Source organism: Oncorhynchus nerka, linkage group LG19, assembly GCF_034236695.1.
Source record: "Oncorhynchus nerka isolate Pitt River linkage group LG19, Oner_Uvic_2.0, whole genome shotgun sequence".
Lineage (NCBI taxonomy): Eukaryota > Metazoa > Chordata > Actinopteri > Salmoniformes > Salmonidae > Oncorhynchus > Oncorhynchus nerka.
In genome coordinates, this window is record NC_088414.1 from 1,237,767 (window position 1) to 1,309,855 (window position 72,089).

The window sequence follows — 72,089 nt, forward strand, 5'->3', positions numbered from 1 at the left end:
AGAATTAGCCAACCCCAAGACAACCCAAAAAACTCCCTGTCCGTTGAAAATGGCTACAATTCTTCTCAGAAGAGAACGAGTGACATAGAGCAATAGAAGAGGACAGTCAGAGAAAGCGAAGAGGAGTAGGAGATGGAGGAGGAGGAGTAGAAAAGCCCCTGTGAATTAAACGCTTCTCGTCCTTTGTGTGATGCCTTGTTGGGCAGCAGACTGAAGAGATGTCCCTTAATAGAGATGAACATCCTTGTCTATTCATTCTCTGACTGCTAGGGGTCTTTCACATTATCACAGACAGACAGGGCCAAAGGAGGGAGGGCAGGAGGGGGTTGTTGGGGGGGACAATAAGTATATCTATTTGATCAACATGTGTCATTTTGGGCCTTGATTTGTGTGTAGTCTTGTACGTGTGTAGTTTGACACTGAAACATAAAGTCTGGAGTTTGACACAACTTCGATGGGATAAAAGACTTAGGGTACCTTTTTATTTCCATGTAGCCTGCTATGCTGTGCCAAGGACATGCAAATTAACACACACTCTGAAGGCACAGCAGCACAATGCATACGTGAGCTTTTTCACAAATGAGAAAGAGAGAGAGACTTTCTCATTTAATTTGAAAAAAACTCACCCCCCTTTAAAAATAAAACACAAATATATCCTGTACTGCATACATGTACCATACTCAACTTTCCATCTACCACATGATACAAACCAACATCACAATACCCACTTCTACAACCGTATATCCAAAACATCTTCCCCAGCTATACAGACAGCCCCCCCCAACACACCATATCTCTTGGAACATCTCCACACATTTTATCATTCTATAGTACTCAATCCTAAGGCGCGCAGAGACCATCCCATTAAATAATAGTAAAGGGTCTGTTATCCCCCGACCTTTGACCCTGTTCCTCCTTGTTAGCCAAATAGCCAACTTCGCCTGAGCAAACAGAATACCTGTATCCCATTATGAACATCCCAACAGTAAAAACCACCCCCAACCTCTCACACAGATATTCCAACAGAGACATTAATGGCATTAACCTGGGGCACACAGAAAACACATGAATCACAGTTTCTTTCATTACACAGAAAGGACACCGCTGCCCGATTCCCGGTTCAACCCGTGCCAACCAGCTGTTAGTGGCCAGGGCTCCATGGAGAACCCTCCACTGGAGGTCCCCTGACCTCTTTGGTACTGGGGGTTGTAGAGCCCCCTCAATCTAAAACCCACCATACTCTCTGCCCCACATACCCCCTGCCACTGATGTGCCTTCACTCCTGTTAGGCTCCTAATTTTCCTCACCTTAATGCAGAGGTTGTAGAGGGCTTTACCTCCCACCCCTTCAAACTCCCCCAGGCTCGGTGTGTTAAAATCTAACAAGTCCTCCAGACCCCCTTGCCAGTCTCCAGTCTCTGCCGTCACCTGAAGTGGCGGAAACATTGGTGGCCCCTCCCACTTTGGCCGCTCAAACACCCCACATACCAGCTCAGACAGTACCTCCTAGACCTCCTCCAGCAGCCTAAGAGACGTTATTCTTGTTTGTTGTGCCAAGACGTCCGGGGTTTTCCATCCCTCCTCTCCCAGCAGTCTCAGGTCACCCAGCCTTTGTAAACCCGCTGCCATCAGTTGCCTCTTCAGGGTGGCCGACTGAACCGATCTCAAAGGGATGGCTGAGTTGTTGAACATAGGCTCCTCCCACAGCCCAGGCTCCACACCCCCTTCTCGTGTGTGCCTTAGTAGCTGCCAGGCCATCAGCACTGCAGAGTAAACATCTGAGAGACCTGCTGTACTCAGCCTCTCCAGCTTCATGAGGAACAGCTGCCGGTCCAACCCTAATCGGCCAGCTCTCCTCAGCAGTGTGCATGCTGGTTCCCTCTAGCCAACATCAGAATGGTACAGCAGTCTCTGCACCGCCTTTAGCCGGAAAGCAGCCATACTGCTCTCCAGTTCCATCAGGCCCAGTCCTCCTTCGTGGACTGTCACGTACAACACTGCCGCCCTCAGCCAGTGATGGCCCGACCAGAAAAAGTCCACCAGCTTGCGTTGCAGGTCTGCGAGCAGACCTGCGGAGGGGGAGGGGGGGTTGAGGACATCCAGTTTATGCCACAGGGAAGATGCCACCAGGTTGTTGATTTTCAGCACCCTCCCTCTATATGACACTTGGGACAGGAGCCACCTCCACCTGGACAGTCTTGACACCATTGCCTGTGACAGACCCTCCCAGTTCTTCCAGACCCACTGCTCCGAGCCCAGGTACACCCCCAACACTTTAAGCCCTTCACAACCACACTGCAAACCCCCTGGAAGCAGAGGGGCCATATCCCCCCATGCCCCACATAACAGAGCTTTGTTCTTGCCCAGTTCACCTTAGCTGAAGAAGCTCCCTCGTACACCTTCAGACTAGTCTCTAGTGCCTGCATATCCTGACCATCACAGAAACATCATCTGCATATGCTGACTTTTTCTGGTCGGGCCGTCACTGGCTGAGGGCGGCAGTGTTGTACGTGACAGTCCACGAAGGAGGACAGGGCCTGATGGAACTGGAGAGCAGTATGGCTGCTTTCCGGCTAAAGGCGGTGCAGAGACTGCTGTACCATTGTTCCTGTTCCCAAGAAAGCTAAGGTAACTGAGCTAAACGACTACCGCCCCGTAGCACTCACTTCCGTCATCATGAAGTGCTTTGAGAGACTAGTCAAGGACCATATCACCTCCACCCTACCTGACACCCTAGACCCACTCCAATTTGCTTACCGCCCAAATAGGTCCACAGACGATGCAATCTCAACCACACTGCACACTGCCCTAACCCACCTGGACAAGAGGAATACCTATGTGAGAATGCTGTTCATCGACTACAGCTCGGCATTCAACACCATAGTACCCTCCAAGCTCGTCATCAAGCTCGAGACCCTGGGTCTCGCCCGCCCTGTGCAACTGGGTACTGGACTTCCTGACGGGCCGCCCCAGGTGGTGAGGGTAGGCAACAACATCTCCTCCCCGCTGATCCTCAACACGGGGCCCCACAAGGGTGCGTTCTGAGCCCTCTCCTGTACTCCCTGTTCACCCACGACTGCGTGGCCATGCACGCCTCCAACTCAATCATCAAGTTTGCGGACGACACAACAGTGGTAGGCTTGATTACCAACAACGACGAGACGGCCTACAGGGAGGAGGTGAGGGCCCTCGGAGTGTGGTGTCAGGAAAATAACCTCACACTCAACGTCAACAAAACTAAGGAGATGATTGTGGACTTCAGGAAACAGCAGAGGAACACCCCCTATCCACATCGATGGATCAGTAGTGGAGAGGGTAGCAAGTTTTAAGTTCCTCGGCATACACATCACAGACAAACTGAATTGGTCCACTCACACTGACAGCGTCGTGAAGAAGGCGCAGCAGCGCCTCTTCAACCTCAGGAGGCTGAAGAAATTCGGCTTGTCACCAAAAGCACTCACAAACTTCTACAGATGCACAATCGAGAGCATCCTGGCGGGCTGTATCACCGCCTGGTACGGCAACTGCTCCGCCCTCAACCGTAAGGCTCTCCAGAGGGTAGTGAGGTCTGCACAACGCATCACCGGGGAAAACTACCTGCCCTCCAGGACACCTACACCACCCGATGTTACAGGAAGGCCATAAAGATCATCAAGGACATCAACCACCCGAACCACTGCCTGTTCACCCCGCTATCATCCAGAAGGCGAGGTCAGTACAGGTGCATCAAAGCTGGGACCGAGAGACTGAAAAACAGCTTCTATCTCAAGGCCATCAGACTGTTAAACAGCCAACACTAACACTGAGTGGCTGCTGCCAACACACTGTCATTGACACTGACCCAACTCCAGCCACTTTAATAATGGGAATTGATGGGAAATGATGTAAATATATCACTAGCCACTTTAAACAATGCTACCTTATATAATGTTACTTACCCTACATTATTCATCTCATATGCATATGTATATACTGTACTCTAGATCATCGACTGCATTCTTATGTCACTAGCCACTTTAACTATGCCACTTTGTTTACTTTGTCTACATACTCATCTCATATGTATATACTGTACTCGATACCATCTACTGTATGCTGCTCTGTACCATCACTCATTCATATATCCTTATGTACATATTCCTTATCCCCTTACACTGTGTATAAGACAGTAGTTTTGGAATTGTTAGTTAGATTACTTGTTGGTTATCACTGCATTGTCGGAACTAGAAGCACAAGCATTTCGCTACACTCGCATTAACATCTGCTAACCATGTGTATGTGACAAATAAAATTTGATTTGATTTGACACTGCTATGCCTGTCACTACATCCCATGCCTGTCCAGCACACTGCCTGCAGTCTCCTGCGTAGCAGTCCCAAACAAGGCTCAATGGCTAGTGTGTATAACTGCCCAGATAGAGGGCATCCTTGTCTAATGCCCCGTCTCACCCAGACTGGCCTACTGAGCACCCCTCCCACCTTGACCATACATGACGCCTCAGCATACAACAGTTTCACACAAGTCAAAAACCTTTCCCCAAACCCAAACACAGACATCACATTAAACAGATACTCATGGTCCACTCTATCAAAAGCATTCTCTTGATCTAGAGACCAGTCCAAAGTTCACATTAGAACCTCTCGACAAGTCCAACATGTCCCTGATTAAGAACAAGTTGTCCGTGATTGAGCTTCCCGGTAGACAATATGTTTGGTCCTTATGTACTATCGAGTCCAAATGGGACTTCAGTCTGTTAGAGAGGACTTTGGCAAATATTTTGTAGTCCGCACAGAGTAATACCACAGGCCTCCAGTTCTTAAGTTCACTCAAGTCCCGTTTTTTGGGCAGGGGATCCAGAGCTGCCCGACGGCAGCTCATCGACAACTGTCCTACCCAGACGCATTCACACAACACGCAAAAGAAGTCCTGTCCAATTATTCCCCAGAATTTTTTATAAAACCACTGGAAGTCCAACAACCTCCAGTGCACGACCGGGGACATCTGGGTTATGGCCTCTGACAGTTCATGGGACAACAGGGGAATGTCCATTTTATGCCTCTGCGCCAGAGAGAGCTTAGGGAGTCCTGCGAACAAGACCTGAGCACACATTGGATCACACACTTCTGCCCTATACAACTCAGTATAAAACTCCACAGTCCGCTCCCGCATCTCCCCCACCCGCGTCACCCGCCCATCAGACAGCCGTAGACAGTGCATACCCTTGGCTTCAACGCTCAGTCTTTCCAAAGCAAAGAAGGAGCTGGGAGCATCCATCTCCTTGATCATGAAGAACCTCTCTTACAAGTGCTCCCTTTGCTTTAACCTGGAAAAAACTGCCCAGGTCCCTAAGTAATTCAGCTAAATTAGTCTGGAGGCCTATATTGCCTTGCCCCACCATCTCTACCTCCATCTCACAAATACAACGCTCTAGTTCCCCCAATACTCTCCTAGCCTCTGAGGATGAGAGAGCTGTGTACTGTTGACAGAAAAGCCGAATTTGGAATTTCCCCTACATCCCATCATTGACTCAGAGACTCATATTCCTCTCTACGCTGTCCCCACCTTTCCCAAAAGGTCTGGAAACCTGAGCAAAAAGTGGCATCTTGTAAGAGCTTTACATTGAACTCCAATAGGCTGCCTGGTGAAATAGACAGCCGAGCCATGGTTATGTGGTGATCCGAAAACTCCACCGGGAGAATGGTACGCCCAACAGCCTATTGCCCCGATTCCTAGACATGTAAAACCGATCAGGTCGGGCTGCACTCACCCTAGCCCCAAAAACCTTCACCCATGTATACTGTCTGGTGTTGGGCTGCACTCACCCTAGCCCCAAAGACCTTCACCCATGTATACTGTCTGGTGTTGGGCTGCACTCACCCTATCTCCAAAAACCTTCACCCATGTATACTGTCTGGTGTTGGGCTGCACTCACCCTAGCACCAAAGACCTTCACCCATGTATACTGTCTGGTGTTGGGCTGCACTCACCCAAGCCCCAAAAACCTTCACCCATGTATACTGTCTGGTGTTGGGCTGCACTCACCCTAGCCCCAAAAACCTTCACCCATGTCTACTGTCTGGTGTTGGGCTGCACTCACCCTAGCCCCAAAGACCTTCACCCATGTATACTGTCTGGTGTTGGGCTGCACTCACCCTAGCCCCAAAAACCTTCACCCATGTATACTGTCTGGTGTTGGGCTGCACTCACCCTAGCCCCAAAAACCTTCACCCATGTATACTGTCTGGTGTTGGGCTGCACTCACCCTAGCCCCAAAGACCTTCACCCATGTATACTGTCTGGTGTTGGGCTGCACTCACCCTAGCCCCAAAAACCTTCACCCATGTATACTGTCTGGTGTTGGGCTGCACTCACCCTAGCCCCAAAAACCTTCACCCATGTCTACTGTCTGGTGTTGGGCTGCACTCACCCTAGCCCCAAAAACCTTCACCCATGTATACTGTCTGGTGTTGGGCTGCACTCACCCTAGCCCCAAAAACCTTCACCCATGTATACTGTCTGGTGTTGGGATGTTTAGTTCTCCAAACACCCACTAGGTCAAAATGATTAATGATGTCCCTTAACACTCCCACTGACACTGAATAAGGCACTTCCCCATTTTTGTCTTTCGTAAAATCCATTGTACAGTTCCAGTCCCCTCCGACCACCAGCGTCTCCTCAGGCGCTACCTGTGAGAGTTCCTGTCTAAGACTCCCAAATAGAACCCCACTCTCTCTCCATGTATTAGGTGCATACACATTTATGAAGACAAAACCCATGTTGCTTATTTCTGCTTTTACAACAAGCAGCCTACACCTACACACCTCCTTTGAGGAGCACATTTTTACAGACAGACCCGGTGTAGACCCAGCCCCCAATCGACTTCATTCAACACATCACTATGCGTCTCCTGCAGAAACAACACCTGTACTTTTTTTTGTTTTACATATTCACCCAACACACTCCTCTTTCCCGCATCTCTGGCGCCATTTATATTGAGCGAGCCAACCCGAAGTGTCTCCATAAGAAGTAGGAGAAAAGCCAGCAAAGAAAGAGACCAAGAGCAAAGCTCAAAAAGCCCCAGTGTCAGAAAGACAATATACATCTAAACAGTGTCTGAACGTAAACCTTTACTCACTGTTGTGACCCACTTCCTCAACCTAAACCGTTTCCTGTTGTGACCCACTTCCTCAACCTAAACCGTTTCCTGTTGTGACCCACTTCCTCAACCTAAACCGTTTCCTGTTGTGACCCACTTCCTCAACCTAAACCGTTTCCTGTTGTGACCCACTTCCTCAACCTAAACCGTTTCCTGTTGTGACCCACTTCCTCAACCTAAACCGTTTCCTGTTGTGACCCACTTCCTCAACCTAAACCGTTTCCTGGGTGAGAGGACACCATGCCCCTCATTTTTCATAACATTTTGTACTGATCTTACAAACTTTCTCGGATCAGAACTTTTTTTTCTCAAGATTAACTTTATCCACCTTGCTCTCATTCAGGAACCTTGTCAGTTCTCTCAATGTGTACTTTGACCCCTCTGCTTGACTGGCAGTCAGCACTGGGCCCATTGAAGAGGAGTCTGACAAAAACAACTCCTCATACTCACTTTCTTCCTCGTCTCCATCTCCCATCCTGATCACCTGCCCTTCCTCTCTGGTCAGGGAACCCCCCCCCTACCAACCAAATTTGCTCTTTTTATGAACACAACCACAGCTTTGTTCATTCTAGAAGCAGAATGTATTAATTCAGCTCCTACCTGTTCACCGACCGTGAACAGAACCACCTCCACCTTAACTCCATTCTCAGGAACCCACCTGAATCCATGACGCATTGACAGCGTCTCCTACGCGCTAGGCTGAGAAGCCATTGCGCACACCACACCTTGCAAACCCCAGGAAACGTATTCTGTCCTCTTCCACCCTAACGTTGAAAAAACTGTGGATACCGCTAAAACAAATATTGCATTAACCCTCCACCATAGAAAATAAAATTGAAAGAAAAGACCAAGGACATAAATCAAGAAAGTTATTTAGGACAGAGCCCTCCACACCAGACACATACTCCAAAAAACTCCCGGCATGCACTGCGAGAGAGAGAGACCTTCAGACCACTTGACTTTTTCCACATTTTGTTAGGTTACAGCCTTGTTCTAAAATGTATTAAATCGTTTTTTTCTTCATCACTCTACACACAATTTCCCATAATGACGAAGCAAAAACATGTTTTTACAAATGTTTACTTATTTGTTTAAAAAAAATCAAATGAAAATATAACTTACATAATTATTCAGACCCTTTACTCAGTACTTTGTTGAAGCACCTTTGGCAGCGATTACAGCCTTGAGTCTTCTTGGATATGATGCTACAAGCTTGGCACACTTCTATTTGGGGAGTTTCTCCCATTCTTCTCTGCAGATCCTCTCAAGCTCTGTCAGGTTGGATGGGGAGCGTTACTGCACAGCTATTTTCAGTTCTCTCCAGAGATGTTCGATCGGGTTCAGGTCCGGGCTCTGGCTGGGCCACACAAGGACATTCAGAGACTTGTCCTGAAGCCACTCCTGTGTTGTCTTGGCTGTGTGATTTGGGTCGTTGTCCGGTTGGAAGGTGAACCTTTGTCCCAGTCTGTGATTCTGAGTGTTCTGGAGCAGGTTTTCATCAAGGATCTCTTTGTACTTTACGAAAATGAGAGTTATCCAATTGAACAAGTTCAGGTTGGTTCCTCCATGTTTCGCCCCGTTAGCTTCCGTTTGGTGACGAGAGAATTCATCCGAGCTTGGAACCCCTGACTCATTAGCATCTGAGCTTTGTGCCCGTATTCATAAAGTGTCTCAGACTAGGAGTGCTGATCTAGTATCAGGTCCAACCTGTCCAAATAATATAATTCATTATGATCTAAAGCGCAAACAGATCCTAGGTCAGCACTCCTAATCTGAAACACTGAGTTTGGGCCCAGGCCTTGGTGATGCCATTCACCCAGTAGACCAGTAGAGGTCATCTCAACATAACCCAAAGACAACACTACTGCCTGCAGCTACAGTGGATACACCACCATGCAAGAGGAGGCTTTCCACGGCAGTTTCTCTACAAAAAACATTCTCCAGCTCCGCACTAATACACTAGACGTCACTAATGACTGAAGGCAGGGAACAGTGGGAGAATAGAAGAGTATGGACAAGCATAACTCTGTGCATAACTGGATAGACACAAACACCACGTACAGTGACGACACACTTCTCAAACAAATGCCTATGGTATAAACTATAGTGTGTAGAAAGGATTCTAATCTGTTAGCCATACATGCAATGCCAATAATGATGTTATTGTTAGTGGACAAAAAAATCATAAGCAAGCAATGTCAAGATCGATGCATAGCAAGAAAAAACCTATAGCAGGCATTCTGATAGCATGCAGAGAAATGTGAAAGAATCCACTTCTTCTGTGAAAAGTGACCAGACCCACACCCTACTGGTTAGCAAGGTATCAGCATAGTCCAAAATAGGGTGCGTTCCCTTAGTCCCTTACAGGAATGGCCCACTCACCTAATTAGGCATAATTGCCATTAACGAAAACACTGCCTCCCCTCCTAGGGGCAGTCCCACTCGGAGGGCCTCCGCGATCACTTGTCCCGCCCAGAGATTGTCAGCGATGTGACAGGAGGGTGAATCGTAAAACTGCTTGGCTGTGTGCCAAAAACCAATTGATCATTGTAATTTTGTCTGTATGTATGCATCACATAACCCTATCGCACGTGTTGGTGTTTCTGGGTTGTAGGTTGGAACACGTCTGTGTGTGTGTGCCTATTACTCTAATTAACGAACCCAGGGGTCAGGGGAAACATTTGCGGCTTGGAGGATAAGAGTCCTAATCGCCCCTAAATGGTCAGTTAATGGCCTCGGCCCCCTGATCTGCATACACCCTCATTTTTTCATTACGCTCCAGGACATTACATTACATTACATTTAAGTCATTTAGCAGACGCTCTTATCCAGAGCGACTTCACCCCCTCTCTCCCCTCCTCTATGAGCACAGTCAATTGGGCGGACAGGGTTTTTAATTGCTGTGGCCATGCTCTCTTTCCCTCTCTCTTTTCCCCCATACTTCTATACACATGATTGGGGCCCAGTGGACAGTGAAGGGTTGAAGGGATGGGGGGAAAAGGGGAGGGGTAGACTCTTCAGCTACATCTGCGTGCTTGACTGACAATGCAGATTTACTCCAACCCCCCCCGTGTCCTGTAGTGTGTGTGTGGGTGCGTGGGTGCTTCTGTGTGTGTGTCTATACTATGCCATGGCCCCCATCCGCTACACAAAGCTACACAATGGTACACAATGGTAGTAGTGAGCTGAGACCTAAGGCTCAGTGCATTTCTAATGTCCAGTCTGTTCTCCTTTCTTTCTTTCTGAACTAGAGAGTTTAACATGATAATAGGCTTAAGGAGATTTGCATTGATTTCATTCTGTCATCTCTTTTACCCCTGCTGTGTATTGGTTTTGAGATAGAACATAGGGAGGAATGGAAAAGCTAAGGATACCAGAAACCATCAACAAAATGTGCTAGGCTAGTTAAAATGCCGTTGAAAATGTGGTTGAAATGTGCTTGATCATCTCATTATTGTATATAAAAAATGATTGCCATACCCCGACATTTGAATTTATGGTAATGTGCATGTAAGATAAACATATTGTATGTAGCTTAATCTTAGTTAATCTCGGTTACTAGCTAGGTATCAGCGTACTCCAAAATAGGTTGCGTATTGATGGTTTAACGTGCCATCAATTTTTGCAATAGGCCCCTTGTTATTTGATAATGTTCCAATACATTCTGTAGGCTACCGTTAGCCTACCCATTGTCACATAATTAATGGTGTGAAAACCGATAATATGCTACTGTTTGTGTTTCCCTGGCTGAGTGGATGAGCTGATTTGGGCCGTCAGTTGATTGACAGATGTAGGCCTACTGTAGAACGATACATTTTACTCCAGTGTGGATGCTCCTTCATGTTTTATAGTTAGGCTATGTATCATTTGTCAATATGGTTAAAGGATCTTTGGTGTGCATGGCCCTTACAGTAGGTGTTATTTCCATTGCTAAGCTGTTATGCACTGGCTACAGTAGCATGGGCCTACTGCACTTTCAGTTTGATGCCTGCATTTGAAGTCATCCTTGTTGTGGATTGAAAGCCTGTATTGTGTGTCTTTAATATGTCATTTCGTAAAGCTGGTCAGATGTTTATGCATTTGAGCAATTCCAAAGATGATTTTATTGAGCTGAGGCACTTGTCAATTATTAGACTATTGGTTTTACTTCTTGAAAACATTTTGATGAATGCAATCAACTTGTGGGCCTAACTTGGCTATAGTCTCTCTAAACTAATTTAAGTAATTATATTACTTTTTTTGAAGAGGAAAGACAAGGGGAGGTGAGTCAAAGGGCAGTGGGCCAGATTCGAACCAATGCCAACACTGGCATACAGTATGTGTAGTGGGGTCCAGCGGCTGTAACTGATGGACCCCACAGGCATTGAGGCCACCCATGGTTTGCCTTGAACATACTGTATATTAAAACAGTTGACAAAAAACAGATTTCCCCTAACGAGAGATACATCTACCCCCTACAAATATGTCAATTTATTATAATCCACATAAGAATTCATACGAGATGCACTGTAGCCTGCATGTAGCCTAAATATCATAGGAGACTGGTGGGAGGAGTTATAGGAGGATGGCCTTATTGTAATGGCTAGAATGGAATAAACGGAACGGAGTCAAACGTAATTTCCATATGTTTGATGCCGTCCTATTCATACCATTCCAGCCATTACAATGAGTCGGTCCTCCTATAGATCATCCTACCAGCCTCCTCAGTTACATACACTACTTGGCGCCCAGTGGACCTGCAGTCTAAGGTACAATGTAGGTATGGGACTGCAATGTATACAAACACCGCTTCCAGCTGCCCCCTGTCGGTGCTTCTAAATATTTCTTCAGATATTCAAATTCTCTGGCTGCAGGATTATTTTCCTCCTGCGACGAAACAGGTCAAATTAAGATCCGACATTTGTATATGATGATACTGAGCACAAGACCAATTCATTCCTAATGAGAGGTTATATAGCATTTTTTTCAATGTTGTTCTCTGTATGTTTCCTCAGAGTATGCTGATGGACCTATAGTCATATATTACAATAGGAGATGTCAGCCTGGTGTTGGTTTATATGCATCACATGTTGAAGCTTTTGAAAATGATATACACAGATGTAGGCCTACAACACCTGACAAATTGCAGGTGTCTGTCTTCGCCTTACAGCTCTCTACACCTTCAACAAAGAGTGATCCACAGGAAGCCGATAAAGAATGTTTTTCAGAATAGAATCCTAATTCTTCATAATCAGTTCACATTTCAGAGCTCACTAAATGGCATCGCTGCCCAAATCATTATCTCCCCCAGACTCCTACTCCAAAGTCCCCAAGCATTTTAAAACCCCATTTGTGACCAACCGGCTCAATTCGGTCATATGTAGTTGAAATTGTGTTTTTTACATTGGATAAAAGTAGAGGCTCAGAGCTAGAAAATGGTATATCATACACTACAGTTGAAAGACAATGGGAAAGTAATTCTGCTTTGATAGTTGATAAACTTGTAACCTAACTTTTCGCCCTTGAATCTTTTGGTACCTATTGGAGAGCTCTTCTTTGTCCACACCCATTCAGCATCATTCACACCCTCTTTAAGTTTTAGCCCCACCCATCTCCTTAAGGATTCACATGTGAGGCGATGCACTAAAAAAAACAAAGATTTCAAGACTAAAGGCTGGCTTATACTACGGGTGTGTGTAAATTTAATCTGGAATGCTGGAGTGTACTCAGAGCGTTGTCAGACTGGTCGTTCTTAAATTCAGAGTGTTTCGCTCTCGGGGTGTTCAGAGCACACATTGGCCGAAAAGTAGGGTTGATCCGAGCGTTCTGACCTGACAGCAGTCAGGCACCCAAGCTAACTGGCTAACATTGGCTAGCTTGCTAGGTACTTCCAGACACAAATGATAGAACAAATCAAATTCAAATCAAATGTATTTATAAAGCCCTTCTTACATCAGCTGATATCTCAAAATTCTGTACAGAAACCCAGCTTAAAACCCCAAACAGCAAGCAATGCAGGTGTAGAAGCACGGAACAGCCCACTATGACCATTTTACTTGCCTCAGCTGAGCTGGTTAGGCTGTTTTTATTGTCATGAATTGACTTTCATCAATCTGATGACTGTTACTTATCTAATCAACTAACTTTGTTTAATTGTCACCCAATTAAATGAATCATGTAACAATTAACTCATTAGGAATTTGGGGCACCATGAGAGCGGTTGATTAAAGAGTTACCATCTCCCGAATTAAACTCTAAAGGTCTATACCTATCACGTCCATTAAACAGTCAACGTATTAATCATAACCTTGTATCATATCATCATTCTGAACAATTGCAACCTCCTGCATCTGCAAAAAAACCCAGCCTTACTTATGATTCAAATCCAGTTTATTTGTCACGTGTGCCGAATACAACAGTGAAATGCTTACTTACAGGCTCTAAAAAAAAGGTATTAGGTGAATAATAGGTAAGTAAAGAAATAAAACAACAGTAAAAAGACAGGATATATACAGTAGCGAGGCTATAAAAGTAGCGAGGCTACACACAGACACCGATTAGTCAGGCTGATTGAGGTAGTATGTACATGTAGATATGGTTAAAGTGACTATGCATATATGATGAACAGAGAGTAGCAGCAGCGTGAAAAGAGGGGTTTGGGGGGGGGGGGGGGGCACTCAATGCAAATAGTCCGGGTAGTCATTTGATTACCTGTTCAGGAGTCTTATGGCTTGGGGGTAAAAACTGTTGAGAAGCCTTTTTGTCTTAGACTTGGCACTCGGGTACGGCTTGCCATGCGGTAATAGAGAGAGCAGTCTATGACTGGGGTGGCTGCGGTCTTTGACAATTTTTAGGGCCTTCATCTGACACCGCCTGGTGTAGAGGTCCTGGATGGCAGGCAGCTTAGCCCCAGTGATGTACTGGGCCGTACGCACTACCCTCTGTAGTGCCTTGTGGTCAGGGGCCGAGCAATTGCCGTACCAGGCAGTGATGCAACCATGCTCTCGATGTTGCAGCTGTAGACCCTTTTGAGGATCTGAGGACCCATGCCAAATGTTTTTAGTTTCCTGAGGGGGAATAGGCTTTGTCGTGCCCTCTTCACGACTGTCTTGATGTGTTTGGAGTTCTACAAAGTACTACACAAATTGGTTTAATTATTAATTTTCTAACTAAATGGTAACTCAGGATAAACATACACACTTAATACATTAAAACAGGTCCCTAGCGGACCGACACAATATGGAGGCTTGTTACATAAGAGATGGAGAGGGCAAGAGAGAGAAAGAGAGAGGGACATGAACCACTGACCGTTTGGAGTAAGAAATCATGAATGTATTTAGATGTAAAGGCCTTAGTTCTCCGTGTATCTCTGTCGGAACCAAGCCTTCTTGGAAAGGGGTTTGGTTGGGCTTTTCCGTGGCATGCTTGTAATGCTCTGATTGTCCAAAAGGTGTCCCCACCCGTCTTCTACTGTTGTCCTCCTCTGCCGTCATCCGGTATCCGTTGACTTGTCGTGTAGTCATGAACAGAACTATAGAGCTTATTCTACTTTCCATTTGCTCCTTAAGCTGATTATTTGAAGATAGGCTACCCAGCCGTGTCAATGGTTCCCAGTGGGGTGATGAGAATAGTAGAATATGATGGTTTGAAGAGAGGAGTAGAATGGTCCCACTTAAATTCACTTCTCGCCTCTACTGTTGATATTCAGAGTTCGAACCACTTTGATATGTTAATTCTTAACCAACCATTTATTACAGTTCATTCAAAAGTGGTGGTTCGTGAGGCTGACACGCTCTCTGACCTCACTCAAGGGGCGGTGACGACTCACTTGTACAAAGTTATAGAAACAATTGTTTATAGTTTCCAAGATCACATCCCTCTTTTAACAAAAAAACTTTCATAATGTTTCAAATTTTATACACAACCTAGAGGATGGAGACTTCGTACATGTAGTGTATATACTTTTGAAGTTACAGTATTTCCTTTATAACATTTTTAATGACATCACAAAATAACAACTGAAATTAAATTATTATGCTCTAGATCACCTCTTGACCATTGCCCCTGTTCTATTTTAGAAATATTGTTCCAGTATTCACTTTAGAGTTTAGGTGGGCAAACGGCTGTGAAACAAAGGCACATTGCTGTGTGAATTTGGAGAGATAGCTGAAAGTTCTAACTCTTGATTTACAACTGTCAACGCCCCACCCTCTGTGGGTGAGAGGGAGTCTGGCTGAAGTCATTTATTGCCCATCTGGATCCTCACAGGAGAGTCATGACAGTCCCCATCTGGTGGGTTCAATCTTGGAAGGATTCTGCAAGTTGCAACCCACCACAAGAATGACACGGGGTGCTATAATGGTGCCAGAGGAGATGGCTGCCGTTTTACGATCCACTAACCAATTGTGCTATTGTGTGTTTTTTAGCGTTATTTGTCATTTATTTTGTACATAATGTTTCTGCCACCATGTCTTATGACCGAAAAGAGCTTCTAGATATCAGAACAGTGATTACTCACCCCGTACTGGAGGAATACTTTTTCTTCAGACGCCTGACAAGGCCCTCATCTCTGTCATTCATAGGATAAAAATACAGAGATATCGGATCAAAGGTCTGGGTGCCTTGTAAGGAGCCGACGGCGTGTGGGTAATCTCCCTTTAACATCGGTCATATTAGCCAACGTACAATCAATGGATAATAAAAATAGACGAACTACGATCACTTATATCCTACCAACAGGACATTAAAAACTGTAATCTTATGTTTCACCGAGTCGTGGCTGAACGACGACATGAATACCATACAGCTGGCGGGTTATACACTGTATCAGTAGGATAGAACAGCGGCCTCTGGTAAGACAAGGGGTGGCGGTCTATGTATATTGGTAAACAACAGCTGGTGTACGAAATCTAAAGAAGTCTGAAGGTTTTGCTCACCTGAGGTAGAGTATCTCATGATAAGCTGTAGACCACACAATTTACCAGGAGAGTTTTCATCTATATTCTTCATAGCTGTCTATTTACCACCGCAAACCAATGCTGGCACTAAGACCACACTCAATGAGCTGTATACGGCCATAAGCAAACAGCTCTCCCTCACCCTCCATTTGGCAAATCTGACTATAATTCTATCCTCCTGATTGCTGTTACAAGCTAAAACTAAAGCAGGAAGCACCAGTGACTCGGCCAATAGAAAAGTACAGGACTGTTTTGTTCGCACAGACTGGAATATGTCCCGGGATTTCTTCCGATGGCATTGAAAATGGAACCAGACCCAAGCCATAGCACACCACATCAGTCACTGGCTTCATCAATAAGTGCATTGATGAAGTCATCCCCACAGTGACTGCACGTACATACGCCTCATCTCCTCATATTTCTAGAGTCATCAACGCACGCAGTACAGGACTAGAGACTAGGTTTGTTTTACTTTAAGAAGGAAAGAAATTCAACAAATTAACTTTTAACAAGGCACACCTGTTAATGTAATAATGCATTCTAGGTGACTACCTCATGAAGCTGGTTGAGAGAATGTCAAGAGTGTGCAAAGCTGTCATCAAGGCAAAGGGTGGCTACTTTGAAGAATCTCAAAGTTAAATATTTTGATTTGTTTAAAGACTACTTTTGGTTATCCTTTTACGGCTGCGGTCCCTGTACAGGGACCAAAATCAGCGGAAATTTCAGAGCGCCAACTGTAGTACTCGATAAAACTCAAACTTTCATTAAAACACACATGCAAGGTACTCAATTAAAGCTACACTCGTTGTGAATCTAGCCAACATGTCAGATTTGTAAAATGCTTTTCGGCAAAAGCATGAGAAGCTATTATCTGATAGCATGCACCCCCCCGAAATACCTGAACGAGACGTAAACAAAATAATTATCGGTAGCCGGCGCTACACAAAACGCAGAAATAAAATATAAAACATTCATTACCTTTGACGAGCTTGTTTGTTGGCACTCCTATATGTCCCATAAACATCACAATTGGGTCTTTTTCCCGATTAAATCCGTCATTGTATACCCAAAATGTCCATGTATGAAGCCCGTCTGATCCAGGAAAAAGCACCTTTACAAGACGCAACGTCCTTTTTTAAAATTAAAAAAGTTGCCTATAAACTTTTACAAAACACTTCAAACTACTTTTGTAAATCAACTTTAGGTATTGATAAACGTTAATAATCGATAAAATTGATCACGGGGCGATCTGTATTCGATAGCAGCAAGTCTTGAAATCATCGTCCATTTTTCCCTTTCATAACTTCCTCGGTGTACCCCAAGACAGGAAGTGCCTAATCGTCATCACACCAAGGATAAACTAGCAATGAAATGCCAGTACTGGCGACATCGTGTGGAAGCTGTAGGCATTGTAAACGGGACTCTATCTATTTTCTCTTGCCATAGACAATACATAGACTGGCGGATGAATATTTGTTTTGTGTTTTTTTGTGAACAGTTTTCCTTGGGATTTTTACTCCTAAACACGTTCTGTTATAGCCACAGACATGATTTAACCAGTTTTAGAGACTTCAGAGTGTTTTCTATCCACACATACTAATCATATGCATGTACTATATTCCTGGCATGAGTAGCAGGACGTTGAAAGTTTGCACGATTTTTAACAAAAAGCTGCGAAAATTTGCAGCATCCCTAATTATTACATGATTCAGTTTGTGTTATTTCATAGTTTTGATTTCTTCACAATTATTATACAATGTAGAAAATAGTTAAAATAAAGAAAAACCCTTGAATGAGTAGGTGTGCCCAAACTTTTGACCGGAAGTGTAATTATTCAGACCCTTTACTCAGTAGTTTATTGAATCATCTTTGGCAGCGATTACAGCCCTGAGTATTCTTGCGTATGACGCTACAAGCGTGGCACACCTTTATTTGGGGAGTTTCTCACAATCTTCTCTGCAAATCCTCTCTTGCTCTGTTATGTTATGTTAAATGGGGAACGTCCCAGCACAGCTATTTTCAGGTTTCTCAAGAGATGTTCTATCGGGTTCAAGTCCGGGCTCTGGCTGGGCCACTCAAGGACATTTAGAGATTTTCTCAAAGCCACTAATGCGTTGTCTTGGGTGTTTGCTAAGGGTCGTTGTCCTGTTATCGATTACTACTTCCTTCGTATTATCGTATTAACCCCTCGTTTCATGTGTCTCTCCTCAGGCCGGTGGTAGCTGGTCCCCTGGAGCACGGTGAGGTTCCGGAGGTCCCTCCGCCCCCTCTGGACATTGAGGGGTCCCCGGCGTACACGATACGGGCCATTCTGTACTCGAGATCCCGGGTGAGGGGCCTGCAGTATCTTGTGGACTGGGAGGGGTACGGGCCGGAGGAGAGGTGCTGGGTCCCGGTGGAGGACATATTGGATTCATCTATGCTGGGGAAATTCCGTCGCCTCCATCCGGATTGCCCTGCGCCTCGCCCTCCGGGTTGTCCTCGAGGCCGGTGTCGGCGCACGTCGGGGGAGGGGGGGGGGGGGGGTACTGTCACGAATATCACCGAAGGTGGCTCCCCTTCCCGTTCGGGTGGCGCTCGGCAGTCGTCGTCGCCGGTCTACTAGCTGCTACCGATCCCTTTTTCCCCTTTTCGTTTTGTTTCACCTGTTCCTTGTTGGGTTTTTTGGGTTGGGGTTATTTAAGTTCAATTAGCCAGCCTGTGTTCGTGTTTGCTGTTTTGTCAAGGAGTGTTCCTGTTTTTTGTTGGGATTGCCGCTGTACAACGTATGTACCAGTTACTACATTGTTGGAGTGTTTAACGCCTGTGTTTCGGCGTCACCAGTTTGTGCGCTGTTACTATACGGAGAATAAAGCCTTTTCCCGAATCCTCTGCTCTCTGCGCCTGACTCCACACCCATCACTCTTCGAGCGTTACAGAGAGTCTTTAGGTGCCTTTTGGCAAACTCCAAGCAGGCTGTCATATGCCTTTTACTGAGGAGTGGCTTCCATCAGGCCACTCTACCATAATGGCCTGTGTAACGGCTTTCTTGTGGAGAAGGAGTCGGACCAATATGCAGCGTGATGATGATTCATGATATTTAAATGAAGGAAAAAACTATACATGAAGAAACTACAAAATAATGAAATGTGAATACCGAAACAGCCCTATCTGGTGCAAACACAAAGACAGGAACAATCTCCCACGAAACACTCAAAGAATATGGCTGCCTAAATATGGTTCCCAATCAGAGACAACGATAATCACCTGCCTCTGATTAAGAACCGCCTCAAGGCAACCATAGACTTTCCTAGACAACCCTACTCAGCCACAATCCCAATACCTACTAAAACCCCAATACAAAAACACACCACAAAATAAACCCATGTCACACCCTGGCCTGACCAAATAAATAAAGAAAACACAAAATACTAAGACCAAGGCGTGACAGCCTGATTGGTGGAGTGCTCCAGATATTTTTGTCCTTCTGGAAGTTTCTCCCATCTCCATAGAGGAACTCTAGAGCGCCGTCAGAGCGACCATCGGGTTCTTGGTCACCTCCCTGACCAAGGCCCTTCTCCCCCGATTGCTCAGTTTGGCCGGGCGGCCAGCTCCTGGAAGAGTCCTGGTGGTTCCAACCTTTTTCCATTTAAGAATGATAAATGCTACTGTGTTCTTGGGGACCTTCAATGCTGCAGAAATGTTTTGGTACCCTTTCCCAGATCTGTGCCTCGACACTTTTCTGTCTCATAGCTCTATGGATTATTCCTTTTACCTCACGGCTTGTTTTTAATTTGATTTGTATTTATTTTTTATTTGATTGAATATCTGAAACATACACTATACTTGCAGTGAAGCCGCTCAACAACTACACCATACCAGTCATCCAACAGACTCCCATTCAGAGCGACACACAGAAGCATCCAGGGTCAATGCCCTGCTCAAGGGCACGTTGACAGATCTCCCACCAGGCCAAAAAACGTGAACCTGAACCCTCCAAGATCCCCACACAGTTCCCCAATAGCTGTCCCTCAACCATTCGAGACCCCTCCCACAGTCCCGCCACAACATGAAAAAATAAAATTAAAAATTCAATGAATCCCATTCCCCACCCCCAAGAACCCCCCAATGCACCAACAACCAATAAAATGAACTAAAGAGAAGAAAGAAAGAAAGAAAACAGCAAACAGCGCAAAAAAAGGACAACTAAAATTATAACAGCAATGCCAACTGTATATGATTGTGTGCACTATTACATGTGTCCTTGAATGCTTTCATTTGAATGAGAGTGTGTGTATATGCATGTGTACAAACACCTGCACGGCATCAGCCTCAGGCAAACCGGGATTAGCTGTAAAAACACTGTCCCCCAGTGTCATTCAAACATACTCTTTATTATGTTTTATTTTGACTTTATCTTTGACCATCATTCTATCTCCCGCACAGCAACTCCACTCCCACTTGTCTCGAATTCCACCACCCAACCCTCAGCTTCCCTCAGCCCATCCCACTTATCTCTGCTGGCCACCCTCTTCGGATTTCTATGCAACATATATCTTTCAACTATGCAGTGATGTTTAACGTACAATTTCAATCTAATCAAATAGATTCCACATTTTGCGAGTTGACAATAAATACTTTTACTAAGAATATTAGTAATTGACTGACCCGGTCTCTCCAGATCTCCTAACAGTACTATTTCTAGGGTCAATTTTAAATCAATGCTATGCATTTTCAGCCATTCCTGAACCAGAGAGCAGAAACAGGCTTCCTGAGGGCAATACCAAAATAAATGGTCAATTGATTCTGTTTCCTCACAACAAAATCTGTAGAGCTTCGATGATTTTATGCCCCAAATATTCAACATTTTGTTGGTGGCAAGAGTTCTGTATAATAATTTTAGCTGAAAAGCACGAAGTCTTGAATCTTGCGTTGTTTTCTATATCAACTCGTACCATGGAATCGGTACATTAAAAATCTCTTCCCAACTGTTTTGCAATCTGTATGGCACAGTTGTCAACATCCTGGTCCTCAAATGAAACTGGTTTACTTTCCTATTTATGCTATTTTTATTCCTCCTCCAGTTTTGATTCTTTATATTGGGCAGACAGACCGCCTTGGTTTTTGACCTGACATGCTGTCACGAGAATTTTCAATCCCAATGATATAACTAACAATCATTAAGCTTTGACCAATCCTGAGGTTTGTAAGACCCTGGGTTTAATAATAATTAGGCAAAGACTCAGCTTATGCAAAATGTTCCTACAGTTTATTCACGAGAGTGCTCTGAAGTCCGTAATACAAAGACATCCATTTTATAGTTCACTCCCGACTTACGCACATACATACACACGAACAGGAGATATCCTACACACATACATACACATGAACAGTTGGTGAGTTGTATCCACTGTTTATCACTACCAAGCCGGCAGTTCCTTTCCCCCGAGATTAGAGGAACCTTGAAAGGACTCCCTGTCCTACCATAAGTTTCTCAGAGTTCTAGCCAGGTCAGGTCATGCATAGTTCAATGGTTCTCGGTCTCTCCTTAGTCACACTGAAGTTTACCATTCTAATTCATTATACATGTTACAGAATCGAATGATTACTAATAGTTACATTTGTCTAATTATTCATTATATCTGTTACATCATGTCATAATTACGTTTCAGGGTGGAATTTCTTTAGTCATTACCTTTAAGCATATCATTCCCTTATCACCTGCACTGTCAACTGTTGGACCTTATAAAGACAGGTGTGTGCCTTACCTAATCATGTCCAATCAATTGAATTTACAATAGGTGGAGTCCAATCAAGTTGTAGAAACATCTCAAGGATGATCAATGGGAACAGGATGCAGCTGAGTGTAATGGCTGTCTTCCTCCTCCGACGATGAGGAGGAGTAGTAAGGATCGGAGAACCAATGCGCAGCGTGGTACGTGTTCATGCTCTTTTTTTAAACAAGCGAACACTGAAACAAAACAATAAAGGACACGTGAAATAACCAACCGAAAAAGTTCCGTGTGGAACACACAGACACAGAAAATAAACACCCACGAAACACAAGTGGGAAAAGGATACTTAAGTATGATTCTCAATCAGAGACAACTAACGACACCTGCCTCTGATTGAGAACCATGCCAGGCCAAACACAAAACACAACATAGAAAACGGAACATAGACAAACCCACCCAACTCACGCCCTGACCATACTAAAACAAAAACATAACAAAGGAACTAAGGTCAGAACGTGACACTGAGCTCAATTTCGAGTCTCGTCACAAAGGGTCTGAATGCTCATGTAACTGAAGTGTCTGTTTTTATTTTTTATACATTTGCACAAAAAAATCTTTATGTTCTGAGCACAACTTTAAATAGAACCATGAGGAAACCTGCAGAAAACGTTATGCTGAAGTACTGAAATTCCCACCTAAGAAACATATGGTTCTCAGAATGTTATGTGGTAACTGGGTATCTGGCACCATTCACAGAAGGTTGTATGCAAACCAAACATAGGACAACCACTTTCTTACCACGTTCTAAGAAACAGATGGTTCTCAGAACATTATGTGCTAGCTGGATACTTATCAAACAATTACCACTTTGATGCCTTTTACAGTTGGTAAGCATATTTATTTTTATTTTGTTGTTGACTGAGAACACATTCTCATTTGCAGCAACAACCTTGGGAATAGTTACAGGGGAGAAGTGGGGGATGAATGAGCCAATTGTAAGCTGGGGTTGATTAGGTGATCATGATGGTAAGAAGGACAGCTTGGGAATTTAGCCAGGACACCGGGGTTAACACCAATACTCTTATGATAAGTGCCATGGGATCTTTAATGACCTCAGACACCCGTTTAACGTCCCCCTACACAGGGCAGTGTCCCCAATCACTGCCCTGGGGCATTGGGATATTTTGTAGACCAGAGGAAAGAGTGCCTCCAACACCACTTCCAGCAGCATCTGGTCTCCCATCCAGGGACTGACCAGGACCAACGCTGCCTAGCTTCAGAAGCAAGCCAGCAGTGGGATGCAGGGTGGTATGCTGCTGACCAGGACCAACGCTGCTTAGCTTCAGAAGCAAGCCAGCAGTGGGATGCAGGGTGGTATGCTGCTGACCAGGACCAACGCTGCTTAGCTTCAGAAGCAAGCCAGCAGTGGGATGCAGGGTGGTATGCTGCTGACCAGGACCAACGCTGCCTAGCTTCAGAAGCAAGCCAGCAGTGGGATGCAGGGTGGTATGCTGCTGGTAATGGGGATGCCTGTCGGTGGGAGTGCAAAGGGTTTGTTGGCATGTATCTTTCAGAAATGAGGGACAGGTGGCAACAGAGTGTAAGGCCAGCATTCAACACTGCGCTAGTCCCACGCACTAGTCCCAATGGTGCCAGAGTAGATGGCTGCCGTTTTACGGTCAACCAATTGTGTTTTTGTACATAATGTTTCGGCTCGTATGACCAAAAAGAGCTTTCTGGACATCAGAACAGTGACTCACCTCGCAGTGGATGAAGATGCTCACTTTAACGACCCGTCATCCACAGGAGAAAGAGACAGAGATATTGGGTATGTAGGTCTTGGTGCCTTGTAAGGATCTGACCACGAGTGGGTAATCTGCCGTTACCATCGGTCCTATTAGACATCCAATCATTGGATAAAGAAATGGACAAACAACATGTATCTCCTACCATCTCCATTCTAGACTATCCTACCAACGGGACATTAAAAACTGTAATATCTTATGTTTCACTGAGTCGTGGGTGAACATGAACGACATGAATAACATACAGCTTTCGGGTTTCTAGTTTTTTCGGCAGGGTAGAAATGCGGCCTCTGGTAAGACTAGGTGTGGCGGTCTATGTATATTTGTAAACAACAGGTGGTGTAACAGGTGGTGTATGAAATCTAAAGGAGTCTCAAGGTTTTGCTCGCCTGAGGTAGAAAATCTCATGATAATCTGTAGACCGCACTATTTACCAAGCAAGATTTCATCTATATTCTTCGTAGCTGTCTTTACCACCAACAAACCGATGCTGACACTAAGACCGCACTCAATGAGCTGTATACGGCCATAAGCAAACAGGAAACCGCTCATCCAGAGGCGGCGCTCCAAGTGGCTGGGGACTTTAATCCAGGGAAATTTCAATCTGTTTTACCTCATTTCTACCAGCATGTTAAGTGTGCTACCAGAGGGAAAACAACTGTAGAACACCTCTACTCCACACACAGAAACACATACAAAGCTCTCCCTCGCCCTCCATTTAGCAAATTGGACCAAAGTTCTATTCTCCTGATTCCTGCTTAGAAGAAAAACTAAAGCAGGAAGCACAAGTGACTTGGTCAATAGAGATGTGGTCAAATGACGCAGATGCTAAGCTCCAGGACCGTTTTGCTACAGACTGGAAGATGTTCCGGGAATATGTTCCGGGATTCTTCCGATGGCATTGAGGAGTAAACCACATTAGTCACTGGCTTCATCAATAAGTGCATTGATGACGTCGTACCCCAAGAAGCCATGGTTTACAGGCAACATCCGCACTGAGTTAAAGGGAAGAGTTGCCGCATTCAAGGAGAGGGACTCTAATCCGGAAGCATATAAGAAATCCCTCTATGCCCTCCGACAAACCATCAAACAGGCAAAGTGTCAATACAGGACTAAGATTGATTCATACAACACTGGCTCCAATGCGCATCGATATGGCAGGGCTTGCAAACTATTACAGACTACAAAGGGAAGCACAGCTGTGAGCTGCCCAGTGAAATGAGCCTACCAGACAAGCTAAGTTCCTTATATGCTCGCTTTGAGGCAAGTAACACTGAAACATGCATGAGAGCATCAGCTGTTCCGGACGACTGTGTGATCATGCTCTCCGTAGCCCATGTGAGTAAGCCCTTTAAACAGGACAATATTCACAAGGCCGCAGGGCCAGACAGGTTACCAACACGTACTGCGAGCATGCGCTGACCAACTGCATGTGTCAACCTGTCCCTGACTGACTCTATAATAGCAACATGTTTCAAACAGATACCACCATTGTCCCTGTGCCCAAAAACACTAATGTTATCTGCCTAAAAGACTACCGACCCGTTGCACTCACGTCTGTAGCCATGAAGTGCTTTGAAAGTCTGGTCATGGCTCACATCCACACCATTATCCCAGAAACCCTAGACCCATTTCAATTTGCATACCGCCCCAACAGATCCACAGGACTCCTCGCTGCCCTTTCCCACCTGGACAAAAGCAACACCTATGTGAGAATGCTGTTCATTGACTACAGCTCAGCGTTCAACACCATAGTGCCCTCAAAGCTCATCAATACGCTAAGGACCCTGGGACTAAACACCTCCCTCTGCAACTGGATCCTGGACTTAGGGTGCGTGCTCAGTACCTTCCTGTACTCCCTGTTCACTTATGACTGCATGGCCAGGCATGACTCCAACACCATCATTAAGTTTGCAGATGACACAACAGTGGTAGGCCTGATCACCGACACGATGAGACAGCCTATAGGAAGGAGGTCAGAGACCTATCCGTGTGGTGCCAGGACAACAGCCTCTCCCTCGACGTGATCAAGACAAAGGAGATGATTGTGGACTACAGGCAAAGGAGGACCGAGCTTGCCCCCATTCTCATCGACGGGGCTGTAGTGGAGCAGGTGACCACATCAACAACAAACTATCATTGTCAGTGGTTCGTGTCCCTCTCTCTTTCTCTCTCTTGCCCTCTCCATCTCTTATGTAACAAGCCTCCATATTGTGTCGGTCCGCTAGGGACCTGTTTTAATGTATTAACTGTGTATGTTTATCCTGTGTTACCATTTAGTTAGAAAATTAATAATTAAACCAATTTGTGTAGTACTTTGTAAAACTCCAAACACACCAAGACAGTCTTGAAGAGGGCATGGCAAAGCCTTTTCCCCCTCAGGAGACACAAAAGATTTGGCATGGGTCTTCAGATCCTCAAAAAGTTCTACAGCTGTACCATCGAGAGCATCCTGACTAGTTGCATCACTGCCTGGTTTGGCAACTGCTCAACCTCTGACCACAGGGCACTACAGAGGATACTGTGTATGGCCCAGTACATCACTGGGGTCAAGCTTCCTCCCATCCAGGACCTCTATACCAGGCGGTCCCAAAAAAAGGCCCTAAAAATTGTCAAAGACTCCAGCCACCCTAGTCTTGGAATGTTCTCTCTGCTACCGCACGGCAAGCGCTACCGGAGCGCCAAATCTAGGTCCAAAAGACTTCTTAACAGCTTATACCTCCTTGCCATAAGACTCCTGAACAGCTAATCAAATGTCTACCCAGACTATCTGCATTACCCACCGCCCTTTCACACCGCTGCTACTCTCTGTTATTATCTATGCATAGTCACTTTAACTCTACCTACATTTACATATTACTTCAATTACCTTGACTAACCGGTGCCCCCGCACATTGATTACGTACCCGTACCCCATGTATGTAGCCTCTATTGTTAATTTACTGCTTCTCTTTAATTATTTGTAACTTTATTTTTAATTACTTATCTTATTTTTCTTTAACTGCATTGTTGGTTAAGGGCTTGTAAGTAAGCATTTCACTGTAAGGTGATACCTGCTGTATTCGGCGCATCTAACAAATAAAAATGGACCACTCAGGGAGGCATCAAAACACCCTGAACTTGGTGTATCATTCGCCCACAGGAGTGTGTGTGTGTGCATGTGTGTGTGGAGCAGGGATCACATCACATTTGCTCGACAGACCCCATTGTGCCGATCGTCCCCTCGGGGCCTTCAAGGTGGATTACTGTCTGGCGCCCTGGAGCGACGCTGTGATCTGAGCAGTGCTTATCACTATGCCCCCTCGCCTCCACCCATCAACCACACTGCTACCCTCACCGCCCAGGCCCGGCGTATTATGAAAATATCTGTCACACGGGAAATGAGGTGCTCCTCCTCCACCCCAACACCCTTTCACTGGGAATCAGGGGCCAAGGCAACTGACGTAAAACTTGGACGGGGCTCAAAGTCTCTCCAACCGCCAGTCACCCTGGGTAATTAGAGAGGGGGTTGGGTGATAGTGTGTGTATGTGTGAAAGGGTAGGAGGACCGGGTGGTGGGGTGCTTCCGTCTCTCCTGTTCTTCATCTGCTCCTCATCCTCCTGTCCAGTAAGTTCGCAGCTAGCCCATAACGTTCTGAGACCCATATGTTTCTTCAAGCTTGGTGAGAGGGTGGTTGTCCTATGGTTATTTATTTAGCATACAACATTCCCACAAATTTCTGGGTGGAGGACAGTTGCTTGGTTTTGGAACGTTCTCAGAACATTTAAGGAACTTAGCAAAAAATATATATTTATTTTTTGGGTATTTCATTACTTTAAAATATTGTTCCCTAAAATGTCAAACATGGTTACATTTCAAAAACATTTTGGCAATGTTCTAGGAACGTTCCCCAACTGGTTTAACAATGCGAGAGCTTGGGACTTAAAGGTGCTATCTGCATTTTTGTCAAAATTGTGTTATTGACATAGCCTTGTTCTGTTCAATGTTCTCTACCTACAGTATATAGTACTCTAAACGATAAGAAACAATGTTCTTCTGTGGGAATTTCAGCACTTCAGCATCATGTTTCCTACAGGTTTCCTCATGGTAATATTTAAAGTAATGTTCTCAAATTGCTCCAAGAATGTTAAGGAACAGCGTTCTTCTGTGGGAATTTAGGTCCTTTAGCATAACGTTTCCAAGAACGATAAGAAATTACGTCAAAGACCACCCGAGCCACGGTCTGTTCACCCCGCTACCATTACAAATATTTTTGGCTCACAACCCTATTTCAATATCTGAAACTTCTCGAGACCACACCGACGTACATTTTTTTTGGGGGGGGGGGGGGGTCATTAATAAAAATTCTAGCAGTATTGATGATTGTCTTCTCAACTCAACATCACATACTGTTAATGTGGGGCAGTCAATTGCAAATGAGGCTCACATAATGTATTTTATCTCACCACCACTAATGAGATGGGTGTGCTTGATGCATGTTGTTGGGCCTTCTCAAAGTCAGGGGATTGGTCAACAGTGCGCACCTCATCTCTGCTGTCACATCCAACCGGGATCGATATTCTGTGTTAATGCATATGAGAGCACTGAATCCAGCTTCACACAGATATGAGCTGGTGAAGGGTATCCTACCATGAGTTTAATGGTGCTTTCAAGACAACTGGGTACTCTGAAAAATATGAGGTAAAATCATGACGTCAGTGATCTGTAGGTTGGAAAGTCAGAGCTCTAGAAAGAAGCCTGAGTTCCTGACTTGGAATTCTGAGTTGGATGACCGTTCAAAAATATTTTTCCCAGTCGGAGCTCGTTTCTTTCCGAGTTCCCAGTTGTCTTGAACTGAAGTTCGATGTCAGAGATTTCCTAGTTCCCAGTTTCCAGTTGTTTTGTACTCAGCAATAATGCTTAGAGGGAGATGGCAGAGTATTCCCTTTGAGTCAGGAACTAAAAACCCCTCCGTTGTGACCCGTGGATGTGTTGTCCGAAGCATTCAGCCATATGAAAGCTCGATCAGCTGTTCGTTTCCCCTAACCCGCATGTCAACTGAGCTAGGATCACAGTCAAATGGATTGGGAAGTAGGTCCATCCCAAACTGCTCTTCCAAGCATTGGAGGTGAGCAGTCATCACTCTGTGGCACACTTACTGATGCTGTTTTCTTTTCTTTTATTTTCATTACACGGAAAGTCAACAAGTCCGTTTTTTATACATCCATTGTGAATGACGAGTTTCTCTCTCAATGCGAAAAATCTTTCCAACACTCCCCCTCGACAACCACCAAGTCCCGGTGTGAGACAGAACACTGTCATGCTCTGATCCTACACCTCCACGTAGTGAACAGGCGTACGCGCAGTGGATGTTGTGTGATGTAGTTTATAATCAACGTTACCTGCTGCAGTAAATATCGCCGAGGTCTGTGCTTTGCTCTTTTGTCGCCAGTTGCTCTTGGTGTATCATACAATGGCAGAGGGAGACACATTCATAACTAGAGTTCAGAGACCCGACAGCTGTCCCGTGATAGACGGAACCCCCTCTGTGCAAAAGCCCACCATTCAATCCCATATGGAATCTGCTTTTGGTCAATATAGCCACGAAGCACACTGAACATCCCCAATGCTGTTTCATGCTCGGGAATTGTGAGCCAAAACAATATGTCCTCTTAAAAAGCATCCCCCAACATGTATAGCGAACAAAAGTCAATGCATGGGTATCTTGGCCCTCACAACTAACATCCATTTGGATAGCATATGCTGGAGAGTTTTGGAGTTGTTCAGTCAGAGTTTCCTCTTGATTGCTAGCAATGTAACACATTACTTAACAAACAAAGGTATTGATGTGAGTTTCTGTGCCTTTGCCTCCCCACACATTGTTTTCACCATATTAATTGCGGCAGGAAATATCAAAGTCTCTGCAATAGTGTGTGATTTCATAGCGTAAGGGGCCAAGGTTAGTCATTCACTATTTTTAATGTTAACTACATTACAATGATTTTGAGACACATAGACAATATTAGATACAGTTGAAGTTGGAAGTTTAGATACACCTTAGCCAAATACATTTAAACTCAGATTTTCACAATTCCTGACATTTAATCCTAGTAGAAATTCCCTGTCCTAGGTCAGTTAGGATCACCACTTTATTTTAAGAATGTGAAATGTCAGAATAAAAGTAAAGAGAATGATTTATTTCAGCTTTAATTTCTTTCATCATATTCCCAGTGGGTCAGAAGCTTACATACACTCAATTCATTTTTGGTTGCATTGCCTTTAAATTGTTTAACTTGGGTCAAACATTCCAGGTAGCCTTCCACAAGCTTCCCACAATAAGTTGGGAGAATTTTGGCCCATTCCTCCTGACAGAGCTTGTGTAACCTAGTCAGGTTTGTAGGCCTCCTTGATCGCACACGCTTTTTCAGTTCTGCCCACAACTTTTCTATAGGATTGAGGTCAGGGCTTTGTGATGGCCACTCCAATACCATGACTTTGTTGTCCTTAAGCCATTTTGCCACAACTTTGGAAGTATGCTTGGGGTCATGGTCCAAATGGAAGACACATTAGCGACCAAGCTTTAACTTCCTGACTGATGTCTTGAGCTGTTGCTTCAATATATCCACATAATTTTCCTACCTCATGATGCCATCTATTTTGTGAAGTGCACCAGTCCCTCCTGCAGCAAAGCACCCCCACAACATGATGCTGTACTGTGGATATAGAATCCTTTGTACCTGTTTCCTCCAGCATCTTCACAAGTTCCTTTGCTGTTGTTCTGCAATTGGTTTGCACTTATCGCACCAAAGTACATTCATCTCTAGGAGACAGAAAGCGTCAACTTCCTGAGTGGTATGACAGCTGCGTGGTCCCGTGGTGTTTATACTTGTGTGCTATTGTATGTACAGATGAACATGGTATCTTGAGGCATTTGGAAATTGCTCCAAAGGATGAACCTTGGGAGCAAGGTCTACAATTTGTTTTCTGAGGTCTTGGCTGATTTATTTTGATTTTCCCATGATGTCAAGCAAAGAGGCACTGAGTTTGAAGGTAGGCCTTGAAATACATCCACGGGTACACCTCCAATTGACTCAAATTATGTCAGAAGCTTCTAAAGTCATGACATAATTTTCTGGAATTTTCCAAGCTGTTTAAAGGCAGAGTCAACTTAGTGTATGTAAACTTCTGACCCACTGGAATTGTGATACAGTGAGTTATAAGTGAAATAATCTGCCTGTAAACAATTGTTGGAAAAACGACTTGTGTAATGCACAAAGTAGATGTCCTAACCGACTTGCCAAAACTATAGTTTGTTAACAAGACATTTGTGGAGTGGTTGAAAAACAAGTTTTAATGACTCCAACCTAAGTGTATGTAAACTTCCGACCTCAACTGTACATGTGTGCGTTTGTCATATGATCATTTCCTATAGGTAGTAACTTTTTTTTTTTAAACAACAGAGACCAGGTCAAATTTTGCTCACCCTTTTACATTTTGAAATAAATTAATGCTTAATTACATCAAAAGGGGGAAACTGCACAAGAATGGGAGGACAAACAAAGAAAAGACTGTGGTTCAAAAAACAACATTTGTCGATGTACACAAGTGTACATCCTCGTTCATGAGTGAAGGTAATCACAGTCAAAAGGAAGGCAGCTTGATTCTCCATGTCAGAAACCCTTATAGTCCTACCAGCTTCCAGGTTAATGTTCAGTAGGCACCAAGTGGAAGAAAACAGTTTGAAACAAGGAAGTACTATCTGAATTTGTCCAATAAGAGACACTCGTTTACGTTTTCCATTACAAAATATGTTGCTACTGTACGGTCCTAATGAGCAGGACCCAGGTAAAGTTGGTTTATTTGCCAACTTCACAAATCCCTGATTAGTTTCTCTGTACCAACACCAATATTCAGGCAGGTCCCCACAAGGAACCGTTTTGTAGGGACAATTCCAAATAAGTATTTAGAAGTGGTGTCTTGGATTTATTTTTGATTGCTGGTACCATTGTTCGATGCTCCCATACAGCATCTAAGTTTTAAATAGATTTATTTTGTGTTAAATTCCTACATTGTCTGGACTTTTAGAATTTCAAAATGTGATACCATGCAAACAGAGCCATAACCTTGGTATCTACCCAAAATCAGAGTGCTGGTTTTCAGAAACAAGAACATAGAAAGACATTTAGACTGAGGTAAGTATGGCGTGTGCGTGTGGAAGTGCATCTGGTACACAAGTGCTGAAACAAACTACAAATGTAGTGATGAATGTGACAATACTCAAATAGCCAGACATTATTCCACAATCTAAATCCATATGTTTCTCCTATCAATTCATAATCCAAAGAGTGTGATGCTCAAAAAGCACTAGATATGTTGTAGCTATTTTTCCTTAAAATGTATATGTTACTGAGATATTAAATGGTGACTGCAAATAGAATCAATGCAATTCCATCAGCAATGAGTCAGATATCAATATATATTATATCTCATTTCTGTGTATGACAGTTTATTGTTACAAAATATTAAAGCAAAGTCTGAGTAAAGGATAGTGACCATGATATCTTTATATCAACTGTATCAGTTTAATTCTAATTCTCATCTATGCCCTATCTACCAATATACATTTTCTTGTTGACATCAGACCCTTACTCTGTACAGACTGAATTGTAAAGTAGATCAGCTTTGATGGCCATGTCTTAAGCAAATGCAGTTGTCAGTGGGGCAACCGTCCTTTAACAAAATCTTTTAATAAATATGCCACCTAGATGAGACATTTCTCAGATCAGGGATTCCTCTGTGTGATTAAAATGTATAAGGCACGCTAGAGTCTTCCGGATAACCTTGCTACAGTACTTTGCATCTGCATTTTACACTCCCCAATGCTTTTACCTTTTTTTTTTTTTTTTACAAACCCCTAGAAACAGAATGGTCAGGATGGAGTGACAGGGTAGAAGCCTAAGGTCCAGGGTCCAGGGGGAATATCATTTTTTAAGTGACTCCCTCTTGAGTGAGCTGGTGGATGGGATTATGGGCGGATCGGGTGGGGTGGGTGACATCAGAAAAGGCTGGTAAGGGTGGTCTGGGAAGGGCTCACACTCATGGAGTCATGTAGGTCCATGCCCCCCGGCACAGCGGTCAGTACAGGGTTAGCCGATGTCATAGAGGGGCTGGTCATGTCCGTGAGGGTGGTATGGGTACTGGAAGGGCTCATTGAGGAGTTGGACAGCTCGGAGGGAGGGCCTGAAGGCGACCCCCCTGATAGAGTGGACCCATCCAACAGCTTGTCCAGTCCTGTGCTCTCCTGACGTAGAATGTTCCGTCGAAACTTGGCCCGGGCGTTTTGGAACCAAACCTTCACAGAAAGAAAGAGAAAGGGGAAAGAAATGCTCAATAGATAGTGTAAGTGTGGTGAACCGAAGCCTGGGCTGTGGGGGGAAAGGTTTAGAAACAGAGAGATACCTAAGGAGGGGGGGGGGGTTCAAATCAAAATGACAAACATGAAAATGGAATTCATCAAAGCAAAGAGTCGACTTTGTTTTTCTTCAGTTTGTTCGTTAAATCCGTGTTTTACACCTGTCTGTTTTTTTTTTAAACATATAATTTGCAGTTGTTTATACTTTTGCAAATGGTCCGTTGCGTGTTTTTGAATTCCCATATCGAATGCTAAACAGTTGGTATGATAACTCGGTGACACTTTCTTAAAAAAAAAAAAATAGGTCATGACTTAGATCAAGGGATATCTATACTGACTGTGTGAGGACTAAATGTTTTTACTCTTGTGAAAATTATGTTCAATGGGATGGAAATAGGTGGGTCATTTCTATTTACAATTTGTTTGGGACAATCATAACACTTGAACAATTATACTAATCAAAAACTTCCCTGATAGATTTCTCTGGCATTTTGTCTGTCTGCATTATTAAGTTCATTATTACCACAGATACAAAGAATGCAATTTCAAATATTCTCATTATTTACTACTAAAACATGTAAAACAACTATGAGGAAATTGTTGAACTACTGAGTACATAGCCACAAATACATTTTTCTACAAGGGCTGCAGGTACCATCATCAATGTACAACACTTGACAATAACCTCACAAGCATAAACCACTGTTTCCATTTGCCACACAGTCGAGTACTATTGTACAAGGCCTAGTATCCCAAGAGCTTTCATAGTTTGTGTAACATTAAAGATGCACTATACAGAAATCGCTTCGCCATTTCCTGGTTGATAAAATTCTAATTGTTCATCTCATTTCAGTTTATGTGAAAAAACTAAAGTAGAGTGTAGAGAATCATTGTGCCACCTAAACCGCTGTGAAATATATTTTCTATAACCAAAAATATTGTATTTTCAGCTGTCCTAGGCTGGTGTTCAAAACCGAAAGTCAAAGACGCAAACACTAAACTTAAGAACTGGAAGCATAGAAATAGCCCACATAGAACAGATCTACTGCTTCTTAGACTTGCTTTCAATGAGAATGAGAATGACAGATCTATAACTCACATGTTTATGTAAATTTGGTCGGGTCTCCCAAAAATGTACATGTTGCAGCTCTAAGTTAATTATTTTTGTAGTTCCTACAGTCAGTTGCATCGTTAGCATCCAAGCTGTTTCCCAAAAGGAACATTGTTACTCTAAACTAATTCCTTTATTGTTACACCGATGAATCACTTTCCCTCTGTGTGAATGCCGAGTGTTAGTAGTTAAAGGGATAGTTCACCCAAACTACAAAATCACTTTGTTTCCTTACCCTGTAAGCAGTCTATGGACAAGTTATAACAGCATTCCATGCTTTGGTTTTGTTTAACTGGACATTGTTTCCAAATACTAAATTAGCTGAGATACACAATCCATTTTAGACACTTAAGGATCCATTGGACATGAAGTGCAAAACATGCTAATATATTGACTTGCATTGGATTGTAATGATGTATTAAAAAAGTAAAATGGTATATTTAATTAGGTGGAATTTTGCACTAAACCGAAACATACAGATAACCAGAGCAAAAAAATGATGATTTACAGTATTTGTAACTGGTGAAATGCGATGCAGATTTCACTTACCAAATGAACATCAGTGCCCGTATTCGTCTCAGAGTAGGACTGCTGGTCTAGGATAATCCTACTCTGAGACACTTGTTCAATATGAGCCCAGAAGTGGACTATATACAATAACATACAGGTAACTGCCAAAATAAAGGAAACACCAACATAAAGGGTTTTAACAGGGCGTTGGGCCACCACCAGCCAGACCAGCTTCAATGCACCTTGGCATAGATTCTACTAGTGTCTGGAACTCTATTGGAGGGATGCGACATCATTCTTCCATGAGAAATTCCATCATTTGGTGTTTTGTTGATGGTGGTGGAAAACGCTGTCTGAGGCACCGCTCCAGAATCTCACATAAGTGTTCAATTGGGTTGAGATCTGATGACTGAGTTGCCAATGGCATATGGATTACATAGTTTTCATTCTCATCAAACCATTCAGTGACACTCGTGCCCTGTGGATGGGGGCATAGGCATGGTAGTCACTATTTTGGCAGTTACCTTTACCTGTGTGTAAGTAATTGTCCTTATGAAGGGAATCTTCTTTCTCACCTGCAGCACGCGTTTGGAGAGACCCGTCTTCTGGGCCAGCTGTTTCAGGTCTTTGGCGTCTGGATTGTGGTTGATGGCAAAGTAGGACTTCATGGTCCTCAGTTGGTGGTGTTTGAAGGAGGTGCGCATGCGCTTGGACTTGGAGCTGGAGGAGTAGTGGGAGTCATGGTCCAGGAGGTCCCCATCCTCACTGCAACTTAATGCTGGAGGGGAGGGACAACACACACAGGTTCGTTTCTGGTTAAGATACGATACAATACAATATGACACAATACTTTGGTGACCATTTTCATGGAATTTAGTTTATGGTTACGATCATGTCATCATTGGGATGACGTATTCAGACTATTCCAATGTGTTGTTTTGTTGCCGTTGTGAACGCTATGGCAGACAGACCGCGTGTCTTATTTGTTGACAGGAAAGCTCATGACGGACTGGACTTTACAAGGTTGTGGTTAGTGGAGGCTAAACGGATACACTCAAAGTGAAATATTTTTGAGTCTAGTGAAATTAAAATGTCAACTGAAAATGTAAGTCAAAATAAGCAAATTATGCATTAAAGGGGTCATTTTACAGAGCAATCATTGCACTAGAATATTTTCTTTCTAGCTAATCAGATTATATTATTATCATTATTACTATTATTGGTAACAGTACAGTTATCTATATCTATAAACTATTGTGCTAATTTCAATGAATTCATAATGACAACTTTTGTATCAAATTGAATCAAGCAAGAGCACGACCTATATGTTTACATTCTGTAGTTTACAGCATGGGCAAAACACATCTGACGGTCTACAAGTACTCTGGAAGCTCTAAATTAGAAAGCATGTTAGTGGGAAAACTGTCTGCAAAACACCTACAACACGTCTGACGGTCTACAAGTACTCTGGAAGCTCTAAATTAGAAAGCATGTTAGTGGCAAAACTGTCTGCAAAACACCTACAACACATCTGGCAGTCTACAAGTACTCTGGAAGTGTCAGGACCCGGTTACGAACCCGGGTCTCCGGAGTGAGAAACAGTCACTTAACCAACTGAGCCACGAATAGTCGGCAGAACCCAGAAGATGAGGCAGACACAGCAGTACTTGAGACGGTGTATTTAATGTAGTAAAAAGTGAAGTCCTTCAGGAACACATGTAACTCCACAACCTCAAAAGGAATTCCACAAGAACAAAGGTAATCCTCCAAGACAAAAAAGGAAAATCCACAAGGTGGTAGGTATAGCACAAAAAGCCTCAAAAGATAATCAAAAATAAATAAACAAGAACAAAAAACAGAATTCCACAAGAGCGTCCACCGGGATCAACAAGAGTTAACAGAATACTAGAGCTGGGTGCTAACATACAAACACAGAGCAAAGGACTGAGGAAAACAAAGGGTTTAAATACAATCAGGGGAAACGAGGCACAGGTGCAAATAATAATGGGGATCAAGGGAAAACAAAAGGTCAAAAGGCACAATGGGGGCATCTAGTGACCAAAAACCGGAACAACCCTGGCCAAATCCTGACAGGAAGCTCTAAATTAGAAAGCATGTTAGTGGCAAAACTGTCTGCAAAACACCTACAACACATCTGACGGTCTACAAGTACTCTGGAAGCTCTAAATTAGAAAGCATGTTAGTGGCAAAACTGTCTGCAAAACACCTACAACACATCTGGCAGTCTACAAGTACTCTGGAAGCTCTAAATTAGAAAGCATGTTAGTGGCAAAACTGTCTGCAAAACACCTACAACACATCTGACAGTCTACAAGTACTCTGGAAGCTCTAAATTAGAAAGCATGGTAGTGGCAAAACTGTCTGCAAAACACCTACAACACATCTGACAGTCTACAAGTACTCTGGAAGCTCTAAATTAGAATGCATGGTAGTGGCAAAACTGTCTGCAAAACACCTACAACACATCTGGCAGTCTACAAGTACTCTGGAAGCTCTAAATTAGAAAGCATGTTAGTGGCAAAACTGTCTGCAAAACACCTACAACACATCTGACAGTCTACAAGTACTCTGGAAGCTCTAAATTAGAAAGCATGTTAGTGGCAAAACTGTCTGCAAAACACCTACAACACATCTGACAGTCTACAAGTACTCTGGATCCTCTAAATTAGAAAGCATGGTAGTGGCAAAACTGTCTGCAAAACACCTACAACACATCTGACAGTCTACAAGTACTCTGGAAGCTCTAAATTAGAAAGCATGTTAGTGGCAAAACTGTCTGCAAAACACCTACAACACATCTGACAGTCTACAAGTACTCTGGATCCTCTAAATTAGAAAGCATGGTAGTGGCAAAACTGTCTGCAAAACACCTACAACACATCTGACAGTCTACAAGTACTCTGGAAGCTCTAAATTAGAAAGCATGGTAGTGGCAAAACTGTCTGCAAAACACCTACAACACATCTGACAGTCTACAAGTACTCTGGAAGCTCTAAATTAGAAAGCATGTTAGTGGCAAAACTGTCTGCAAAACACCTACAACACATCTGACAGTCTACAAGTACTCTGGATCCTCTAAATTAGAAAGCATGGTAGTGGCAAAACTGTCTGCAAAACACCTACAACACATCTGACAGTCTACAAGTACTCTGGAAGCTCTATATTAGAAAGCATGGTAGTGGCAAAACTGTCTGCAAAACACCAACACATCTGACAGTCTACAAGTACTCTGGAAGCTCTAAATTAGAAAGCATGTTAGGGGCAAAACTGTCTGCAAAACACCTACAACACATCTGACAGTCTACAAGTACTCTGGATCCTCTAAATTAGAAAGCATGGTAGTGGCAAAACTGTCTGCAAAACACCTACAACACATCTGACAGTCTACAAGTACTCTGGAAGCTCTAAATTAGAAAGCATGGTAGTGGCAAAACTGTCTGCAAAACACCAACACATCTGACAGTCTACAACTACTCTGGAAGCTCTAAATTAGAAAGCATGTTAGGGGCAAAACTGTCTGCAAAACACCTACAACACATCTGACAGTCTACAAGTACTCTGGATCCTCTAAATTAGAAAGCATGGTAGTGGCAAAACTGTCTGCAAAACACCTACAACACATCTGACAGTCTACAAGTACTCTGGAAGCTCTAAATTAGAAAGCATGGTAGTGGCAAAACTGTCTGCAAAACACCTACAACACATCTGACAGTCTACAAGTACTCTGGAAGCTCTAAATTAGAAAGCATGTTAGGGGCAAAACTGTCTGCAAAACACCTACAACACATCTGACAGTCTACAAGTACTCTGGAAGCTCTAAATTAGAAAGCATGGTAGTGGCAAAACTGTCTGCAAAACACCTACAACACATCTGACAGTCTACAAGTACTCTGGAAGCTCTAAATTAGAAAGCATGTTAGTGGCAAAACTGTCTGCAAAACACCTACAACACATCTGACAGTCTACAAGTACTCTGGAAGCTCTAAATTAGAAAGCATGTTAGTGGCAAAACTGTCTGCAAAACACCTACAACACATCTGACAGTCTACAATTACTCTGGAAGCTCTAAATTAGAAAGCATGGTAGTGGCAAAACTGAATACAAAAAGAATCAATGTGATTTCTCCTAAATAGCCACAACACTGAGTGAAAATGCCTAAATAAATCAATAAAATGTCAACCTGAAAGATTGACTGGACACAACAAATACCTTACCTTAAGTGTTCTTATTACTTTGTAAGTAGTGCAGTGTTAAAAGTATTGCATTTGCTCATTATTGGAACTCACTTTTTCCCTTTTTTCTTCTGTAAGTACAGTAAGTATTGTATTTACTAGAATAGTGACTCTAAAGTGTTACTAATAATTCCTTAAAAAACGGGGACAACAAATTCATATGTCAAAATATTCAAGTGAGTAAAAAAAATGTGAAATGTCAATTGCATGTCAAAAACTTTTGCCAATAGTTATGGAATTCACCACACTGGGAACGGAAAGGCACTGGAGCGACGAATAGCCCTTGCTGTCTCTGCCTGGCTGGTTCCGCTCTCTCCACTGGGATTCTCTGCCTGTAACTCTATTACGGGGGCTGAGTCACTGGCTTACTGGTGCTCTTCCATGCTGTCCCCAGGAGGGGTGCGTCACTGGAGTGGGTTGAGTCACTGATGTGATCATCCTGTCTGGGTTGGCTCCCCCCCTTGGGTTGTGCCGTGGCGGAGATCTTTGTGGGCTATACTCCGCTATGTCTCAGGGTAGTAAGTTGGTGGTTTGAAGATATCCCTCTAGTGGTATTGGGGCTGTGCTTTGGCAAAGTGGGTGGGGTTATATCCTGCCTGGTTGGCCCTGTCCGGGGGTATCGTCGGCCGGGGCCACTGTGTCTCCCAACCCCTCCTGTCTCAGCCTCCAGTATTTATGCTGCAGTAGTTTGTGTCGGGGGGCTAGGGTCAGTCTGTTATATCTGGAGTATTTCTCCTGTCTAATCCGGTGTCCTGTGTGAATTTAAGTATGCTCCCTCTAATTCTCCCTCTCCCTCCTCTCCCAGAGGACCTGAGCCCTGGGACCTTGCCTCGGGACTACCATGCCTGATGACTCCTTGCCGTCCCCAGTCCACCTGGTCGTGCTGCTGCTCCAGTTTCAACTGTTCTGCCTGCGGCTATGGAACCCTGACTTGTTCACCGGACGTGCTACCTGTCCCAGACCTGCTGTTTTAGAATCTCTTTCTCTGCCGCACTTGCTGTCCCTAACACTGATTGCTCGGCTATGAAAGGTCAAATTACATTTACTCCTGAGTTGCTGACCTGTTGCACCCTCGACAACTACTGTGATTATTATTACTTGACCATCCTGGTCATTTATGAACATTTGAACATCTTGGCCATGTACTGTTATAATCTCCACCCGGCACAGCCAGAAGAGGACTGGCCACCCCTCAGAGCCTGGTTCCTCTCTAGGTCTCTTCCTAGGTTCCTGCCTTTCTAGGGAGTTTTTCCTAGCCACCGTGCTTCTACATCTGCATTTCTTGCTGTTTGGGGTTTTAGGCTGAGTTTCTGTATAGCACTTTGTGACATTGGCTGATGTATATAGGGTTTTATAAACACATTTGATTGATTGATTGATTGATTGCAGAATATATTATATTGGATAAAAGTGGCATGTATTTTCACAGTGTTATCCAGTGCCATCAGGGTTTGATAGAAAACCCAGATGATAGTGAAAGGAATGTCAACAAATGCCCTCGGGTGGAAGCAAAGCTCCAAAACAGAAAGGTAGAAAGAAAGAAAAGGCAACATGTTCCTCTCCATGATGCCTTATTCAATATTGTATAACACTGCAGGCTATAATTTAATTCCAATTTCATTAGATATGAGATTTTGTAAAAGTGGGTATAGGTTGTCTTGGACAATGCAAAATATTATGCAAAGAAAGATAGGTATAAGCCTATATACAGTATTAGTTGGTTTAAGATTGAAGTCCTTATTTTATTTGATGTAATTAGGCTTTCTTCTTTTATATGGCGTTTATTTATGCTATTTTAGATTTGGAGGGAAATTGTGCAATTAATCCTGCCCATTTGTATAACCATTTACCAGACAACCCTGTCAAAAAAAGTAAGTTGTTTATGAAATAGTCCTTGACAATAATGTATAAATATTGTAATTACATTTGCATGCTCATAGTTATTGAAGCACACTCAGAACGGTACATTTCAAAATGTTTATGAAACGAAAATCCAAATTCTCGTTCCCCAAAGCAGAATGCAGAGAACAGACCTAATCTTTTAACTATTAGCCCTACCGTTCATGTTTAACTCACGTGCTTACTAAAGCGTTCTGCCATTCGCCTTTCATATTCAAATCACCATATGCCACCACAATATGGAGCTATAGCGACCTGAAATTGTATCATTAAATCCTTTACTCTCGAAAAACCGACAGGTTTACACAATCTGGCTCTATCCTTATTGGGCCTATCCTTGCCTACTCCTACTCATATTATTATCGGAATGATAATACGCCTATAACAAGTATAAACATAGCTTATTAATGCCTAATCATAATACCAAGACGTCAAAGTAATCTAGTGGGGGGTTTTCGCACAAAAGTAACACACACCAAGAGCTTCTCGCTCAAGTCGGTCCTTTATTTATGACGGAATAACATATTCCTAGCGGCGGGAGATTTTCTCTCGAAATCTCACAGGGGAGAGTTTTATTCAGGATTCTACACGGGTTCTCCCATGTTTTACAAGCAATCCGACATTGATTTCCCAACCCCAAAAATGTAGTTTTTTTTTACCCCAAAACCAAACAAACTGCGAGACTCAACAAGTGAGGTGGGACTGGGGAAAAATTCGATCATCTCTCTTGCTCATCTTCTTTGAAGTCCTAGCCCCCATCTGAACTATTTTCCACGTGTCTGCTTCTGTCGTCTTCTAATAAAACGTCTTCTAAAAATATTTTATTACTCTAACTTTTGAGATAGGTTTTACAAGACTAAATTGACCGTGTATGAGCTTGCAAATGAAATGTTCAGTGGGAAAAGTGAAATATAAAAATAAATAAAAAAAGAATGAAGTGGAGTGTTTCAAGAGATGTTATTACGCAAGCCGTCTCTCTGTAGCCTATAATGGGACATGCAGAAGGACATGGAGAATTGGGTAGACCTTCAGAAGCAGGTTCTCCTTGAATGCGTTAGTTAGTGGTCTGTGCATGTTCATCTTGCATATTTCTCTTAGGATATGTTATCTAAATATATTAGATTGGAAGTGGATCAAGCGCTCCCATTCCACAAATCATCAGAGGCCTCCATTGAACTTCTCACTTTTCCCTCACATCTTTGAGCAAACATTAAATCTTGTTAAAATTACGCTGTCTCAGAAAGGTGAATTATTCAATAAATCAACATATACATATCGATCAGTTTTAAAACATGTCAGGCCTAGTCTGCGCATAAACACGTCCAAAGCATAACATATTTTTTATTATAAAAAATAAGAAGTGACCATTTAGTTTATCAAACTGATTAACTTTGTTTAAAAATGACAAAAAGGCCATTCTATGTTTCCCAAAACGGTGCAGACAAAATAGGCCTGTCGAAACAAGGGCCGATTTCCATCAAATCAAAATATTTCAAATTAGTCCAACAATCCACTATTTTGCGCGTTATCTTTCATTCCAACAGAGATATCACACATACTGTGAAATAAAATAGGTCCTACAATTGTGAGATTTTCTTTTCGTGGCAATTTCTGTAGATTTAAATGGCCATAATCATTCATGGCTAACCGGTACATACTCGTCCTACCTGCGTTGTAAGCCACCACATCTGCTCCAGGCCCGGGACTTTTCCTTTTCCTCGGCCTTCCTTTCTGCACGGTTCGGGCGCCGTTGTAGTAGGTCTGCCCCAGCGAGTTTCCCGCGCTGCCCGCGCAAAGTCCTTTGCCCGAGTCTACATCCCCCGAGTGATTGAAATGCGCGTGATATTCCCCTTGTATGAGTGTCTCAAAGTGGATCCGGCAGTACACAAGACTGTCCCGCATACCGAAGTGGTCTCCGGTCGTGAGCATTTTGTTGCAGCTTGTACAGGTGAAACAGTTCAAGTGATAGACCAAGTCCCTCGCCCGCATGACCATCTCCGACGCCGAGATCCCGAGATGGCAACGGGCGCACCTCTGGACGGAAAACCTCCTGCTTGGGAGAAGAGAACGGATGACACAAACACGTACAGAATATAGATTCAATCCAGGGTCAACAAACTTTAGTTTGTGCACATTCTGACGAAGAACGTTGATGTAAAGTTGTTATTAATCAATACAGGCATATTCATTATCACGCGTAAAAGGCTAAATGCCTTCAGATCTTCATGTTTTTTTTTGTGTTTCATTCTTGTCCTTTTGCCACTTAAAAATAGGATGTTTTGGTTTTAGACTAAGTAGAGCATCAAAAACAAGAATAGGTCTACCAGAGATATGGAATAGTAGCATATTGGCCAATGTGTTGTAAATAATGTATGGCCTGCGTGGATAACAAGCTACCGTGTTTTGGGGAAGATTAGCCTACCAATGGTTTTGGGGAAGATTAGCCTACCAATGGTTTTGGGGAAGATTAGCCTACCAATGGTTTTGGGGAAGATTAGCCTACCAATGGAGTAGCAGTAGCTGGGGAGTTTAAGTGTTTGTAATAAGTTGCCTAGATAGAATACTAGCTGTGGGTCTAGGCCTAATTGGATATCTCTCGTTTATATGCTTGCTTGGCCAGTTGTTGTTGTTATAGCTGTAGCCTTGTATCATGGTTACCTGTAGTAATCTTCTTTGCAATAGATGCTGCCGTCTTTACTGAAACAGGTCAGCTCGGACTCGAGGTTGAGTTTGCACTCGCAGCACTTGAGACAGCGCATGTGCCACTGTTTGTCAACCGCAAGCAAGTAGTAGCGGTCAGATATCTTCCCCCCGCAGCCCGCGCATAAGGCCACACGGTCGCTGTTGATGGACCTCATACCCTGAAGAGGGAAAGGGAAATCAGTTTTATGTTTACAATAAGAACACGTTCGATAGTATGCCACCAAGAAATGTCAAGGCCAATACTGTATAACAGTGAATATTTTGCGCACACATATTCCATACCTGTTCATACCTCTGTCTACTTTGCAGTCATGAAAGCGATAGATAAAATGGTAACACTAGAAAGAACCTAAATGTGGCATGACGTAACAGGTAGGCCTAACATGTAAATGCACCAGAAACCTTCTTTTTTCATTGAGGCATGCGCTACATATATTATAACAACTAAATAAAAGGAAAATGTCCAATTCAAATATTTTTCCTACGCGCATTAATTCACGTGAAACACTCAATATTATCATCAATTAACAAATCTTGTTGACAACCAAAATATTGCAAAACGTATTTGATTAGGTCTAATAAACGAATAAAAAAATCATCACAGATTAAGCATTATAATTCGAATTTTCCTTTGGATGTGTTATATTTCAATTGAGAGTTGATGGACATGAGCATGTCCAACTTTAAGACGTGTTTTAGTGGACAATCGACGTATAGGCCTATTGAACAAGGACTTGTTTGTTTTTACAACAAACCAGGAGCCTGTTTATGTTTCACAAGTTAGGCCTATATGTTTCGTGCCTTGCTGGGTTCCCCTTATCAATGACAGTGATTGCCTATATCCTGCTATAGCAATAGGCCTAGATAACATACCTAAATAGGCTATCAAAGTGATCAAGATGATCTGTTAGAAATAATTATTGGGTTGTGAATGAACATGCACGGCCTTAAAACGGGCAAACAGACATACCATGCAGTGTAAAATCAAATGTTTAGAGTTTTTACTGTATATATCTGTTTTGTTATCTAAGTGGGCCTATGTAGTCTACATGCATCTGAAAGGAAACTTCGTGAATAGAATTCTAAAGTTATTGTAACATGTAGTTTCGTAGGAATACGAAATAGTAGCCAGTAGTCCATGAATAATTACACTTTACGCACACATGGTTAGCAAATGTGAACGCTAACATGCAAGCAATATACTGCTTTCTAGCTTATAAATAAATCTATTTTAATCGCAGTTTACTTTCTGACCGTAGTCCCTCGAAATTAACGCTTTATTTGTGCTTCCACATGTCTGAACAGCACAGGTCCTTCTTTAATAGAGCATTTACCCACCGTCTCGGTTTCTCCCATGTCTATAGCAGAACTGATGGCGGTAGAATCGCCCTTCGCCCTCCGGCCCATCTCGTAGATAACCCCCTGCATCTCGCCTCCGAGCAGCCCGTGGAAGAGCATCGTGGAGGCTGGAGAGCTACACTTGCAAGCGTCTCCCTCAGATCTGCAAGCCAAAACTTCCATGAGACGCAAATCTCGCCCATGCATTTAAAGTGAATGGCTCCCATATATTAGTTTAGGATGTCAAAAAATCCAAGCCAATAAAAATGGTAGGCTACGAAAAACATATTTTCCTTTCCAACACTGTGATTTTGATTCGTATTCAAATATAGGCCTTTAATTTCAGACATGATTATAGTAACTATTACGTTTTCTATATGGCGTATAGGCTATAGTTTACACCATATTTGAACACGTGATCAAATTCAAAATAGCCTACTATTTACAACCAATAGATGAGAAGAATGAAATAAACATACCAGAAAACCACAAAGTAAATTCTGAATCAAATAATCTCTCTCAATATGCAGATTTCAGGATGCACAAAAATGCACCATTTTCTCTCTGTCTTCAGGCAAAAGTGGTCGAGAGCTACTGCAAACGTTCAACTTGCATTAGGACTAAATGAAGGAGTAAATACGTATTCCAGAAACAACAGAGAAAGGAGGAGAAAAACTAAAAACACGGCAGAATTGTAGATGACTTGTGGTTGGTATCCTGGCCTCCACTCTTGAGTTGCTCCAAGCCTCGAATCATAACAGCGACGTTCAATGCTACACGTGGATGCTGACGCAAAACACCCAAAACGAATATCAATCGAGAATAAAATAATAGCAAAGACGACGATCCGAATGCATAAAAACACACAATTGTTCGAGTCCAAGGGCTATTGCAAAACAGACATTGTTTTCCTACGGGTATCAAGCTCTTCGGAAAGGCGAGCACTGAGCCCTATGTGTGTGTGCAATTTATGGGGAGGAGATGACTATTGATTCGATGTGTACAAATCCCTTGTCAAGACTCGGAAGCGGGTCTCAGCTTCGTTCTGCTTCGCACCTCCGTACCTATAGCTACACTCCGCGCCTTTCTACGGGGACTCGTAGACTACGTCACGTAGCCCTTTTCAGTCGTTCATTGGTTTACAAATGTCACCAAAATGATCCGTATTACAATGTACCGTAGTTCGAGCGGTTGAATCAAAAGCGACTGAATCGATAAAGCAAATTCTTCTTTTGAAAACAGCCTATGTGGTGGCATCGATGAGTCAGAAACCTTTTATTATGATTTCTATAATAGGATAAGGATTATTGCTATGTTTGGACCATTTTCAAAAACTTGTCATTTCATGAAATGTAATCTCAAGACGTTTAGACTAATGGTTACATTACAATGAATACAAGTTAGCGAACACGAATAACCTATTCAAAACAGGTATTTTGCGCGTAAATTATTATGGTGATGTCTCGTTCACTTATTGGAAATTGTGTGATGCCAGAACACATATTTGCAGGAATGGTATCCACACTTACAGAAGAAACATTTTGTTTATTTAATTATTTGTTTAGAATTGGACTGTACACTGCAATTCAGCTCGTATAGCTGCCAATGTGTATACCACCATAACGATACACTAAACCAAAGGCTATACATATTAGTCATTTATAGATGCTAGAATTCAATCACACTCCCATTTGTGTCTAGAAATAGACTTACGAACAATTGTATTTGACTGAAACGAATAGAATACTGTTTACAGTGAGTTCATATCAATCCTACTGATTGAATTTGAACCCAGAAGACTGATTCAAATGGGATGTTATCACGCTTTCTGAGCTTATCATCTTGGACGGTGAGTGAACTATAGCATGGCTGGCACGGTGCCGTGGACAGTGTGTGTCTGTGCTTGTCTTGTTATGTCATTGTAATTGATATTACCGCTACATTATTAATAGCACCATTGTTGTTTGAATGACTTTAAATAATTATACCAATTTGTACCTTTGATTGTGTGATAGAAGACTGATTCAAAAATCGAAATGAAACTATAGGGCAGACTACACCCCAGACAAACGGCCAGTGTCTGACTCCACCCTGGAGCGCCATTCATCTCAACAAAGGGAAAGTGACAGGTGAACAAATCACAGGTCTCCCATTACCTCACTGCACCTCTTAGCAACGTCATCCTCTCGCTGCAGCCGCTGACTCCTGTACCATCTGTTAGCAACCCCGACCAGCACATTGGACAACACAATGCCTGGACCAGCGCCTTCGCTACAGCCGTGACTAAACTCCAACAAAGAACAACGCCTTCGGACGCGGGGAACAGGGCTCTCTGTCACCCCAGACATTTTACCACCAGCGCGGGGGCTACAGTAGAATACTTTGTTTAAACCATGTAATAACAGCCATTGAGCGTTGCCTTACACTGGTTTTACCTCCACATTTCTTCATCTGTCAGAGTGGCTACATTGGTGATATTTTTGGGACTCATGGCCAAATGAGGCATGGAAATTAAAAACGTGTTTTAGTTTTTTAAATTATAATTTACATTGGTAAATCAGTATGCAAATGAACATTGCCTATAGGCCTATTGCATGTTAATGTCACTGCAATAATCCTCAATAGAAACAACATGACAGAGGAAGGCCCGAAAAATGTCCAAAGACTTCAGCCACCCAAGCTATCACTCTGCTAACATCCGGTAAACGGTACTGGAGCATCCGCTCTCGGACCAATAGGCTCCGAGACAAATTCTACCTCCAAGCCATAAGACTGCTAAATAGTTAACCCTCCTGCTGTGTTCTGGTCGAATTGGACCGATTTACAAGTTCTCTCTCTGAAAAACGTAGTTCATTTAATCTGATAGTCATAAGGTTCCATGACTTTGTACATACAGAGCATCTGAACACACAAAATACATTTGGATGATTTTCATTACATTTTGGGTGTTTTATTTAACGTTTGTACACCTGTGGAGTTCCCTTCAAAAATGACCGGTCATTAGAAATGAATGGGTGAGACTACAATTAGTGTATAAAATAGATTTCAGGCACATGCCCATTCATCAGATGGACACACTTCCTCTCCCAGACCCCCACATGCATGTGTGTTTGAGCACACACTCACACACCTCACTCCCCTTCTTGGCTTCCATGTCTACCCCCACGGGAACCTTTCCCAAATATAATCTTTCCTCCACGGAAACCACACCTGTTGGCATTCTCACAATTGTTTCAATAATATATAGAACTTTTCTCGCAGCTCTGGTATATAAAGCTTTTTTGAGGCCTTGCTCACAATTCATTCTGTGGCAGCACAATGACCAAACGATATACTTACTCTATGTGAGGCTCATATCTTTGATCATGACACTGGTGAGGAGGAGAGAGTGCTTGTTAACTTTGACACAAAGTAGTCTGTGATAAATAGCATGATATGTTTCATCTGAGTATTTGTTATATTCAAAATAATCCGTACATTATGCTTTTTTTACTAAAAAATTAGTTGTATGAGCTCAGGTCAAAAAATAAAATAAAAGGTCAATGAGGCCTACAGGCCATAAATAGCAAATAGAAGTTGAAAACTTGTAATGTTCACAAGAACTTAAGTTGATAAAAATATCTAACACAACGTTAGGTGATAATATGTGTATTATTATGGATTCATAATCAGCTATAATGGGGCGGCCATTTTGGACAGGAACACAGGATTAATGAACATAAAAGGAACACAACAGGAAGTAATGAAATGGTTACCCGGACTATCTGCATTGACCCTATCTTGCACTGACTGTGCACACTCACAATACTATATATTCACACTCACTCACACACACTTCACTGACACGCTCACACACACACACATTCACATACACTATGTACACACGCATACCGAAACACACACACACACACACACACAATGCTGCTGCTACTCTGTTCTTTATTTTACTGTTATTATTGTCCATTCTGGTGCCTAGTCACTTTACCCTGCCATTATGTACATATCTACCTCAAATACCTTATTATTATCTATCCTGATGCCTAGTCACTTTACCCTGCCATTATGTACACATATCTACCTCAAATACCTTATTATGCCCATCCTGACATATTTACCTGCCAAACATATCTTATTATTATCTATCCTGATGTCCAGTCACTTTACCCTGCCATTATGTACATATCTACCTCAAATACCTTGTACCCCTGCACATTGATCTGGTACTGGTATACTCTATATACTCCCTTTATATAGATAGCTGCATTCTTGTGTATTTTATTCCTCTTTTGCCACAATTTTTTAATTAGATTCAAATGTGCATCATTGGTAAGGGCAGGTAGCAAGCATTTCATGACAAGTTTACACCCGTTGTTTTTGGTGCATGTGACAAATAACATTTGATTTGAAGAGTCCTATCACTCAACCAAAAAGTGTTACTTTGCTTGATATGTGCTTGAGTTGCTTGAGTTAAAATGTTAAAAATCCCAGAAATTTTTCACACACACAAAAAGCTTATTTCTAAAAATGTTGTGCACAAATTTCTTTACACCCCTGTTAGTGAGCATTTCTCCTTTACCAAGATAATCCAGCCACCTGACAGGTGTGGCATATCAAGAAGCAGATGATCATTACACAGGTGCACCTTGTGCTGGGGACAATAAAAGGCCACTCTAAAATGTGCCGTTTTGTTACACAATACAATGCCACACATGTCTCAAGTTTTGAAGGTGTGCAATTGGCATGTTAACTGCAGGAATATCCACCAGAGCAGTTGCCGAAGAATTGAACGTTAATTTCTCTACCATAAGACGCCTTCAACGTTGTTTTAGAGAATTTGGCAGTACATCCAACCGGCTTCACAACTGCAGTCTAGGACCTCCACATCCACTTTCTACACCTGCAAGCTCTGCCCCAAATATAATTTAAATTGTACTACATATATTAAAAACTGATGAAATGTGTTCTCTCTAAACTTTAGGCTCCCAGAGTGGTATATATTAAAACGTATATTGATCTAACTTCGTTAGATTAAGCTATATATACACTGCTCAAAAAAATAAAGGGAACACTTAAACAACACAGTGTAACTCCAAGTCAATCACACTTCTGTGAAATCAAACTGTCCACTTAGGAAGCAACACTGATTGACAATAAATTTCACATGCTGTTGTGCAAATGGAATAGACAACAGGTGGAAATTATAGGCAATTAGCAAGACACCCCCAATAAAGGAGTGGTTCTGCAGGTGGTGACCACAGACCACTTCTCAGTTCCTATGCTTCCTGGCTGATGTTTTGGTCACTTTTGAATGCTGGCGGTGCTTTCACTCTAGTGGTAGCATGAGACGGAGTCTACAACCCACACAAGTGGCTCAGGTAGTGCAGCTCATCCAGGATGGGACATCAATGCGAGCTGTGGCAATAAGGTTTGCTGTGTCTGTCAGCGTTGTGTCCAGAGCATGGAGGCGCTACCAGGCGACAGGCCAGTACATCAGGAGACGTGGAGGAGGCCGTAGGAGGGCAACAACCCAGCAGCAGGACCGCTACCTCCACCTTTTTGCAAGGAGGAGCAGGAGGAGCACTGCCAGAGCCCTGCAAAATGACCTCCAGCAGGCCACAAATGTGCATGTGTCTGCTCAAACAGTCAGAAACAGACTCCATGAGGGTGGTATGAGGGCCCGACGTCCACAGGTGGGAGTTGTGCTTACAGCCAAACACTGTGCAGGATGTTTGGCATTTGCCAGAGAACACCAAGATTGGCAAATTCGCCACTGGCGCTCTGTGCTCTTCACAGATGAAAGCAGGTTCACACTGAGCACATGTGACAGACGTCTGTACGACTTTTTTTTTAGAATTGTACTCTTTGCATTGTGATTGCCTTGTAAGGTAGGCCTATAGGGAAGATATGCTTCAATATCAACATCTCCACATGGCCTATCTTCTTTTTAAGTTCAAAACTTGTTTGTTAATATTAGTACAGATTCTCAGGGAATGCCACATTTGGCCCGACCCCGAGTTTGTGAACCACTGTACTAACCTCTCTCTGCTTGCTTCCTCTCTCTCTCTCTCACTCTCTGTCTCTCTCTCTCTGTCTCCTCTGCACCCTCCTGCATGCATTGTAGCTTGCCCCCCCCCCCCCCACACACACACACACTGAGCGCCACATCACTGTTGTAGCCTACAAAGTTATGTGAACTTAGTACAGTAGCATATTTTTTGCTCTTGCTGAGATAGGATCCTCCGTTTAATGTAAACTTTAGCTTCTTACTTCGTTCATCCTTCTAGCTGACTAAGTAATGCTAGCCAGACCCCTCAACATTACTGCAATAGAAGTCTCTGCCGGAAGCTAGCCACCTGACTGACATACTTTATTTTTAAGCGACTATTCACCAGTTGTGCACTCATTCTGGGGCGGCAGGGTAGCCTAGTGGTTAGAGCATTGGACTTGTAACCAAAAGGTTGCAAGTTCAAACCCCCGAGCTGACAAGGTACAAATCTGTCGTTCTCCCCCTGAACAGGCAGTTAACCCACTGTTCCTAGGCCGTCATTGAAAATAAGAATTTGTTCTTAACTGACTTGCCTGGTTTTTGTTTGTTTGGGGGATGTCTGTAGCCATAGCAGCAGTCGGAGGATGGTTTTAAAATGGCCTTTTGTCCAGCATCTTGCCAACAAACTGTCAGCAGCGTCTCAAGATGCCGACTTGAGCCAACCGCGAGCTGCGGTAGTTCGTTTTACATCTCAGGCTCTCGGTCTGTGCCGCGAGAGGGCGGAGTAAAACCGTTTGAGAGAGTGGTGAATGTGCTGCTAAAAGGCAAATCCGGGGGACGCAGGTGAATATAACGAAGAACCACTGATCATGATATCCCTCGTTTGCAAAGGCAGGCGCGATTAGTACTCAGTCAGATCGATAATATTAGCGTTCTGAGCTTTGATCAACGCTGGGAGCAATAGTTTGATGTTGACCCGTCATTTAGTTTATTTGTGTACAAAATATATAGTATATTATTATTAGAAACAATTACCAAGGTCCGGACTTCGGTATCCGCACATGTAGTTACGCCATAATGGCACAATAGTATTCTGCCTATAGCATGCAAACAGAGTAAGATGCAGCGTACCATAAAACAAATAACATGTTCAATTCCAATAGATAATATAGATGAGGTATTTCTTTAGTGTCTGATGTTCACAGATATGCTATTTGTTTTAGTACAAGAAAATGCACTGCGGTAGGAAACGAATTCATGTCATAAAACATTCACATTCATGAACAAACAAAAACAAAATTGACATCTCAAAGACTTTTACCCCTCCCCTCCCTATACCATAACTTATTTGTACAACCACCATTATTTCACGTGCTCAATGTTGCAGTCCCTGAACATTGCACATACTGCTACTTCACGAGCCTGCGATCTCAATATCCACGATGTACCTTTAAATTGCAATTAGTTACATTTCACAGTAGCGACCACAGTCAACACAATGACTTATAAAGATAATAGTTTTAGCATACTAATCGCTGATAATATCCATCATATTCTACTAATAGCTAATAACCATTTTGTTATTTAAAAAAATATATACTTAATGAAACATCGACTTTCAATAGCCTATAGTGTTCCATTACCGTATGGGTTACATTATCAAGTAGTAGATTATGTTTATATATTTCCATGTTATAGCCTATTTATTTGCATGGTTATGCTATAACCAAATGTATCGACTAATTTGCATTATTTTCTTACAGTTTCGTGGTAAATAAATTAACAGCAAGGCATAGTTCGTATATTTCTACTTCATGATTATCAAATTAATCGGATATTTTGAGGATACCCCATCATCTGCCTTATACAGAATCTAGGTCAATTTAACGTCACATTAAATATCATGTTCTATCATACACCTAGCGAAAAAAACACACACGAGACATTTTCCCTATATCACCACTGTAATGACTTGCTTCAGTAGGCTATCAACATTCAAGTATTTAACGATGTTTAGTATATCATGAGCGTATCAGGGAAGCCGTAGCCTATGCTACAAAATTAGTTTCTAATTGGGGTCATTTTCATTTTTACATCGTCCATGTCATGACATTAAGTGATTCTTGAAGAATATAACTTATAAATGCCCCATGAGTTTAGCTCAACTGTTGTAACCCATCAGAACCCAAAATATATGCTTGTTTTATTCCAATGTTTCTAAACAAAGTAAATGTAAACATGGTGAAAACTATCATTTCAATTTCATGGATTCTTTGTCCTTGTATCCTCTATGAATTTGAGAGTGGTTACATTTCTCCAGGTCCATCCCTCAACTTTTTACCGGAACAGTGGCAGTGGCAGTTATTGTTTAAACATGCAGATTGACACTTTAAATGTAGAATAATGTCAGTTATGTTCACCACATTGTTTACGTTTCTTCTACTCTCTTCAAACTCAGAAACGTCACCTCTCAGACAATATATGCTAGAGCATCTTTAAGGGCCTGTGTGCCGCTCCGGTCCTTATTTGTCAGGTCTCGCGCTTCAAACAGGATCTGTGATCTTGCCGGGAAGTGGCGTATTAACTTCCTGAATATTAACTGTCAGCATCGATCTAGGGAAGATTTCCCGTCTGTGAAGAGAAAGAAAGGGCGGGGAAACGCTATATGACGTTTTGCTAAGTAAAATGTTGCTGAACTAGCCTATTTGTTTGGTTAGGCCTATTCAAGTAGGCGTGGTCGATGTCAAACGAGAGAATTGGTCTGTGATGTGAATGCATTGATAGGTTACATGTGTTTTTGATTCTGTGTTGCTCCGCAGGCATAACATTTAAGCATGTCCAACACATTCACTTTGGCAGGCTTGGAGTCTTTGCGCTTGCCAAAGGCGCTAGTGCATGCTGCCAGTGCCAAGACTAGCGAAGCATATGCCACATGTTAGGCCGTATATTCAAAGGATATGTTATTGTGTATCAGTTAACCTCTCCCGAAGAGTCGGAGAAAATAACGGGGTTGGAGAAGGGTTGAACAAACAAAAATAATGACCCGTGAAGCTTTTATCCAACCATTCAACACAAGAGTTAGGCCTACCACATTTTGTTTGCGTTTTTCATGTAACAATTATGTCGTTTTGATGTAGCAATACATTTTTGGAACTAATCCTTAAACAAACACAAAAATAGCTTGATGCAAATTACACTTACTTTTGCCCTTAATATGGCCTGCCTGTGTCTTGAGGTTTCCAAATCGACGTGAACTGAGGTCTTTTTGTAGCTTATAATTTCCCTTTCCCTTATAATTTCTGATTTGAATAATTACTGCTTGTGTGTGTGTGCGTGCGTGTGTGCGCGCGCGCGTGTGTGTGTGCGTGCTACAGCGTCACCCGCTGAACACAGAGGTGAGCCCTGGCATAGGAGGCTGGCATCGGAGACCAGATCTGCGGGGGCCAACGGCTGTATTTGTTCGCTCACAAGGAGTGATATTGCGGAAATAGCTGGCTGCTGCAGGATGCCAAATGACACAGCATGGATTATTTCATTTGTTGGATTTGTTTCAGAACATAACGCATGTTTGTTTGCATGATCGAAAATTAATTTCATCCTACTCTGTATGTTAATTCCAAGACATGAAACGTGTGGGACTATATCGTGTTTGTGGTTATTTCATTGATTGGCTGAGCCTTTGAATGTGAGAGATGTTAAAAGTCATGTGCGTATTTTCAGCTATCAACTAGTCTACTCCGTAGTTTAAAAGAGGTGACAATAAACTAACATATGGAATAATGTCAAATTTTACTTATTAGGATAGAAATTGGCCTTGGAAAGAAGTTGCAAAACAACAAACGAAAACCACTTGATGCACGACGGAATTTAAAAAAAGCAAAACTCTGATTAAACTGAATGAGCATTTCTAGTCCTTTCCACTTGTTTCGGGTATAACGGACCCGGATATCACTTGCTAATGAATTGACTCTATGTTCAGTCAACAATATGTAGTATAGCCTATTACAACAGGACAACAGTTTAAAATAATCCGTCACAACATTTCCAAAGGACTTTACATTGAATACCTAAACTCAAATACCTCTTGATTTCGACGTGTAAGAAGGTGCACCATGGTAGGAGGTAGTTACACATAGAGCCTATAATCTATTCAATTAAAACATCGTGGTGCAGAAAAGGCCCCATCGCAGCACAATCACGAAAGAGCCTTGGTACGTCCTAAATCCGTATGCAAATAAAAACTCATGTAATACCCTTAATTGAATAAATGCATAATTATCATCTAGGTCGTCTGTCTGGAATAAACTCATGCATTAAACAAAGCGTTGCCCAGCACGTCTGTGCTCATGGATGAAATATGATATTGTGAGGTTCAGTCGAACAGAGTTTAGTGGTATCTTGTATCCTCGCTCTCCAATATTTGATCTTGTCTTCTTTAAATAAATAATCACCCGTGGATAAACGAGATTACCTCGGTCGACCTTTACACACGTCACCCCACCACCACTACCACCACCAAAGTAATAGCTTCGTCTCCTGTTTGTCAGTTCATGTGTTATTGGTAAAAGTATAAAGTTCTTTCAAAACCGTTATTCATGTATTCATGTTGCTCTTTACCTCTAGTGATATTGCTTTGTTTAATATCTCAGTGCGTGTGTTCAAAAGGCTTGCTCTGACCTCCTTTGTGCTAGAAGTCAAAGTCAATGTTGATTCCCTTCGCGCGTAATTCGCGATGCACCTTAGCACCAAGGCTTTAGCAATTTTGGGGGTCTCTGGATTCATGATGACCGCGTGCGCGTTTCCACTCCAGATATGGCACAGTTGCAAGCTCTGGGTCGAGTGCATTCATATGTCAGTTGTACTATTCCGATGCTAATATATACTTTATATTTCTTCATATGGAGATTCTAATTAATAATAACATACTCATAACATATGGAATATTCAACGATTTCAAATGAAATAAAAAATACATCAATTAAATGTATTATCAACGCCGGGAGACACTTTTTTTTGCTATAAACTAGCCTAATTTGCTTAGGTTACAATCAGGAATCAACTCAACTGTTTTGTTTGTAGGCCTAAATGGCATCGACTAGGTTACATCCAGATATCGTTATTCGATATGCATGTTTTCTTTAATTGATTGACTCGCTTGTGAGTGAATCTAAAACTGAAATGAAGGAACCGGATTTATGTATCTGTGTGTGTATGTGTGTGTGTGTTTGTGTGTTTGAGAGAGAGAGAAAGAGAGAGACATCGTAAAAAAACAAAACAATGCATGCAGAGCACAGTTAGGCCAATACCCGCTAATGATCAAAATCCAGAAAAGAGACGTTACATTCTATAACCACCTAAAGGATGCGATTCCCAAACCGATTCCATAACAAAGCCATCATTTACAGAGAAATGAACCCGGAGAAGAGCTCCTTAAGCAAGCTGGTCGTGGGGCTCTGTTCACAAACACAAACACACCCCACAGAGCCCCAGGACAGCAACACAATTAGACCCAACCAAATCATGAGAAAACAAAAAGATAATTACTTGACACATTGGAAAGAATTTACAAAAAAACAGAGCAAACTATACTACTAATTGGTCCTGAACAAAGAGTACACAGTGGCAGAATACCTGACCACTGTGACTGACCCAAAATTAAGGAAATCTTTGACTATGTACAGATTCAGTGAGCATAGCCTTGCTATTGAGAAAAGCTCCAAAGGCAGACCTGGCTCTCAAGAGAACAAAGGCTATGTGCACACTGCCCACAAAATGAGGTGGAAATGAGCTGCACTTCCTAACCTCCAGACAAATGTATAACCATATTAGAGACACATATTTCCCTCAGATTACACAGACCCACAAAAAATTAGAAAACAAATCATTTTGATAAACTACCATATCAATTTGGTGAAATACCACAACGTGCGATCACAGCAGCAAGATGTGTGACCTGTTGCCACAAGAAAAGGGAAGTCAGTGAACACCATTGAAAATATAACCTATATTTATGTTTTTTAAATTTTCCCTTTTGTACTTTAACTATTTGCACATCATTACAACACTGTATATAGACATATGACATTTGAAATGTCTTTATTATTTTGTCATATTTACAGTGCATTTTTTATTGTTTATTTCACTTTTGTTTATTATCTATTTAATTTGCTTTGGTAATGTAAACATATGTTTCCCATGCCAATAAAGCCCCTTATATTGAATTGAATTGAGAGAGAAAGAGAGAGAGAGAGATTGCGAGAGACAGGGAGGGAATGGAAAAAAGAGAGATGAGAGAGAGAGGGATGGATGGAGAGAGGGACTAATGGAGCGAGAGGGGGCATCTTGGGGGTGGTGGGTGGTTATAAGCGCACAAACAATGCATTTATTAAGGGTTAAATGTATATGCAAATGTTTAATTGTTTAACGTGACGCTCCAGAACATTTGTATCATTTCAGCCAGTAGTTTTTAAAATGGAACTCATTAGCCAAAACGGGTCATCTATCTCATATGATATGTTAGGAATTTGTCGTGCTTAAGATCCCGGACTGCATCTTTAATATAAGATAAAAGCCAATTAAGTATGATCACATCCCATTTGTACTATTTTTCCCTGATTTCCACTGTAAAAGGATCTAATATATGTGCAGCACTAAAAAGTATACATTTTCATCAATAAACTGGCATTAGAAATAAGGTCCTATATTCCTTCATATGAAATATGCATCTTCAAAGCCTATAACCAATTTATAGCTTAATTCATTGTCAGACAGAATAACAGACGGTACATCAATGTTGATTAAGGCAGCCCTCTGCACCTCTCTGATTCAGAGGGGTTGGGTTAAATGTGGAAGACACATTTCAGTTGAATGCATTCAGATGTACAACTGACTAGGTATCCCCTTTCCCTTACCATTTGCATGCCACAAGAGTAGGCTACCAAGCCACAATTGCAGAATATGGACTAACATGCATTTGAAGTAGATGTTTCCAGGGTAAACAAATCAGCCCTGGCATTTTAACCACACCAGCCCACATCATATCACCCCCGATATGGAGACTAGTGAAAGTAAACAGACAGTAAAATAGAATCTGTCAATGTCAAATTTGATTAGTGTTAACAGTATGTGAATGGTAATATTAGTGGCTTTCAGGTAACACTCTAATCCAAATGCTTTAGTAATTTGAAGAAGTAAATGTTTCAATACAAGGTCACATGACGAACAGAGGGATTGAGCCTTGGGACTGATATAATTTTAGAGGCTGCCACCTGGTGTTTCGGTTAAACCTCTTTTTTTTTTTTTAAGTCCAAATTTTTGGGGACCCTAATATATATATTTTTATTAAATCCAGTCTGGTATGAGAACGGTCGCCCCTATCTGCAAAAGCAGGGTGTCTGCGGATAGCTGAATATCCTGGCTATTGATTGGGGCTTTCAAATCTTTTGTGTGACGTACTATCATATACAGTGGGGAGAGCAAGTATTTGATACACTGCCGATTTTGCAGGTTTTCCTACTTATAAAGCATGTAGAGGTCTGTATTTTTTTTTTATCATAGGTACACTTCAACTGTGAGAGACGGAATCTAAACCAAAAATCCAGAAAATCACATTGTATGATTTTTAAGTAATTAATTGGCATTTTATTGTATGACATAAGTATTTGATCACCTACCAACCAGTAAGAATTCCGGCTCTCACAGACATGTTAGTTTTTCTTTAAGAAGCCCTCCTGTTCTCCACTCATTACCTGTATTAACTGCACCTGTTTGAACTCGTTACCTGTAAAAAAGACACCTGTCCACACACTCAATCAAACAGACTCCAACCTCTCCACAATGGCCAAGACCAGAGAGCTGTGTAAGGACATCAGGGATAAAATTGTAGACCTGCACAAGGCTGGGATGGGCTACAGGACAATAGGCAAGCAGCTTGGTGAGAAGGCAACAACTGTTGGCACAATTATTAGAAAATGGAAGAAGTTCAAGATGACGGTCAATCACCCTTGGTCTGGGCTCCATGCAAGATCTCACCTTGTGGCGCATCAATGATCATTGTGAGGGATCAGCCCAGAAATACACGGCAGGACCTGGTCAATGACCTGAAGAGAGCTGGGACCACAGTCTCAAAGAAAACCATTAGTAACACACTACGCCGTCATTGATTAAAATCCTGCAGCGCACGCAAGGTCCCCCTGCTCAAGCCAGCGCATGTCCAGGCCCATCTGAAGTTTGCCAATGACCATCTGGATGATCCAGAGGAGAAATGGGAGAAGGTCATGTGGTCTGATGAGACAAAAATAGAGCTTTTTGGTCTAAACTCCACTCGCCGTGTTTGGAAGAAGAAGAAGGATGAGTACAACCCCAAGAACACCATCCCAACCGTGAAGCATGGAGGTGGAAACATCATTCTTTGGGGATGCTTTTCTGCAAAGGGGACAGGACAACTGCACTGTATTGAGGGGGGGATGGATGGGGCCATGTATCGCGAGATCTTGGCCAACAACCTCCTTCCCTCAGTAAGAGCATTGAAGATGGGTCGTGGCTGGGTCTTCCAGCATGACAACAACCTGAAACACACAGCCAGGGCAACTAAGGAGTGGCTCCGTAAGAAGCATCTCAAGGTCCTGGAGTGGCCTAGCCAGTCTCCAGACCTGAACCCAATAGAAAATCTTTGGGGGGAGCTGAAAGTCTGTATTGCACAGCGACAGCCCCAAAACCTGAAGGATCTGGAGAAGGTCTGTATGTGTCACACCCTGACCTTAGTATTCTTTGTTTTATTTTTTATTTTGGTTAGGTCAGGGTGTGACATGGGTAAAGTATGTGTTTTGGCTTGTCTAGGGGTTTTGTATGTTTATGGGGGTGCAACCCATCTAGGTGTTTTTATAAGTCTATGGTTGCCTAGATTGGTTCTCAATTAGAGGCAGCTGTCTTTCGTTGTCTCTGATTGGGAACCATATATAGGCAGCCATATTCTTTGGGGATTTTGTGGGTGATTGTTCCTGTTACCAGTGTTCCTATATGTTAGTGTTCACGTTACGGGACTGTTTCGTCTTCGGTCCTTTTGTCGGTTTGTTGTTTTTGTTCAGTGTTTAAGTATTCCCATTAAATATGGATTTTCATCACGATGCATTTTGGTCCTCCTCTCTTTCACCCGAAGACAGTCATTACAGTATGGAGGAGTGGGCCAAAATCCCTGCTGCAGTGTGTGCAAACCTGGTCAAGAACTACAGGAAACGTATGATCTCTGTAATTGCAAACTAAGGTTTCTCTACCAAATATTAAGTTCTGCTTTTCTGATGTATCAAATACTTATGTCATGCAATAAAATGCAAATTATTTACTTAAAAATCATACAATGTGATTTTCTGGATTTTTGCTATAGATTCCATCTCTCACAGTTGAAGTGTACCTCTGATCAAAATTACAGACCTCTACATGCTTTGTAAGTAGGAAAACCTGCAAAACACGCAGTGTCTCAAATACTTGTTCTCCCCACTGTATGGGCATATGAATGTATAAGGACAGGCCGAGCCAATGACCTAATTTCCTACATTCTGGTTAGCGTTGTGAAGCATAAACACAGAATACGTTGATACACACTGAAAGCCGGGACTCCACAGATAATGAGGATATCTTATTCATCTGCCTGTGACCTACCGTTATTGATCAGCAGCCCTTAGAGTCAAAATGTTTATTTACATTTAAGTCATTTAGCAGACGCTCTTATCCAGAGCGACTTACAAATTGGTGCATTCACCTTATGACATCCAGTGGAACAGTAGTGCATCTAAATCTTTTAAGGGGGGGGGTGAGAGGGATTACTTTATCCTATCCTAGGTATTCCTTAAAGAGGTGGGGTTTCAGGTGTCTCCGGATTTTACACAATGTTTTCACCAAAGAGCAAACATCTTACAAGGTAAGCTTTCATTTGGTCTGTGTTTGAGATATAGATACATGGGGGGTATGAAATGAACCCTTAGGTTTGAATGAACAAATCGAGCCTATTGCCAATGTTAACTGATTGGCTTGAGCTTGGATTGATTTAGTGAACCTCTCCAGCTGTGATAATAAAGATTGATTCATTTACATTGAGTTTGAGTCCTTAGTGATGAATTTCCACGACAAGAACATCTCAATATTTTATGTTGTTCCATTACTTCAGATGCTTATCTCTTGTTTCTATTCTTTGTTTAATGGGGAGCAGTGGGGGAAGCCAGTCAGGGGAAATCAACAAATTCTATCACAAATAGCATTGAAAATTTAACTACCATGTATTGTATTGAAAAACTGTTTCAACTGTTAATTTGTATCTGTTCCTAATTTTTTTTTAAATATATTTGAAAATGAACACAGGTAAAATATTCAAGTTAGATACATGTTAACTTAACTAGTAACTCACTAGAATTAAATCATTATCCAGCTTTGAAAGCAGTAGGGCAATTCCATGGTAACAGAGTGACACTGAGACTGTACGTCAAACAAAAAGCATGTACGTCAAACAAAATCCAATGATTGCGAAGTTTAACAACCCATACAATGCATAAGGACTACCTGTAATCATTTCCACTGAACATTTTACAAAAACACATGTACTTTAAGAACAGTTCGGATGCAAAGTTCGGTAACAGAATGACCGTTTGTGCTTTTGTGATGTCATTCTGTTTAACAATTTGACAAAAATGTCTGTAGTCAGCTTTTAATAGTTTGTTGCTCAAACCATGCTATCTATGAAAATTCTCTCACGAACACGCACGTGTAACATGTTTTGCTTTATGATGCTCACAAGGTACACAACAGTCGTTAGAAGGTAAGGGGTTCTTCTACATAGATCATAGGAAATCCCAGGACATAATGTTTATAGTATTGTAAAAAGTTGACATAGTTGTTTTTACAAACTCCAAACAGTTGTCACTGACTAGTTGGATATTCATTTCCCACTGAACAAACCATTTCTGTACTTACAGCTTTATATCAATTCATTTTGATCAGGTTTGTGCTTTGGCGGACATTGTTTTTTTAATTCACATTTGTCAATAAAACTCATAAATGCAACTGTTTATGTCAAATTGGTATACTTTTTTATTTATCACAATTTTCTTTAACCTATTTTGGTCTTTAATGCAGGACCGACAGACCGTTCCTTACTTTCTCTCTCTTCCACTTGCAGTAATGCTGCAATTAGTTGGTTGTTTTTTTTGGGTAGAGCAGATATTTCCATGCATTTTTGTTAGCTGCATGTGTGACAACTCCACCAGTCCTATTTATGATATAATTTACAAAGATTATACCATTTTTTAAATCAATTAGTATATTTGAGTTGAACCATAATATAATTTGTAATGTTTTTTAAAATCTTTAAACTGTTAATTAAACTGAAATTGCAACCTACTTTCTATGGCTTGTTTTAAAAACCATTACGATATTTTTGAGATTATTTAACTTTCAAACTCCAGTCTTTGAATGATGCTGTGTCTGCACGTATGCCTATATATTATAATGATACACTTCTACAGTGTTTACCAACCCTGGCCCTGGGACATCATTGATTATATATTGTAACTCTACAGTAGACTAGAACACAGTAGACTAGAACACAGTAGACTAGAGACTAGAACTAGATAAAGGCTGATATTGGAGGGGGAGAGTGTGAGAAAGAGTGTCAAACACAGACAAAGGGAAAGTGGTAAGAACAGAGGATCAGGGAAGACAGCATATGATGAATGAATTACAGTGCTACTAAACTTCATATTCTCTCAGTTCATCACACTTACAATTACATAATAGAGGTGTCTCCTAACCCGCCTTGGGCCCCCAGTTGGCCCGAGGATTATCTTAGGTGGCGATGACAGGACTGGGGGTTGGCATCATCCACATTAAAACATACCTGCATATGAGAGACAGATGGAGAGAGCTGGCATGATTAAGCCTTCATTAAGTTGTTTTATTTTAACACTGTCAGTCATCATGATCATCACGGGGCGGCAGGGTAGCCTAGTGGTTAGAGCGTTGAACTAGCAACCGGAAGATTCCAAGTTCAAACCTCTGAGCTGACAAGGTACAAATCTGTCGTTCTGCCCCTGAACAGGTTCCTCTGTTCCTAGGCCGTCATTGAAAATAAGAATGTGTTCTTAACTGACTTGCCTACTTAAATAAAGGTAAAATTAAAAAAATCACAAGTTGCACAAATGCAAAACTGACCTTGGGTCATTAATTCTGGGACTGTTACATCTTTATTTGTATTTCAATGTAAAGCATCTCTTTTTAATAATACTTCCCGTTGACCAAACCAAGTGACCTCTGATCACGCTGTGCCCTCTATGTGTCAGGCAGTTCAGAAGCAATAGGGGTTCACCGACACAGCTGATATAACCTAGAGGATCTAGGGAGAAAGGGGGAGAGGGATGAAGGGAGGGGTGGGTGTTTATTGAAAAAGGTAGTTAAAGTGTGTGTGTGTGTGTGTGTGTGTGTGTGTGTGTTTGTGTCCTCACCTGGTGTCCACACTGAGTGGCTGCAGAGTACTTTATACTGAAAAACATGCACAGACACACACACACATACAGCATATGAACACAAACAATATAATTACATAAATATAAATAATGGAGTGTCTTACTATTCTCCATGTTTGGTTCTCTTGCCTATTCTTGGAAGGTGGAAGAAGCCACAGCCCACACACCTGAGCCTCTTAAAAGAGCCTGTTTTGTTTTTGTGCCGCATCACCATTAACTGAACAGCACCCTAAACTGAGAAGTAAAAATTAAAGGGAGGGAAACTAGGAATTGAATAACTGCAATTGACATAGCTAAGTAAATGGAAGAATGCTATTTTATTGCAATGTGGGTGGCTCTTAAAATAGCCTTTGGTTGTGCATAGTGTCTATGGCACAAGCTGTTGCCAGGGAACAGCACCCTCCTTGAGGAAGTAAGAGGTGAAGGTCACCTGCACACAGATTGCCTCCCGTGCTGCGTTGTTGGCCCCCATCTGTGCAGCATCCTGCAAAGCAGCAGACCTCTCCTCTGGCACACGGTGGCGAGCTGCAGGATACCTCCTGGTCATCGTGTCCATCCTCATGAAGTTATGCTGGACACAGGTAGCCTTCACACACGCCACTGGGATGCAAGAAGGGCAAAGGCGCACTCGACAGTCAGCCTGGCTCGGGAGAGACTCTGTTCCTCCTTCGGGTGTTGGTTCCATGGAAGGGCCGCATGTGGTTTCTCCGGAGAGGAAATGCCTCATCTCCCAAAAAGACATGGGGCTGGGGTCCCATGCTCTACTCCAGGAATCAGGCTGTCTTCAGGGGGGGGGGGGGGGGTTAGGGTTAGGCAGAGTTGGCCAGAGTACCTCAGTCACTCCTCCTTCCGAGATCCACTTCCTGGAAGAGGTAATTGGAATTCACAACCGCCAAGAGGACAATAGAAAATGTCCCCTTGTAGTTGTGGAACAGGGAGCAGGAGTTTGGGGGCCTTGCAGGAACACATTCTTTCACTGATCCCAGACCATGAGGAAAGTTCTACCATTCTTCAAATCCAGCAGCGATAGCCCTCGAGTCGTCCTTGGTTGGTAAGGCATGAATTCCAACATGAGGCAGTCCCAGATGTTCATGGTCACACTCGCAATGAAGCATCCAACCGTGCAGTGCCATACATGGTAATTGTAGGCAATCGTTTTGAAGGAATCTCCAGTTACAAGGTACAGTGCCCTTAGAAAGTATTCATACCAGTGGAGGTTCCTCAGAGGAGGAAGCGGAGGACTATCTTCCCCAGTGAATTTCATACAAATAAAAATGTTAGAACATTGAATATGTTATCCCTTTTATAAACTATACAAAATATATTCACGTCACCAAATTATAGATTAAACACCCTGTTTTGTAATGAAATTATACAGTAGCCTCAACAGCACTCTGCAGGGTAGCACCATGGTGTAGCCAGAGGACAGCTAGCTTCCATCCTCCTCTTGGTACATTGACTTTAATACAAAACCTAAGAGGCTCTTGGTTCCCACCCCCTTCCATGGACATACACAGTAATTATGACAACTTCCGGAGGACGTCCTCCAACCTATCAGAGCTTTTGCAGCATGAACTGACATGTTGTCCACCCAACCAAAGGATCAGAAAATGAATCTAGTACTGAAAGCATAAGCTACAGCTAGCTAGCAATGCAGTGCATACAATGTCGTGATTAGTTGGCTGAAATAGAGAGAAAGACTATGTTTGTACAGTTTTGAACAAATTAATTTCTAACAAAATGAAGGAGAAGCAAGAGAGAGATAGATTGTCATTTTGTCACTTGCTTTTTCACTTACTTAGCTAGAAAATGCAGCTAGCTAGTTTAGCCTACTGAAACACCCTGCTCAAACAGAAGGATGCTATGTTAGCTAGCTGGCTATGACTATCCAACACAACACTGGAACTCTTCCAAGTCAAGGTAAGCTTTTGGTTTCATTAATCTATTGCCACCGCTGGTGTAACTGCTTGCTGACGATACACTGTAACGTTACTGTATGATTGTAGCGAGTTTACTAACACATTAGTTCTATTAGCTATGTCGACTAGGACATTACTTTAACTAATATGGGACAACGATGTAGGCTGTGTGTAGCGGTTATGACATGGGTTTGGCTTCGAAAGGTTTTTTCACCTGGTAACATACAGCTGATGTGTTGTGCATTGAAGTCCACAAGCAAAGGGAAGAGAAGGAATACCACCTGGCTGTTATGAGAGTGAACTGTGTTAATGCATGATCAGGGTTGTATTCATTCCACCGATTCTATTGAAAAATGCTTTTTAAACAAAAGAAAACGAAACAGGGATAAAAACCCCTGAATTTGTCCAATAGAAACTCTCGTTTGCAACTGTTGGACTAATAATTACACCCTAGATCAGCTAGATGCAGGGCAGAGTGTCCAAGCCGGTATTGAATGTGTCACTGTCTGTCCATGTGTCACTGTCTGTCATCTCAAATGTTTCCCTCGGCCTGTGTGCACCTACGTTGTACATTTCCATGTATAGGCTAGGTTGTAGCAACCTCATGATGGGTATGGGGAAATTTGAGTATGATGTAATAGCCTAAAACTATCACTGTTACATTTAACTGGGTACATGGAATATGAATGAGTCATCCAATATGCTGTAATAGAAATAAGGCCATGCTCATGAAAAAGAAATGTCCTCCCTCATCATAAACCGCACTGACTGATTTATATCCCTTGACATATTTCACATTTGGTTGTGTTACAGCCTGAATTCAAAATGGATTAAATAGATTATTTTCTCACCCAATCTACACACAATACTCCATAATGATAAATTGAAAACATGTTTTTAGACATTTTTGCAGATGTATTAAAAATGAAATACAGACCAATCTAATTGACATAAGTATTCACACCCCTGAGTCAATGCATAAGTATTCACACCCCTGAGTCAGTACATCCGTATTCACAACCCTGAGTCAATACATACGTATTCACACCCCTGAGTCAATACATAAGTATTCACACCCCTGAGTCAATACATAAGTATTCACACCCCTGAGTCAATACATAAGTATTCACACCCCCGAGTCAATACATAAGTATTCACACCCCTGAGTCAATACATAAGTATTCACACCCCTGAGTCAATACATCAGTATTCACACCCTGAGTCAATACATCAGTATTCACACCCCTGAGTCAATACATCAGTATTCACACCCCCGAGTCAATACATAAGTATTCACGCCCCCGAGTCAATATATCAGTATTCACACCCCTGAGTCAATACATAAGTATTCACACCCCTGAGTCAATACATAAGTATTCACACCCCTGAGTCAATACATAAGTATTCACACCCCTGAGTCAATACATAGGTATTCACACCCCTGAGTCAATACATAGGTATTCGCACCCCCTGAGTCAATACATAAGTATTCACACCCCTGAGTCAATACATCAGTACTCACACCCCCGAGTCAATACATAAGTATTCACACCCCTGAGTCAATACATCAGTATTCACACCCCCGAGTCAATACATATCTCGTACAACGCTATGTACTACTCCTTTCACAGAACAGCGCAAATTGGCTCTAACCAGAAAGAAAGAGGAGTGGGAGTCCCCAGTGCACAACTGAGCAAGAGGACAAGTACATTAGAGTGTCTAGTTTGAGAAACAGATGCCTCACAAGTCCTCAACTGGCAGCTTCATTAAATAGTACCCGCAAAACACCAGTCTCAACGTCAACAGCCTGCAATAATGAGACGAGTCAAGCCAACAGTCTTGACTGTTGGGCCGAGTAGCCTAACCTTTACAAAAATGCAGAGTTCTTTACATAGCTGACACTAAGAATGCTTAGTTGTGGCTGGTTTCACCCCTCCAATGCAGACCAAGGGGCATCATAAGCCATTCTGGGTTTATTCAATCGTTATCTGTATGGGGTTGTTGTCTTAACCCCAACCTGGCTTAGTTTCCCAGATGCAAGGATGATTTTGAGACAATGAGAGATTGTTCTAAACTCTTCCAGGCTTTCTCTATCTCGGTTACGCCCACCAAATATTGTCTGTCTTTAACTCATTTGTCAGCTCAAGCCATCTCTAGTGACCATACGCCCAGATTAGCTGCAGGGAACTAGAGTGGAGACCACAAAAATACAGCATTAGTAGGACAGAAATGTCTTACTATTAGTTAAATATTAATTGTTAACCATTAATATCAAATAAATCAGGGAAATACGTGCATGTTCTCTCACAGGAGTCTGGAAGGGCATCTAGGAATCTTTGGCTTGTCTGAAAATTTATAGCAAGGTTTTTGATGATCCTTGGTTGGGGTCTGAGCAGATTATGTTTTGTGATTGCAAGCATAATCAAAATGGTGGTCCGATAGTCCAGGATTATGAAGAAAAACATGAACCTCTCTGGGATATGTGGGACACTAGGGAAAATGCAGAGCGCCAAATTCAAATAAATTACTATAAAAATCTAACTTTCATTAAATCACACATGCAAGATAGAAAATTAAAGCTACACTTGTTGTGAATCCAGCCAACATGTCAGATTTCAAAAAGGCTTTTCGGTGAAAGCAAATGATGCTATTATCTGAGGATAGCACCTCCATAAACAAAGAGAGAAAAGCATATTTCACCCCTGCAGGCGCGACACAAAACGCAGAAATAAAAATACACCGCTCAAAAACATAAAGGGAACACTTAAATAACACAATGTAACTCCAAGTCAATCACACTTCTGTGAAATCAAACTGTCCACTTAGGAAGCAACACTGATTGACAATAAATTTAACATGCTGTTGTGCAAATGGAATAGGTGGAAATTATAGGCAATTAGCAAGACACCCCCAATAAAGGAATGGTTCTGCAGGTGGTGACCACAGACCATTTCTCAGTTCCTATGCTTCCTGGCTGATGTTTTGGTCACTTTTGAATACTGGTGGTGCTTTCACTCTAGTGGTAGCATGAGACGGAGTCTACAACCCACACAAGTGGCTCAGGTAGTGCAGCTCATCCAGGATGGCACATCAATGCGAGCTGTGGCAAGAAGGTTTGCTGTGTCTGTCAGCGCAGTGTCCAGAACATGGAGGCGCTTCCAGGAGACAGGCCAGTACATCAGGAGACGTGGAGGAGGCCGTAGGAGGGCAACAAACCAGCAGCAGGACCGCTACCTCCGCCTTTGTGCAAGGAGGAGCAGGAGGAGCACTGCCAGAGCCCTGCAAAATGACCTCCAGCCGGCCACAAATGTGCATGCGTCTGCTCAAACGGTCAGAAACAGACTCCATGACCGTGCAGGATGTTTGGCATTTGCCAGAGAACACCAAGATTGGCAAATTCGGCACTGGCGCCCTGTGCTCTTCACAGATGAAAGCAGGTTCACACTGAGCACACGTGACAGACGTGACAGAGTCTGGAGACGCCGTGGGGAACGTTCTGCTGCCTGCAACATCCTCCAGCATGACTGGTTTGGCGTGGGTCAGTCATGGTGTGGGGTGGCATTTCTTTGGGGGGCCGCACAGCACTCCATGTGCTCGCCAGAGGTAGCCTGACTGCCATTAGGTACCGAGATGAGATCCTCAGAACCCTTGTGAGACCATATGCTGGTGCGGTTGGCCCTGGGTTCCTCCTAATGCAAGACAATACTAGACCTCATGTGGTTGAAGTGTGACAGGAGTTCCTGCAAGAGGAAGGCATTGATGCTATGGACTGGCCCGCCCGTTCCCCAGACCTGAATCCAATTGAGCACATCTGGGACATCATGTCTCGCTCCATCCACCAACGCCATGTTACACCACAGACTGTCCAGGAGTTGGCGGAGGCTTTAGTCCAGGTCTGGGAGGAGATCCCTCAGGAGACCATCCACCACCTCATCAGGAGCATGCCCAGGCGTTGTAGGGAGGTCATACGGGCACGTGGAGGCCACACACACTACTGAGCCTCATTTTGACTTGTTATAAGGACATTACATCAAAGTTGGATCAGCCTGTAGTGTGGTTTTCCACTTTAATTTTGAGTGTGACTCCAAATCCAGTCCTCCATGGGTTGATAAATTTGATTTCCATTGATCATTTTTGTGTGATTTTGTTGTCAGCACATTCAACTATGTAAAGAAAAAAGTATTTAATAAGAATATTTCATTCAATTCAGATCTAGGATGTGTTATTTTAGTGTTCCCTTTATTTTTTTGAGCAGTGTATAATTCATGCCTTACCTTTGACGAGCTTCTTTTGTTGGCACTCCAATATGTCCCAGAAACATCACAAATGGTCCTTTTGTTCGATTAATTCCATCAATATATATCCAAAATTTCCATTTATTTGGCTCGTTTGATCCAGAAAAACACCGGTTCCAGCCTGCGCAACGTGACTACACAATTTCTCAACAGCTACCTGTAAACTTGTCAAAACATTTCAAACTACTTTTGTAATATAACTTTAGGTATTTTTTAACATAAATAATCGATAAAATTGAAGACGGGATGATCTGTGTTCAATACAGGAGGAAAACAAACTGTAGCTAGTTTTCTGGTCATGCGCCTCTATCTAACAGTACACTAATATGCATATCTTATCTTCTGGGGATGAGTAGCAGGCAGTTGAATTTGGGCATTTCATCCAGACATGAAAATACTGCCCCCTGTCACCAAGAGGTTAAACACAACCGTTGTAAATCAGTTTCCTCTCTCCTGCGCCTGACTTCTCTGCCGCCAGTAGCATCGCATTACAGTAGGGCTATCGATACACTTGCCTTCTCATTCATTGCAGTTGCAGCTCAAGTGGAAGTAGAGAGAAGTGTGTTTTATGTGTTGAATAAAAACAGTGTTAACAGTGCTGAATAAAACTTTATGAACTCAATCATAAAAACAGCAGCCTTTGGCTGTATTCTTTGACAGTCTCTCTCTGGTCATGGTTTTCAAAGTTATGAAATCTCACTTAGGCTAGTATCAAATGTATTATTATGGACCAAAGAGAGAGATGGGATTGAGACTCGAACAGAAGCTATCGAGAATGGGCAGCCGAAATGGTGGTGAGTAGTGTGGATGAAATGGAGGAAATGGAGAGAAGGTTGGAGACGCAACAGCTGTGCTGGAACGTGAACAATATGGGTGTCAGTTCTGATGCAATTTGGGTGTCAGTTCTGATGGTATGGAGCGAGAGGATGCGAGTCAAGGACCGGAATGGTCTGTAATGGAAAGACATAGAAAGAAGAGAAATCATGATACAGATAGCAGTGGAGCATCTAGTAAAGAAGGCATAATGAAGGCCAAGGTAGGAAACAAGAGTAATAATGTGTTGTGTTAAGTGATGATGGTGTCTGGTGGGACCACAGGGCCTAACTAACTAATGCTGTAGAGAAAGAGGTAGGTGAAGTCAAATTAGCTTTGTTCATTGGAAATTGTAGTTCATATTTTGTGGTAGACTCAGCTCAGCAAGAGAAGATTCTGATAATGGAAAAGCTTAATGGGAAGAAGACTAAAAGCCATGTCATCACTGGTGTCCCAATATCTACAGTTCATTCAGAAAATATTCAGACATTTGACATTTTGTTACGTTACTGCCTTATTCTAAAATGGATTTAATAATCCCCCCCCTCATCAATCTACACACAGTACCCCAAAATGACATAGCAATAACCGGTTTTTACAACATTTAGCAAAAAACTGAAATATTACATTTGCATAAGTATTCAGACCCTTTACTCAGTACTTTGTTGAAACACCTTTGGCAGCGATTACAGCCTCGAGTCTTCTTGGGTAGGAAGCTACAAGCTTGGCACACCAGTATTTGGGGAGTTTTTCCCCATTGTTCTCTGCAGATCTTCTCATGCTCTGTCAGGTTGGATGGCGAGCATAGCTGCACAGCTATTTTGAAGTCTCTTCAGAGACGTTGGATCGGGTTCAAGTCTGGGCTCTGGATGGGCAACTCAAGAACATTCAGAGACTTGTTCCGAAGCCACTCCTGCATCATATTGGCTGTGTGCTTAAGGTTGTTGTCCTGTTGGAAGGCAAACCTTTGCCCCAGTCTGAGGTCCTGCACGCTCTGGAGATCAGAAAGGATCTCTCTGTACTTTGCTCCGTTCATCTTTCCCTTGATCCTGACTATTCTCCTAGTCCATGTCGCTAAAAAACATCCCCAAAGCATGATGCAGCCACCACCATGCTTCAGACGTGACACTTGGCATTCAGACGGACCCCTCTCACAGCCCCCCTGGAAAAAAAGTTAATTCCATTCTCCACCCCAAAGAAACCCCCAATGCACCAACAACCAAGAGAATGAACAAAAGAGAAAAAAGGAAAAGACAGAAGAAAACAGCGAACAACAATGCAAAAAAATAAAATAAAATAATAATTTTAAACAAAGGACATCAAGGACAACTGAAATCATAACAGCAATGCCTACGTTACATGTTTGTGTGCATGTCTGGCACTATTACATGGATGTGTGTGTTCTTGTATGTGTTTATTTGAATGAGTGTGTGTGTATATGCATGTGTACAAACACCTGCACGGCATCAGCCTCAGGCAAACCGGCATTATTTGTAAAAATACTGCCACTTAGTGTCATTCAAATGTACTTTTATCATGTTTTATTTGTACTTTTTTCCCCTTTATCTTTGACCATCATTCTCTCTCTCACACAGCAACTCCACTTCCACTTGTCTCCAATTCCACATACCAACCCTCAGCTTCCCTCAGCCCATCCCATCTATCTCTGCTGGCCACCCACTTCGTGTTTCTACGCAACACATATCTTCCAACTATGCTATGGTGGTTAACGTACAATTTCAATCTATCTA

General features: G+C 42.5%; 1 protein-coding gene across 1 annotated transcript; it reads right to left on the minus strand.

Annotated features, from left to right (window-relative positions):
• Positions 1–30,830: 30,830 nt before the first annotated feature.
• Positions 30,831–45,023, minus strand: LOC115146975 (LIM/homeobox protein Lhx2-like). The gene is made up of 5 exons (XM_029688969.2): positions 44,817–45,023; positions 43,434–43,636; positions 42,443–42,828; positions 35,199–35,401; positions 30,831–32,942 (listed from the first exon to the last, which is right to left on the minus strand). The coding sequence occupies exons 1-5, from the start codon at positions 45,021–45,023 to the stop codon at positions 32,646–32,648; spliced, it is 1,296 nt and encodes a 431-aa protein (XP_029544829.1). The 3' UTR covers positions 30,831–32,645.
• Between the last annotated feature and the right edge of the window lie 27,066 nt (positions 45,024–72,089).

Bases quoted from the DNA above. Each gene is read 5' to 3' on its own strand.
- LOC115146975 (XM_029688969.2), bottom strand. From the start codon at position 45,023: ATGCATGGGCGAGATTTGCGTCTCATGGAAGTTTTGGCTTGCAGATCT. The intron at 43,637-44,816 runs GTGGGTAAATGC...TTCCCTCTTCAG, and splicing joins ACATGGGAGAAACCGAGACG to GGTATGAGGTCCATCAACAG. The intron at 32,943-35,198 runs GTGAGAAAGAAG...CTTTCTGTGAAG, and splicing joins TCTCCAAACGCGTGCTGCAG to GTTTGGTTCCAAAACGCCCG.